The sequence below is a fragment of the Staurois parvus genome, unplaced genomic scaffold (assembly GCF_062004578.1).
Source record: "Staurois parvus isolate SC_StPar_1 unplaced genomic scaffold, SC_StPar_1.0 ptg001002l, whole genome shotgun sequence".
Classification (NCBI taxonomy): domain Eukaryota; kingdom Metazoa; phylum Chordata; class Amphibia; order Anura; family Ranidae; genus Staurois; species Staurois parvus.
Window position 1 is genome coordinate 149166 of NW_028318798.1, and position 72089 is coordinate 221254.

The following is a 72089-nucleotide window of genomic DNA, read 5'->3' on the forward strand; positions in this document are numbered from 1 at the left end:
AGGAGTTTTTTCCTTATTGTTACTTACATAACTAGTTGAAACTATTGAATACACTTTTTTTTTTTTTAACTTGACAGTATAAAAAATTAAAATCCAACCAGTTTTTTTTCTTTTTTAACTTCATGGGACTTTATACACTTTTTTTTAATTAAACAGAGAATTAGGTCTAGTGGTTCTTTGGACTCTAGGGTTGCACAGTATAGGTATAAAAGATTAGATTGCTATTAAAACTTACAACAGTTCTAAGCCTCCCCCCCCCCTGATTTTTAGCATGTGTATGGTGATTTTAAGTAATACATGTTGATATACAGTAGCACTTCATAAGTGGTAGTACATAAAGCCTCTCTCTTATTGAACCTTTTAGAATTATAGTCTACCACAGGTTCTAGCTGTTTTGTCTCAGCAAAATTTTAAATAAGTCTTCTTTCAACTGCGATGTGTGGAGGATGAACAAACCTAACAATATAGATTTCATTATATTTTTTGTTTCTACTAAGATGTTCCATACAATGGATTAAAAGTGGCCACTGGTTAAATATATATAATTATGTATTCATACGTCATTGAAATCAGTTATTTAAAAAAAAAATGTAAGATATCACTGCCATGATATATACATTTATGCATTATATATTTACATTTTATACAAAGTGCCTCTGCTTTATCCATTCTCTAGATCTGTGCTTTGTGAACTTCTTCTGTTACTTCTTGATTATTCCCCCACCAGTTATCAGACCACCAGTCATCAGGGGGATAGTTCTGACATAAGAAAGCAAAGATGACCACCCGTACACAGGCACACACTGCAGGGTAGGACATGGCAAGTCAGTTATGGAGAAAATATCTGCTGCGGTGGCCTATAAGTAACACTGGTGACTAATGCTTAGTCCTCTGGTTTTTTTTGGCACAGCTTTCATACATTAATAGCTTATAATTCCTATCATCAGATTTATATCAGGTACCATTAACAAGTTATGTTTTTAATATTACATTTTGGAAACAAAAAAAAATTTAAAGCCATTCTTGTTGGCCACCACACCTTATAGTAGACCTTGTAATAAAATGCAGGTTTGTTTAAAGTGATTGTAAACCCTCGATTTTTAAAATAACCAATTCCATTTAAATAATGGCAAAACGTCTGTGAATAGATATAAAACAAGGGGAAAAAGTGTTTATAATGTTTTTACATTCCCTCTGTCCTCAGCTGTATAAGAGCTAGGAGGAGAAACAGCACCACACTTATCCTCCCAGTGAAAGTGTGTGTGTGTGTGTGTGTGTGTGTGTGTGTGTGTGTGTGTGGTGGGGGGGGGGTATGGGGGGGGGGTCAGCAGAAGTCTGAGCATTGGAGGAGAGCAGGCGGCGTTCTCAGAATAGCTACAGATCTGACCATGCTGTACTCCCCTGCCTAGTGTGGTCAGTTTTTTTTTTTTTAAATAGGAAAGCAGAGGGACTGGCAAGAACACCAGGAATTTCACACAAAGGATGAAATATAAAGAGCAGGATCCTGCATTAAATTGCATTAAAACAGAATTAAACTCTGTTGCAGTACACAGGGTTTTTGACATCATGTGTGTGTTTGCACAGCATATGTTCACATTATGACAGAATTATCGTGCAAAACGCCCTATCCATCTCTGTGATAGAGCAACAAGGGAGGTTGAGGCTATCAGGGTTCATCATTTGGGGTCAACTTGAATGGCTTGTCATAGATGATGTACTTTAACTCCCATGTGTTAATGGGAGTTAATTCACCCCTGTACCCTGCAGGTGCTGGTATTGTACATTGAACTGCTTCTGCATGGTTTAGTGTACATTTTGGAAAATAAATGTGGCTGAATGCTGAAATAAGTATTTTTGAAGTGTTTCTAACTGATTATAATATGATTTGAGAAAAAAAAAAAAAACAACTTTTTTTTTAACAAGGATACTGATAATATCCACATTTTTGGACTATTATAAAATAAGAGGATGATAGTAACAGCTTTATAAGTAGAGGATTTATCCAGAAAATGTATAAATAGATGGTCAATTGCCTAAAATAAATTATCTGGCATTTGAAATATGCTGTGAATAAGGAAAGGAGTGTCTATGCACAGCAGGAGAGGCTAAAATGTCTAAAGATGAAAAAACAAAAAAATAAATTTGCGGTCTGTTGCATTTGAATAATGTTATATTTGAATGTATTCTTGCAGTCTGGCTAATTCACTAAAACATTGTTCTACTTATAAATAAGGCTATAACATATTATGAATGCTTCTCAGAAATAAGTCTTATGAATGCAAACCTTTTAGGATATCATAAACAACTATCTGATACTGTCACACAAAAACAAAAAATATTATATTATTATTATTATACAGGATTTATAAAGTGCCAACAGTTTGTACAACACTTTACAAAATGAAGGCAGACATTACAGTTACAATACAATTTGGTACAAGAGGAATCAGAGAGCCCTACCTGTTACAATCTAAGATGGAGGGTCAATGATACAAAAAGGTAATAACTGTGGGGGATGAGCTGATGAAGGCAAGAGGGTTTGAGGAGAGAGGATACAACTGTGAGAAGGAGAAGTAGGAAGTACATGTTTCAGAAAGCACTATTGCATAAAATGTGAAAATAACTACCCTGAGCAGTAGTGTCCCTAGCTTTAATTTAGTGTTGGAGTTATACTGCATTTAGTCCTTGATGGTTCTGTTTGATAGTTTGCTTTCCTTCTTAATCCCATTATTTATTCTCTAAACCCTTAATTCAATACCAGGGAATCTACCAATGTGACTGTATTGACTGCGGCATATTGTGTGTGGTCCTGGTGGTCATAAACATTCTAGGAAGATAATTAAGTCAGGGGACAGTCACCCTAACAAAATGTGGACACCAACTTACGGACTCTTCCAGGATATGTGTGGTCCATCCAAATAAATAAATCACATTTTTAAAAGATCCTTTATTGCAAATGTAATCTACCAAAGTAACAAAATTTAAAAAAATACCCTTCACCTCTCCGAGTATAAAAAGACAACACTGTCTTTATCATAAAAAAAAACTAAGTCTGGATTTTATTTACAAATTATGTTTGTATAATAATTCCCCTCCATGCCACAAGCTCAAATAGGCTCTTTGTTGTATTTCACCTAGACATGTGTATGGCCAAAATTTTTGTTTAGTTTCATTTTGTGAATTGAAAAATTTTGTTTCATCATATTTGTTATGTTGAACAGATCCATATTTTTGGTATCTTTGGAATTTTTTTTGTATATTTGTATGCATCGTAAGGATTCAATATTTTCAAATCTAATCCAAATTCATTGTGAAGAATAGTTGGTTGTTAAGGAGCAGGTGGCTGCAGCATCTTTAACAACTGTGACTCAACTGATGTCAGTGGGATGCCCCCAAACAAGTGCCAGCATTAAAAAATATTTTTTTAAAAATGGTGTGGGGTCCCCCTACAATCCATACCAGAGCATTTGGCCCAGCAGGCCAGGAAAGATGGGGGACAAGTGAGCACCCCACTTCTGAACCATACAAGGCCACATACAGGTCAATCTAACACTGAATAATGCTTGGAGGAAAGTAATAGTGCCACTATTACAGTGATCAGTGCTAACAAGGGGTTACCATCTAGGGCAATCAAGGGATTAAATATGTGCCTAATGTGTTTGTGTGTGTACTGCTCTTACTGTAGATCTAGTTGTTTTCATTCCCTGCTTAGCAGGGAATGAAAAATCAACTAGATTTCCGGTCACTGAAGACAGCTCTGTGTTGTTTACACTGTTCTATGAGTCTCAGAACTGATCGCCGGGTGCCAGCGACCAATCAGCAGCCAGCACCCAGGGACTGGCACTTGCCTGTCCCCCCACCCGAAAAGGCAGAATCACATTTATATACAAGATTCTGCACTGAATGTCTGCCATGTAGAAGTAAAGCTACAATAGGCTGGTCCTAAAGTTATTAACCACTTCAAATCCAGACACTTTCACCCTTGGACTTCCAGTCCAGGCCAATTTTCAGCTTTCAGTACTGTTGCACTTTGAATGACAATTGTGTAGTTATTCAACACTGTACCCAAATTACATTTTTATAATTTTTTTTCACACAAATGGAGCTTTCTTTTGGTGGCATTTGATTACCTCTGGGTTTTTTATTTTTTGCTATATAAATGAAAAACTACCAAAAATTTAAAAAAAATGTTTGCTTAGTTTATGTTATTAAATTTTGCAAATAAATAATCATTCTTCAAAAATTTAGGCCAAAATGTATTCTGCTACATATTTTGGATACAAATAACCCAAAACAGTGTATATTATTTTGTCTGTGGTAAAGGAAAAGTTCACCTATGTTCCAGCTCCCTGATGTACCAATATAGCATTAATCTGCTTAGAAGAAATTCAAAAGCTTTCCATATTTTCTACCCACCTTTATGTCAGTGTTCAGGTGGCTGTCCAAAAAGATTATCCATTAATTCTGCCTTATTTCCTGCAGAGCCTTTAGATCATGACACTGAAAGGAGTTGACCAGCTGTCTTCATTAGCACACACCCTGTATCATCTACCCTCCTACCTACCACCCACTTCCAGGTGTTCAAACATAAATGAAAAGCAATCAATCAGTGATCACTGTTCTTACTAAATACACAGACATTGATTTTTATTTTTCTTCCTTAACTTTCATCTTGCATAGATCATTCATTTGGCAGAATGTGCTGAGTGAACAGATTACAGCTTATGTGGATATAGCTATCATACTGGAAACAGGAGAATTGTGTTCTGGGGTCTGTATTGTTCACATACACTGCACAATCTCCTTTAGATCTACCATCAACTATGTAGTGCAAGGGCCTGCCTGATTAGATACAGAGTGATTGGGTAGATAGTAGGGTCCTCCTATTCCGTAGTTCTGGAAAATCTAAAGGAAATTGTACAGACATTGTACAATCAGACTGCATTGTGTATGACCATCTTTATACAAGTACATAGAAGGGAGTGGATGGAGACACTCAGTTGTCAAGCCTCCTATGCAGACTGACGTACAAGTACATTAGCCCACTTCGATGCCCCTCCCGTCCAGCTGCCTATGTGCTTTCGGTGGACGGGAAGCATTTAAAGTATCAGTAGTAGTTTTTCAGCTGTTTTGGTAATGTTACCAAAACTGATGCAAAGGCTTATCTGAAGCCTTTGAATCAGGAATGTGAGGAATGTCAGGTCCGTATGGTGTACAAATCTGGCCAGCTGGAAGCAGTGCTCTAGGTCTGTACGCTGTATGGACCTGGCATCCAAAGAGTTAAAAAATTTAAAAACTCTAGTAGAAAACATACTTGGAGGATACCCTGACACTGCCTGTAAAGTGGAACATCAAAGCATCCTGGGATTCCAGTCATCTATATCAGACTCTCATCCTAGGTGAGGGTCTGGTAAAGATGTTAATAGGGTGTTCCCACAGGTTATACAAGGCCTTTTGGTCTGGTTTGGATTTTTGGGCGGAACCCTACAAACAAGAAAAATCATGAGGTTCCCGCAAAAATGTGAGCATGCAGCCTGGCGTGCTAGGAAAGGGAGACGAGACTGTGCCCCCTTCTGGAACCATACCAGGCCACAAGCCCAATACATTGGAGGTACCTGTGAGGGGGAGCACCCCTATCAAAGCACCTTGTTCCCATGTTTTTCAGGACAAAGGCCTCTTCCCCTCAACCCTGGTCCAATGGTTGTTGGAGTCTGTGGGAGGAGGGCTTATAGGAATCTGCAAGTCACATTTAACAATAAGGGGACACCCAGATATCGACCCTCTCCATGTAAATGAGTAAGGGATACATAGCCCTCCTCCCCTTCAGCCCTGCATTTTGTAATGAGCACAGAAATGCTCAGTACAAAGCACTCCTTTAAAAAAAAAAACATACTAGACATGTGACAAATGTTTACTATATCTTCCATTATGAACTGCCCTATGCTTGGCTGGGGTGCCTAACTCATAGGATTGGCTGAACATTACTGCAAGTGTTTTGGTAGATAAAATGATTGCAAATATGTATATCATGCATGTGCTTGGCTGTTGGCCTAGAAATCAGCTTAAGGTGGTATGCAAAATCTCATATCCCATATTTGTTAAATGATTCAGGAAGACAGTCAATGGAGATTTAAAGGCCATTATTAATTAAATAATTAGCAAATATTTACACCCCTTGAGTCTTGCAAATACATTTATGCTTTTGCCAGAATGTTTTACTTGGGAATACTCTACTGTTTGTTGAATTGTGATTTCTGTTAGAATTTCCTATCCTGTAGTTCATCCATTTAGTAGGATAGGGACAATTATTTGCTTGGTGAGATTTCAACGAAATCCCAAAATAATTATCTTTAAGTTCTCTTTCTATTATCGCAAATTGCCTTGTGACTATAAATATCCCAAAGAGAGACATGTCTGATTAGATGTATTTTATTTATGAGTAGATTTATGGGTAAGCAACCATGTTAAACTACTTCAGTAAGACTGCAAACACATACACAGAATAGTAGGAAACAACACAGAGGTTTTTATTTTTGTTTTCATCCTAATTGGCTTAGCTCTCTATTTAAAGTTAACCTTTTCATTCAATAAACATGCAAAGATAGTGGTAATCTCCTAGCACATTCCATCAGCTTTTTTATACACACTCCTTTCTTCTCTAAAACATGCAGTTTAAGCAGAGTCATATGTACACGGATCAGCCAAAACATTATGATGACCCATTTGATATTGTCAGTCCTACTATTGCTTCAAAAACAGCTCTGATCCATCACAGCATGGACACCACTAGACCTCTGAAAGCATGCTGCAGTATCTGTTATCAGTAACAGATTCTTTAAGCCCTGTAAGTTGCAAGGTGGAGTCTCCATGGATCATACTTGTTTTAACAGCACATCCCACAGATGCTCAATGGATTAAGTCCTGGAGAATTTGGAGGCTAAGTCAACACCTTGAACTTCCTCAAAGCATTCTTGAACCATTTTTGCAGTGTGGCAGAGTGCATTATCCAGCTGAAAGAGGCTGTTGCCATCAGGTAATGCCATTTCCACAGAGGAGTGTACTTGGTCAGCAATGAAACCCCATAAACATAAACACAAGAAAACATCAAAAACACTTTAATACATCAACATTATAGACAACATGTTTACTTGCTGGATAATGTACAATAATAATCATGTAAAATTTTAGATGCCATTGTAAGGAGATAATCAATGTTATTATTTATATGTCATTGTTACTAATGTTATGGTTGTTTGGTGCATGATTCCTGTTCCCAAAGGCCAGCTTTCTTGTAATTTCCTGTTCTTACTCAAGTGAAATAGCCACCTTCATACATAAAAGTTACACAATGCAAGCTGTGGGTGGGGTTGGAGAGGTCATGAGAGAGAATTTGATCACTCTGCATAAATACATCTACAACTGATGCTCTCACAGAGCTCTGACACTAGTTATATAGAACCAGAGTCAAGTAGGGTGGTTGACCTTGCTTGTTCTGCTCTCACTTGTATTCTACCTGCCCTACCTTCTGCAGTATTTAGGGTGTGTGTGTGTGTGTCTTTGGTTGTTATGTTCAGCTTTCCATTCAAATGTTTGTTTTGCCCTCTGGTATCCACCCAGCTGAATGTGGCTCTTTCAGTTACTGGACATGGTAGGCTAAATTAAAAAAAAAAAAAATCATCCAATAAAGAACAGCCAAAGGCAGACTGCCAGAGGATGAAAGGTTTTTCAGGGGAGTTCCTCTTATAGAACCAAATTCAGGACAGCCCTTAAAGAGGAAATAAAGGCATTGTTGAAAAAAAATCAGCGGCTACAAACACTGTAGCCATTGGCTTTTAATAAACAGACACTTACCAGCCCAGGGATCCAGGGAATGGTCTTGCAGCCTCCTAGGACTTGTCACAAGTCTGCGAGCGGAGGGGGCAACCATAGTGGGAGCAGGTTCCTGTCAGAAATTTATGGAAATTTGATAAACGCCAATGCAAACGGATATTTTAAAATGTATTTCAGACACTATCCCAAAGTATCCTAAAACATCCCTCTCCCACTCTACAGTATTTACATGTAAATAAAGTTTTCTTGGGAAAAGCTAACATAATAAGGTACTTTTTTGATGTTTTTAAGCTAAGTGTATGTCAGGACAAAACTATATCTGCATGGTGTACATAATACATCATCCCAATATATGCACATTTCTTTACATGTAAATGCTTACCTCTCCTTCCACCCTGCCACCAAGTACAACTTCATGCATAAAAAATGCATGCATGAAGCAGACATTTCCAGTTGTTTGACCTCTTTCCTCACAACTCCTATCTTTTTTCTGCTGTCCTCCACATTACTACAGGATATAGTAATGTACAGGTCATGTCAGCAGGAGGAAAAGAGCTGCAAGGAGATTGACATTCCCAACAGTGTCATTTTCTCAGAAGAATTTAGAGGATAATTTTCATAGTTAATGAATAAGTGTCACAGAAGCCAAAAGAGGTACGTACAGTATTTACACTCTTCTATTATAGGTATAGCTTTCTTAACCACCTTCCGCCCACCCTATAGTACAATGACGGGCGCAAGGTTGTTCTCTCTTTCTTATAGGACGTCATATGACGTCCTACCATTCTCACTGTGCATGCGCGGCTCAGGAAGCGGGCAGCGCGGCGATCGCCGATCCGCTGTGTCCTTTGGAAAGAGCCGAAGATGTCGGCTCGGTCATGTGATCAGCTGTGTCCAATCACAGCTGATCACATGTAAACACGGAAATGCCGGTTATTGGCATTTCACTCCTCTCGAGCTGTCACGCTGACAGCTCGAGAGGAGAGGAGAGCTGGTAATCGGCTTTCCGCGGAGGGGACATGTACACTGATCTTCAGGGCACTGATGATCAGTGTGCCCTGATGAATAGTGTGGCCCCAGAAGTGCCACCTGTCAGTGCTCATCAGTGCCAGTGCCCATCAGTGCCACTTGCCAGTTCCCATCAATGCCACATATCAGTGCATACCAGTGCACATCAATGCCACATATCAGTGCCCATCTGAGCTGCCTTTCAATGTCACCCATCAGTGCCAGTCAGTGCCACCTATCAATGCCAATCAGTGCTGCCAATCAGTTCCACCTATCAATGCCTATCAGTGCCAGTCAGTGTCGCCTATCAGTGCCAGTCAGTGCCGCCTAACAGTGCCAGTCAGTGCCGCCTATCAGTGCCATGTGTCAGTGCTGCCTTTCAGTGCCCATCAGTGCAGCCTACCAGTGCCTCCTCATCAGTGCAGCCTATCAGTGCCCATCACTTCAGCCTCATGAGTGCACATCAGTGAAGGAGAAAAATCACTTATTTACAAAATTGTATAACAAAAACTAAGAAAAAACTTTTTTTTTTTCAAAATTTACAGTGGTTTTTGGTTTGTTTAAGAAAAAATTAAAATCCCAGAGGTGATTAAATACCACCAAAAGAAAGCTCTATCTGTCTCAAAAAAATGATAAAAATTTCATATGGGTACAATGTTGCATGACCGCGCAATTGTCATTCAAAATGTGACAACTCTGAAAGCTGGAAATTGGCCTGGGCAGGAAGGGGGTATAAGTGCCCTGTAGGCTAGTGGTTAAAGAACCTTAGCAAAGTGACAAGGTCACTTTATAGTGACATTTTTCTCTTCTCAATAGAGAAGATCACTGTATTCCCAACAGACAATAGTTTTCAGAAACACAATGTTTCCTTTATGAAAAGAGGATCATAAACTCATACACTACAATACAATATTACATATATTTATTATACTGTATGCGACTCTATTTGCATAAAGTCAACACAGAATGTGTTTTGCGATATGTGAAATAGTAGAACTCTAGTCGCCCATAGTTCCCAGGACACATTTGCTGCTGAAGTAGTTTTACTTTAGGTAACACATATGATGCTATTTTAGAAAACTGCAAGACATGGTCCAGGTACCAACCCCTCTTCAGAATGAAATATAATATAAACATATACTACACATTAAATAGAACTTTATTAAAAATGTTAAGTTTAGCAAACTGTGATAAAAAATGCAATACATACATACAATATGGAGAAGAGTATAAGGAAAAAAGCTAACAATGTATCACATTGACAGCTTTATTTTGATAGTTTATTTGTTTCAGAAATTAAATGCATTTGGTTTTCTATTCAGAGTCTTTAAAGTACCTGTCACCTGAACAGACATTTTGTCAGGATTACTTAAATGTTTCAAAGGTATTTTGCATATTCATGATCCCTGCCAAAATGAAATATGAGATTTGAAAAGAATAGAAAGCATTATGAGTGCTTGGATAGATCTGAAGTGATTGAGAGATTCTTAGAAGCATGATGAGCAAACTGAATGGTTTAACTGCTGAGAGAATGGTATATTATCGGTCAATGAACAAATGAAATGGAATTGGGAGCTTGATTACAGGTTTCATTTTTCTCCTGCATTTCTAACCTTGAGGGAAGTTGCTACAAAAGATGAAAAATTTCAAGAATTTATTTTGCCTGTTGGTGACCATCTTAAAATTTAATCTATCAAAGATCTGTTCAGTCTGCTCCTATTTTCTGTTTCACCAACCTCATATCCATTGGCATAGCTTCCATGCTTCCAAATAATTTTTTATTTTGGCCTTCATAACAAATAAAAACAACAACAAAATAATGTTCCTCCTCTCCTAAATTATTCCAACCAGGCTCATTAGGCAATTAGGTATCACTTATAGCAAAAATAAATGTGGAAATGCATTACCCTGGCAATCTGGTACCATTCTTTACGCTCTTCAGCATATGCTTTAAAAGAAATTTGGCAGAAGCAGCGGTCTCCCAGTCCAAACCACCAGCAGACAGAATCAGCTTCCTTTTCTTCCAGCCTCAGCTCTCCATCTCTGCCAACATAGCAAAGATGGTGGTGACCCCAGTCAGGAGTCCACCTTCAACCTCCTGCATGCTGGTGGCCCCACTATACTCTCATAGCATGGAAGCCTTGGATGTGCACAGAGATGGGGAAAAGTGGCTCCTGTCACAGCTGCAGTGCAATCCTGCAATCTCCCTTGCTGTTCACACTCAGGGAAGCCGACATAAGATATCGTTGGGGATATGCTTTCCAATTAACCACTTCTAAAAAATGGAAAATTTGCTGTTTTCTGCAGAGATTTCGCTAACTTCCTGGGAATTTTCCAACTACCATATATTTCTCTTCCAGACTGGCCAATGAAACCACCTATATCGGGATTCCACAGTGCAACTCTGAACCTCACACCTCCAGGAGACTGCAAACCTTCTCCACTTGGCCCTTCTTCCAAGAAAACAACACAGGGATGGTGGCAACCGACCTGATTGTGGCACCTTCTTGGTATATATCCTGCTTTCATGACTTTGCTATTACATTCAGCCGTGCATATTTTGAATTAGGGTCTAGGCTCTATGTGGTCACTTAAGAGCACCAAAAAGCTGTCAGCATAATTATATTTTAACCTGCAGTTATCTCTTGGTATTATTTTGATTAGGCATTATTACAACTGCGAGATACCATGTCTCTCCTAATTTTCAGTTTTTTGCTCTCTTTATAACGTGATAGATTATACTAGGTTTGTTTTTTCTCTTTGTGTGGCTTGTATGTTATACCATATTGACCTAAACATTTGTTATATATTTACTGTTGCTTAGGAGCTCTGTCCCCAGAAGAAGACCTGGTATCTCTGGGTGGTTAATTCGCATTGCCATGGCTCCTGTGTGGGCAGAACCATATGTTGCCTTATGTTTTCATTATGCAGACCTCCTCCCCGCAGTCAGATCAACCTTTCCTCAGGTTCTATTTCTTGTTTTTCCCTCTTCTTCTCAAGTTTTTCTACTCTTTTGCCTCTTCCATACTAATTGCTTTTACACTAGGAGCTGGTGACAGACTATAAACTATTGGTTATTACCCCAGCAGCTTTCTGCTTCCATCCAATAGGTTTTCCTGAGTTGTTCACTTGGGCTGTTAGCCCTGTTACTTTTAGTGGGTGTGCTTTCCCTGGGAGAGACTTGACCGGCCTTTGCAACCTTAGTTTTTCCTACTTTAGTCTTTTTCCCTTTTTCTTCTCAACTCTCTACCCCCCCCCCCCCCCCTCCACTCCCCTCAACCACCCTTTTTTTTCAGATCCCTGTTCTGTTATGGATCCCCTTACTGTTTGCTACTTTAATGTAAATGGCTTCAATGTGCCCAAGACACATTCAAAAATCCTTTATCAGGCCCATTAATGAAAGGTAGACATTTTGCTTTTACAAGAAACCCATTTTAGGGGCCCCTCCTACTTTCTGAAACAAATACAATACTCAGTGTCCATTGCTCCAACCCTAGTGATAAATCTCACCGAGTCTCTATTGCATGTCACAAGAATCTCCCTTGCACTGTCTTTGATACTCAGGGTGATGGTATGTCAAACTATCTTTATATAATACCATTTACACAATTGATCATTTTTACTTTCCTAACCAGGGTAAAGTACCATTTAGCTTAGCAGCTTTAATTCGACTTCAACCCTTTGCTGCTGGGAGTGTCATCATCAGAGGCGATTTGAATATGGTCCTTGATCCTAAAGTTGACACATCAAGAGTCTCCCCTCTCTCACGCCCCAGCAGACTGAAACGTGTTTTCACTGACACCAACCTCTGTGACAAGCAAGCGCTATACTTTTTCCTCCATTCCCCACAATACTTATAGTCATACAGAATTTTTTTTATTTCACCTGATCTTCTCGACTACTTTCCAGTGACATGGATAGACCCTATCTTATTATCCGACCATGCACAGGTCTATGTTTCCATGGACATTTCAGAAAGAACTCAACACAGTGGTACTTGGTGCTTGAACGATAATCTATTAAAGGATCAGATGTGCCTACAAGCAACCACAGAACCATTTATAAGAATATCACAACCTAGCTAAGATTTTACCACATTTATTACCATATTCATACATTTGTCAATCCTCTCTTTAGCTCTATATAAACATAGTGACTGTAAATGTTCCTGTTTTATGGTAAGCCCTGCCGTGGTCTGTTCATGCATCATCTCCAATCTTTGAATCTCCCTTCAGGAGGCTATCAGTCTGATCTATCTGTTGTTTCTTATATTGTGTACCTAGCATGAAACTTCCTCTGATATATGCCTTATGTGTTTCCCATAGAACCATGGGATCACATTCGGCATATCATCTATCTCAAAGAAAGTATTCAAACCCTGCAGTATCTCAGTTTTACTGCTGGATCCTGCAGTAGTGTTTCATTTAGCTTCCACTGCCAAGTCTTCTCAGGGGGGGATGCCCGGTCAATCTCCAATGTAATCAGCGCATGACCAGAGATAGTAATTGCCCCTTTAGATATATTAATAACCTTCAGAGAAGAATGGGGCACAGGAAAGAAATCAATCCTCCAGTATGAATCATGAGGATGTGAGTAGAAAGTGAAATTTTTTTGCTTAGGGTAAAGAAACCGGCATACATCCACAAGTTGAAAATTACACAATCCCTTCTTAATATGCTTAAGAGATGAATAGGAAATGTGGGAGGCCACTCAGTAGACATCCAGAAGAGGGTCTAGCATAATGTTAAAATCTCCTCCTACAATTAAAGTACTTTCAGCAAAATCATATAATTTATCCAAAATATATTTTATGTATTGTACCTGATTAAAATTGGGGAGCTAAACATTAACTAATTAAGGTACAACAGGTAAAATAAGTATTGAACACATCACCATTTTTCTCAGTAGATATATTTCTAAAAGTGCTATTGACATGAAATTTTTACCACATGTCGGTAACAACCCAAGCAATTCATACGTACTGTACAAAGAAACCAAAACAAATAAGTTCAGAAATTAACCGCTTTGGGACCGCCCACAGTACTTTTACTGCTACAGGGCGGCCGCTGTGCACAGGATCACGTATACAGTATATACGTGATTCTGCATTTCTGGATAGGGGGTGGGCACGAGCCACCTACCCGCGCCGCCGATCATGGCCCCGGGTGTCAATCACCGGGTACCGGCCGGTGATTACCTGCGATCAGCGACAGGGAGGAGGGCTACATTGTTTACCAACAGCCCTCCTCCCTGTCAGTTTGGGCACTGTCAGGAATGGAGTCATCACTAGTGGTGGGACTCACCTGCCGTGTGGGCTGCAGTACCAGGGCTGGCCAGCGGGTGCTCTCAGCAACCAGAAGCTCACTCCTGCAGTCAGCCATCACCTGAAGCTGATTGCAGGAAGTGTATTTAAGGAATGGCCAGACCTGCAGTTAGTGCCTTGGTGTATTGTTTCCCATGAGCCCCTGTACCTGGTATCCTGTGTTCCTGTTCTGCTGACTATCTGATTTGTTGCCGACCCTGCCTGATCCTGACCTCTGCTGACTTCTCCTGCTTGATCCCTGGCTTGCCTGACCATCCTTCTGCCTGATCTGTACCGCGCTGCCCGTGAGTTACTGAACCCGGCTTGTGACCCTGACTATTCTCTGCCTGCTCCTCCGGTACCTCGCTGCCCGCACGTTGCTGACCTGGCCTGCCTGACTATGCCTGACGCTACCCAGACAATCCATCCATCCCACACGGATCTGTCCCTGTTACCAGGTCTGCCAGCCTCTTTACGTCAGGCTTTCCCATGGTACATACCCTCGGCGGACCCCTCTACCACAGTTGGGTGCACTCAGGGGCTGCGACCTGGTCTCAGTCCTTCGCCAAGTCCATCCCCACCATCAGGGGCTCTGGTGAAAAGGCAGACTGGGGCTTAGACTCCGCGCCTTGGGGAATCCCATTCTGTGGGTACTAGAGGCGGTGCCTGACAGTACCTAATGGCCTGCCTGACCATTCCACCTCTCCAGCCTTGACTACGTCTGTGTTCCTGAAGCCTGCTACTTCCCTGTGTCAGTCCACACATTTCTGGTCAACCCGGATCCCTAACAGGCACGCTGCTCAGGATGGCTGAGCAGAGCCATCCCTATTAGTGTGTTTACAGTGAAGCACACACCCCCTGCCCCCTAAGAAAACACTACCATCACGCAGTTAATCCTTTGATTGCCCCTCATGTTAACCCATTCCTGCCCAGCGCCATTAGTACAGTGCCAGTGCTTTTTTTTAAAACTGATCACTGTATTGGTTTCACTGGGGATGTCAGTGACATCAAGTAAATTCCCCCCAGTGTCAGAATGCCCACCATAAGTCACTGATCACTGCCATTATTAGTATTTTAGTATTAAAAAAAAATCTATGACACAATTTGATTTTTAAATTTTTTACTGGACATGTTTAACCATTTGCTGCCCGCCCTATGGCCGAATGGTGGCCAGCAAATGTCATCAGCGTTCCGGGTGGAAGCCATATGGCGTCCTCCCGCACATGTGCAGATTGCGCTCCTGCAGAGCCGTGCAGCGGCACGATCTGTCACCGGCCGTGTACCTCGGACACGGCCGATGACAGATCTGAGTATCGGCCCCTGTTGCCGGTACCATGTGACCTGCTGTGACCAATCACAGCAGGTCACATGACAGTTGTATACAATGGATGGCTTCATTCATGCCATCCATTGTATACTAGTGTCTAGCTGTGAATGGTCACAGCTAACCACATGCACATGTCATGTGATTAGCTGTGGCCAAATGACAGCTAGGTACATAAAAAAAAAACAAAAAAAAAACCCTGAATGAATCAATGTCATTCAGGTAAATGCTTGCTTATAGCAAAGTAATATATATATTTTTTTTTTCATACTGTCACCAGTCAGTGTCCCTGATCACCGCCATGCCAGGTATATGATGATGCTGCACTGGTGACAATAGTGAAACTAATTTTTTTAATTTTTTCATTTTCTGAAAAATGACAAAAAAAATACAACTTCAAAAAACTTGCCATGCCTCTTATGAAGTACGTTGGACTGTCTACTTTGCAAAAAGGGGTCATTTGGGGGATATCTGTACTGTTCTGACATTCTTGGACCTCAAGAAATAAGATTGGCTGTCAGTACTTCAGGATTGATCAATATTCAGATCTATACCAAAGTTTGTGAATTCTATTACTTTCCTACAAACTAAAAAATACATCCTAATTTGGGTTATTTTCACCAAAGACATGTAGCAGAATACATCTTGGCCTAAATATTATGAAGAACAATTATTTATTTGCAAACTTTTATAACAGAAACAAAGAAAAACGTGTTTTTTTTTCAAACTTTTTGGACTTTTTTTGTTAATTTAGCAAAACATAAAAACCCCAGCGGTGAGTAAATACCACCAAAAGAAAGCTCTAGTTGTGTGAAGAAAATGATAACATTTTAGTTTGGGTACAATGTTGTATGACCGCGCAATTGTAATTTAAAGTGTGAGAGTGCTGGGCAGGAAGGTGTAAAATTGCCCGGTATTGAATTGGTTAATAGCAAAGTCCAAAATATTGTTTTTTTATCAAAATTGTTGGTCTTTTTTTATAGCGCAAAAAATTAAAACTGCACAGGTGAACAAATACCACTGAAAGTAAGCTCAATTCGTGGGGTAAAAAGGACGTCAATTTAATTTGGGTGCAGCATTGTATGACCGCACAATTGTCAGTTAAAGTAACTCAGTGCCGTAATGCAAACCACTTCTTTAACTGCTTCGTGACCACCCTATAGCAGAAATACTGCTAAAGGGCGGCACGGGTACACAAAATCACGTGTGTATATATACGTGATTCGTGCTCCCGTGGTCTTCATGTCCCTCCCAGATAGTGTCAGATTTCCTGTCAGTACACCAGTAATCACATTTAACCCCTTTATTGCCAGGAACACGCTCATACACAATAAACCTCCATTGCTAGTATAGTGTCTGAAAGGATCAATATCTTTGATCAGATCAGCATTATACCAGCGTTCACATTAGTATAGTGTCCCCAAAAACACAGTGTTAGCGGGATCAGCCCGGCATCTGTGTTTAGCCCCTACGCTTAGTCCCCCCTTCTCCCCCAGCAAGTGCAGTGTCAGTAGGTCACTGTCACTTGATACATTGCACACAAAACTGCAGTGTTCACAGAATCAGGCCTGATCTCTGTTAGCACTTGCCGGTAAATTTTGGCGACTCTCATATGCAGCAGAGTGCCAGTACTAGTGCCGCTCTACCTTTTTGGTGAACTGGCGAGCACCAGCGGCCTAGTACATCCTGGTCTTTCACATACCAGCACTGCAGTATCACTTGGTGACGTGACAAGTCCCATAAGTGCAGTACAAGCTGATAGTGGTTGCAGGACAATACTTGTGCTCGCCACCACAAGAATTCGCACACAGGCCCGTAGAGCCCCTAGTATCTTTCCGGATGTGCTTGCAAATCCTGATTGGCAGCCCACAAATTCTGCAGCACCCGTACTTCCCCCATTCACTGCCCAACCTGGAATTCAGGTGGAAACATCAAATTTAACTACTCCCCTTGATTTTTTTTTCATGGAAGATCTGTATGCATTGATTGTGGATCAAAGCAATTTATATGCACAATTTATCGTAGCCAACCCAAATTCAAACCTTGCCAGACCATTCACATGGAAACCCATTATGGTTTCCAAATTAACACTTTTGGGGGGCCTATCCCTCAACATGGGCATTACTAAAAAAAATTAATTGCGGTTGTATTGGTCTACAGACCCAATTCATCATATGCCCTTGTTCTCTGCTGCCATGGCCAGGCATATATATGAGAGTATAATGTGTTTTATTCATTTCAACAACAATACACTTTGTTGTCCTTGGGGTGACCCTGAATTTGAACGGCTCCACAAAATTAGGCCCCTCGTAAATCACCTTAACCAAAAATTTGCAGATGTCTATACTCCCCAGAAAAAAAATCTGCTTTGATGAGTCCCTCATTAATTTTTCTTGCCACCTTGCATTCAATTTCGCCCCAGCAAGCATGCCAGATAGGGGGTCAAGATGTATAAGACCTGTGAGAGGGTAACAGGCTATACATATATGTTTCTGATTTACGAGGGAAAAGATAGTCATGTGGAGCCCCCCGGATGCTAAGACTACATGGGGAGTAGTGACAAGATAGTTTGGGACTTGGTGTCATCTAGTCGAATGTGCCACTATTTAGAGATTTGTACAATATTGGAATTGGTGCATATGGCACCGTGCGACCTAATGTGTGCCCACCATTAGAAGTGGGTGGATGCAGGGTGGTATATTCTAATGGTGGGCATACCACACACTTTTTTTCTGGCAGAGATTTCTTCTCTTTTTTCATTCAGCCCACTGGCTGCATACAGCCGGTGATCAGCTTTCATGTAAAAGCAATCCTAGCGGCTAATTAGCTGCAGGATTGCTTTTACAAGCAGCGGGAGATGATGCCCCCCTCCCCTGCTGCCTTCTACTGCCTTCTCGGGGAGTCCCATGCCATTGGGGGAACCTGAGAATGCAGCCGGTGTTTCTGCCAGATGACCATAGAGCTGATTGGAGACCGGAATGGTCTAAGAAATCAGAAGCTACGGACATTTCATCACTTCAGTTTTGCAGGATATAAATAGCGACATTTGTAAATTGGAAAAGCATCTGATCACACCAATCTTGGTGAGATTAGATAATGTAAGGGTAGAGGAGATATCTAGAGTCTGATAGACCCCAGATTTCTCAAAAAAGAATATATGACAATGCCCATTGAAGTTATAGGGAATATTTGCATTCCATGAGATAGCATTAAAAGTGATCAAAAAATTAAAGGGACAGTATAAAAACTGAAAAAAAATCAAAATAACTTAAAAAAAAACCCAGAAAAAACACCCTTCCCCCCCCCCCCCGCATGCGCACAGCTGCGTAAACCCTGTGCAGGTATGTAAACAGCGGTTGCACCATTCATGTGAGGTATCGCCGCAAATGTCAGATCAAGGGCAGTAATTCTAGCACTAGACCTCCTCTGTAAATGGTAGCTTGTAAAGGTTTTTAAACTGTATGGATATTAAAAATGTATGCAAGTTGTCCCCATTGCACCGAGCATGTGCAGTTTTAAAGCATGTTATGTTTGGTATCTATTTACTCGGCATACCATCATCTTTTATAGTTTACCAAATAATTGGCCAGTATATTGTGTTTTTGAACAATGAAACAAATGTCTGTTTGAAAAATAATTGCGTGAGTACTATGTGACATAAAAAATTGCAGCACCCACCATTTTATTCACTAAGGTGTCTGCTTTAAAAAAATATATAATGTTTGGGGGTTCAAAGTAATTTCCTAGCAACAAATACTGTTTTTTTTAATAATTTATTTATTTTTTTAATTTATTTTTTTACCACAAGTTTTTGGAAAATGACCAAAAATCTTTTTACACAAAATTGTAAATTAAATGATTTATTTCTCACACATCCCATGGGTATATGTAGAATTCGTCCACAGAATACATTCTGCTAATTTCCTGAGTATGATGATACCCCATGTGAGAGACTTTTTGGCAGTCTAGCCAAGTATAGGACCCCAAAATGCAATAAGCACCTTCAGGCTTTTAAAGTGCTTAATTTCCCCATTACACTCACTACCTATTACATTTTCAGAGGCCCTGAAATGCCAGAATAGCACCCCCCTCCCCAAATGACCCCTTTTTGGAAAGTAGACACCCCAAGGAATTTGATAAGAAGCATGGTGAGTATTTTGCAGATCTCGTTTGTTGTAGTTTTTGGAAAATGAAGAAAGAAAACAAAAACATAATTTTTCTGTTCTTTTCTGATATTTCAAAACCTTGTGAGAAAAAAGTAGATCTGCAAAATACTCACCATGCCACTTTCTAAATCCCTTTGGGTGTATACTCTCCAAAAAAGGGTCATTTGAGTTTGGTGCTATCCTGGCATTTCAGGGCCTCTGAAACTGTGATAGTTAGTGAGGAAGTGAAATGAGGAAGTTACGCACCTTCAGGCTTTCAAAGTGGTCATTGGATTTCAGGCTCCTGAATGTGGCTAGGCTCCAAATAAGTCTCACACATGTGGTATCCCCACACTCGGTAGAAGTAGAAGAATGTGTTTTGGGGTGTAATTCCACATATATCCATGGCTTGTGAGAGAAATATATAATTTAAAAGACAACTCTGAGTAAAAAAAAAATGTTTTTTGTCATTTTCCAAAAACTTGTGGAAAAAAAATAAATCTTCCATGGACTCAATATGCCCCTCATCAGATAGCTTAGGGTGTCTACTTTATAAGAAGGTTGTAATTTGGGGATGTTTGTACTGTCCTGGTATTTTAGCACCTCAAGAAATGAGATGGGCAGTCAGAAAGTAAAAGCTGTGTAAATTCCATTATCAATACCATAGTTTGTAGATGTTATAACTTTCACACAAACTAATAAATATATACTTATTGGGATTTTTAACCAAAAACATGTAGCAGAATACATTTTTTCCTACATTTATGATGAAATTTGGGTGTTTTGGATATTTTTTATGTCGGAAATTAGAAAATATTGTTTTTTTTCAAAACTTTTTTTTTTAAAAACATTTCTTTTTCAAAACTTTTTTGTTTATAGCGCCAAAATAAAAAGCACACAGGTGATCCAATACCACTGAAAGAAAGCTCTATTTGTGTGAAAAATAGGACGCAAATTTCATTTATGTACCATATTGCATGACCGTGCAATTGTCAGTTAAACTACTGCAGTGCTGTATAGCAAAAAAATGGCGTAAATTGCAATATCTATACCATAGTTAGTAGACGCTATAACTTTCACACAAAGATATCTATATACACTTATTGGGATTTTTTTTTACCAAAAACATGTAGCAGCATACATTTTGGCCTAAATTCATGACTAACTTTGAGTTTACTATATATATATATATATTTTTTTTTTTTATTGTAGATTTTTATTAAGGGCTGAAGTCCAATTTAAAACATTACACAATTCCAATGGAAACACATTGTGTATAAATGTCACAATGACAGAAGGCAAACAGTTGCTTAGAAATAAGTAGGGTCAGGAAAAACATTGGATATACATGAACAGCATGAAATTCAGCATTGTTAGAAATCAAATGCATTGTAAACCTGCACATCATCAAGTTACGAGGATTTGCAATCTTGGTCAAAAACACATGAGTTATCATTTATTGCCCAAATTATACTAGAGAGTGAAAGAGGAGAGGAGGGAAAGTATTTACCAAAAGTCAAATGGTTCCATGCTCCCCAGACAGAGTGAAAAATACGGAATGTTCACCTACTAGGGCCGTAAGGTATTCCATTTCCCTTATTTCCAAAATTGTCCTTATAAAATGAGTTTGCGATGGTGTGTCTACTGACTTCAGAAACATGGTATCACCCTTCTAGCAGCCGTCAAAATGTGCAATCCCAACCGTTTAGATATGCTGGGGATAACCTGAAAGGGTAGGCCCAAAAGGTAATGGAGTGGATCTAGGGGCAGTGCAACATTCAACACTTGTTTCAACACGCCCTGAACCATAACCCAATATCCCACAATTTGCGGGCAGGACCAAAAAATGTTTGGAGTTTACTATATTTTTTAGAGTCGAAATTAAAAAATACAGTTTTTCTTAATTTGTAGTCTTTTTTTTCTTGTTTATAGCATAAAAAATAAAAAGCGCACAGGTTATCAAATACCACTAAAAGAAAGCTCTATTTGTGTGAAAAAAAGGACATAAATTTTGTTTGGGTACAGCATTGCATGACTACGCATTTATCAGTTGAAATAGTGCAGTGCCGATTAGCAAAAAGAGGCCTGGTCATTAAGGGGGGTAAATCTTCAGGATGGCAAGTGGTTATATTATGTAATAATGAAATGGAATAACACAGGGAAAAAGTATTGAAACGCTAACTGAAAATTAATACTTGGTTTAAAATCCTTTGTTGGTAATGACAGCTTCAAGACACCTCCTGTACGGAGAAACTAGTCGCATGAATTGCTCAGATGTGATTTTGGCCCATTCTCCCACACAGTTTTCAAATCATCAAGGTTCATTGGGCCACTTCTATGAACTCTGATCTTTAGTTCTTTCCATAGATTTTCTGTTGTATTCAAGTCCGGTGATTGGCTGGGCCATTCTAGTAGCTTTATTTTCTTTTTTTGAAACCAGTTGAGAGTTTCCTTGGCTTTGTCTTTGGGATCATTGTTTTGCTGAACTGTCCACCCTTATTTCATCTTCATCATCCTGGTAGATGACAGCAGATTTTTATCAAGAATGTATGGGTACATTTTTCCATTCATCCTTCCTTCAATGATATGAAGTTTGCCACTACTGTATGCTGAAAAACATCCTCACACCATGATGTTCCCACCTGCATACTTCACTGTTGGGATGGTGTTTTTAGGGTGATGTGCAGTGCCATTTGACCTCCAACATGGTGTACATTATGGCATCCAAAGTGTTCAATTGTGGTCTCATCTGACCAGACTATATTCTCTCAGTATTTCACAGACTTATCTAAATATTGTGCAGCAAACATTAAACGAGCTTCAACATGATTATTCTTCAGCAATAGAGTCTTGCATTTTGAGCGTGCTAACAGGCCATGGCTGTTGCATGCATTACTGATTGTTTTCTTTGAAACAATTTTACCTGCTAATTCCAGGTCTTTTTGAAGCTCTTCACAAGTGGTCTTTTGGTTCTTGGACAACTCTTCTGATAATTCTTTTCACTCCTCTGTCAACAATCTTACGAGGAGCACCTGGTCATGGTCGGTTTATGGTGAAATTATGTTCTTTCCACTTCCAGATAATGGTCCCAACAGTGCCCATGGGAATATTCAGACGTTTAGAAATCCTTCTGTAACCAATGCCATCAGTAGGTTTTGCAACACTAAGGTTGCAAAGGTCTTGAGAGAGCTTTTTGCTTTTACCTACCATGAGATGTTTCTTGTGTTACAGCTTGGTAATGAAACACCTTTTTATAGGCCATAAACCAGCTGATAGTAATTTGCACTAACAAGGGGCAGGATTGCTTTATAATTACTGATAGATTTCAGCTGATGTCTTGACTTTCCATGCCTTTTTGCACCCCCCTTTCTTCCTATATTCAATACTTTTTTCCATGTGTCATTCCATTTTATTACACATAAATTAATTTCTGATTTATTTGTTTTGGTTTATTTGTATGTATGGATTGCATGTATTGTTGCCAATATGTGTGGAAATTGTCATGTCAATAGCACCTTTAGAAATATATTTACTGAGAAAAATGGTGACATGCTCAATACTTATTTTACCCGCTGACATAAATGGTGATCAAACGTATCCCAGTCCACTGGCGCTCAACACATGTTCCCACTATTCAAGAATGGTTTGCTAGAATCAACAAAATTGAGGAAATGAAGGAATTGATAGTAGCCATCCCGAGAGATTCAGGAAGACATGGGCTTGTTGGAGTCATTTTAAAACCACCACTACCTATCACCTATTATTGCATGAACAGCCTACACCCCCTGACTAAATAATTGGACACAATGTTATCTCAAAAGACATCCTATCTACCAGTGATAGGATTTAGATGGATTGAGACTCAACACCATAACCTACCTTTCGGGTTCTTGACCCACATATTGCCCCATTAAATGATCTTGCACATATTAAATCCTAAGCTATATAGCTATCTCTCTGGCTCGTATAAAAAGATGCGATTTATTTTATCTGCAGCTACCCATTCTAACATCCCCTCTACTCCTTACCCATTCTCACCCTCCCTCATCCCCCACCCTTTTTTTTTCTTTTCTTTCTTACCTCATATTCCCCCCTACTACCTCACTCTTCATCTCTTCTTCTATCTGTTCAACTCTCTGACTTCTCTTTATCTCACACCTTCTGTATGATTTCATCATTCATATATCCCCAATAAAATATGGCATCTAATCTCTCATACAGGTGTGACTAATTTCACGTGGATCACACCCTCCCGAAATGGGCACACAAATCCAAACACACACATAATCATGTGCTATTCTTTCCCATCACTTCACATTCCCTCAACATAAGGGCTTGCAAGTAGATAGGTCAATAATGAATAATAAATAAACACTGTATAATAAATACTGTATAAATACTGTATAATAATAATGAATATACCAATAACGATTTACCTATTACACTCTTTGTTTCTGCTGGTCTGCTATATACCTCTGCTATAAAGTTATACCTCACCTCGATTTATACTACAATTCAGACCCATAGCCCATCTGCAAAACAAGATACTGCATATTGTGTCTATGTTCGGACTGTAACCCATATTTGTATGTACATTGATTTACCTTAACCCTTCCAATAAAATTATTTTTGGGGAAAAAAAAATAATAATAGTAGCTGAAAGAAACCAAAAAAAAATGATGATCAATCTCTCCTTTGAGAAATGGCCCTTCCTTTCATAATGCACCATAAATCCCAATATTGGCATTGGACAGATTTATGTAATAGATAAACTAACTGGCCTCCCCTTCCAGTACCCCCCTGGCATTAAATCAAGGGATCTCCCTCCCTGTATAAAGGTTTTTAGTACCCATTTTGCCATCTCCAATTTCATGTAGGAGCCAGAGTTGGGACAAAGGCAGAAAAAACATATGTATATACTGCGCAAAGAATTAAAGGAACACTTTGAAAACACATCAGATCTCATTGGTGAAAAATATCCTGCTGTATATCTATACTGATATGGACTGGGTAATGTGTTAGGAACGTAAGGATGCCCCATCGTTTAATGGAAATTAAAAGTATCAACTTACAGAGGACTGAATTCAAAGACACCCCAAAAGTCAAAGTAAAAAAATTATGCAGCAGGCTAGTCCATTTTGCTAAAATTTCATTGCATCAACTCAAAATGGTACTTTGTATGGCCCCCACATTCTTGTATGCATGCCGGACAATGTTGGGGAATGCTCCTAATGAACGACGGATGATGTCCTGGGGTATTTCCTCCCAAATCTGGATCAGGGAATCACTGAGCTCCTGCACAGTCTGGGGTGCAACCTGGCAGCAGCGGATGGACCGAAACATGATATCCCAGAGGTGTTCTATTGGATTTAGGTCAGGCTAGTGTGTGGGCCATTTAGTGGTATCAATTCCTTCATCCTCCAGGAACTGCCTGCATACTCTTGTTACATGAGGCCCAGCATTGTCGTGAACCAGGAGGAACCCAGGACCTTACATTAGCGTAGGGTCTGACAATGGGTCCATGGATTTCATTCCAATAGCTAATGGCAGTCAGGGTGCCATCGTCTAGCCTGTAGAGGTCTGTGCACCCTTCCATGGATATCCCCAGACCATCACTGACCCACAATCAAAATAGTCATGATGAATGATGTTACAAGCAGCATAGCATTCTCCACGGCTTCTCCAGACCCTTTCACATCTGTCACATGTGCTCAGGCTGAACCTGCTCTCATCTGTGAAAAGCACAAGGTGCCAGTAGCGGACCTGCCAATTCTGGTGTTCAATGGTAAATGCAAATCGAGCTCTATGGTGCCAGGCAGTGAGCACAGGGCCCACTAGAGGACCATGGGCACTCAGGCCACCCTCATGAAGTCTGTTTCTGATTGTTTAGTCAAAGACATTCACACCAGTGGCCTGCTGGAGGTCATTTTGTAGGGCTCTGGCAGTGCTCATCCTGTTCCTCCTTCCACAAAGGAGCAGATACTGGTCCTGCTGATGGGTTAAGGACCTTCTATGGCCCTGTCCAGCTATCCACAGTAACTTCCTCTCTCCTGGAATCTCCTCCATGCTCTTGAGACTGTGCTGGGATACACAGCAGACCTTCTGGCAATGGCACATATTGATGTGCCATCCTGGAGGATTTGGACTGCCTGTGCAACTTGTGCAACCTCTGTACGGTCCAGGTATCGCCTCATGCTACCAGTAGTGACACTGACCCTAGCCAAATGCAAAACTAGTAAAAAACAGTCAGCAATGATGAGTAAGGAGAAAAATGTCAGTGGCCCCCACCTGTAAAACCATTCCTGTTTTGGGGATCGTCTCATTGTTGCCCATATAGTGCACCTGTTGTTAATTTCATTAACACCAAAGCAGCTGAAACTGATTAACAACCCCCTCTGCTACCTAAATGACCAGATTAATATCCCAGGAGTTTAATTGACTTGATGCTATACTCTGATTAAAAAGTGTTCCTTTAATTTTTTTTAGCAGTGTGTGTGTATGTATGTATATATATATATATATATATATATATATATATATACACAAACACATACACATATATACATACACATGCGTATACCTACACACGCATCTCCAGATTGGGAATGTTAAAATCTCCACCTACAATTAAAGTACCTTCCGCAAATTCATATGATTTATCCAAAAGGTATACTGTACCTAATTAAAGTTGGGGAGACAAACATTAATTATGGTACATAAATGATGATCAATCTCTCCTTTGAGGAAACAGGGACCTTTCTTCCATATTGCATCAAAAATCCCAATATTGCCATTGGACAGTTTTTTGTAATAATATACTCACTCCCCTCAATTTAGAATTTGGCAAGTTACTGTGAAAGACCAAGGGAAAATAGTGATTGTACACCTTAGGGACTATATCAGCCCTAAAATGTGTTTCCTGAAGAAATAAAGACAAATACATTTTAACTCAGACAAAACCACTGAACGTTTTTTTCTGGTGTGTTCAGCCCTTTCACATTGAAAGATATCAGCCTAACTGCAGATGCTACAGACTCTGACATTTTGATCAGACGTTTTGCTAATTTCAAAAAAGGGTAGAGAAAAGAGGAGGAGAAAAAAGGGGTAAACCCCCCCAAAAAACAACTAAGGCATATCAAAAAGATATGCAAAGGACAAAAGTCCAGAAAGGCACTCCCAAAAATTTGGGCCAGTGTCCACAGCACTGCAATCCTACGTAGAAAAGGAGTTGGTCACAGTGGAGAGGGAGCATTATTCACCCCTACCCACTGTCTATTATTCACAACTACAGTGGGGCAAAAAAGTATTTAGTCAGCCACCAATTGTGCAAGTTCTCCTACTTAAAAAGATGAGAGAGGCCTGTAATTGGCATCATAGGTAGACCTCAACTATGAGAGACAAAATGAGAAAAAAAATCCAGACAATCACATTGGCTGATTTGGAAAGAATTTATTTGCAAATTATGGTGGAAAATAAGTATTTGGTCAACATCAAAAATTCATCTCAATACTTTGTTATATATCCTTTGTTGGCAATGACAGAGGTCAAACGTTTCCTGTAAGTCTTCACAAGGTTGGCACACACTGTTGCTGGTATGTTGGCCCATTCCTCCATGCAGATCTCCTCTAGAGCAGTGATGTTTTGGGGCTGTTGCTGGGCAACATGGACTTTCAACTCCCTCCAAAGGTTTTCTACGGAGTTGAGATCTGGAGACTGGCTAGGTCACTCCAGGACCTTGAAATGCTTCTTACGAAGCCACTCCTTTATTGCCCGGGCGGTATGTTTGGGATCATTGTCATGTTGGAAGACCCAGCCACGTTTCATCTTCAATGCCCTTGCTGATGGAAGGAGGTTTGCACTCAAAATCTCACGATACATGGCCCCATTCATTCTGTCCTGTACATGGATCAGTCGTCCTGGTCCCTTTGCGGAGAGACAGCCCCAAAGCATGATGTTGCCACCCCCATGCTTCACAGTAGGTATGATGTTCTTTGGATGCAACTCAGCATTCTCTCTCCTCCAAACATGACGAGTTGTGTTTCTACCAAACAGTTCTATTTTGGTTTCATCTGACCATATGACATTCTCCCAATCCTCTTCTGGATCATCCAAATGCTCTCTAGCAAACTGCAGACATGCCCGGACATGTACTGGCTTAAGCAGGGGGACACGTCTGGCACTGCAGGATCTGAGTCCCTGGCGGCGTAGTGTGTTACTGATGGTAGCCTTTGTTACGTTGGTCCCAGCTCTCTGCAGGTCATTCACTAGGTCCCCCCCGTGTGGTCCTGGGATTTTTGCTCACCGTTCTTGTGATTATTTTGACCCCATGGGGTGAGATCTTGCGTGGAACTCCAGATCAAGGGAGATTATCAGTGGCCTTGTATGTCTTCCATTTTCTAATTATTGCTCCCACAGATGATTGTTCACACCATGCTGCTTGCCTATTGCAGATTCAGTCTTCCCAGCCTGGTGCAGGTCTACAATTTTGTTTCTGATGTCCTTCGACAGCTCTTTGGTCTTCACCATAGTGGAGTTTGGAGTGTGAGTGTTTGAGGTTGTGGACAGGTGTCTTTTATACTGATAACAAGTTCAAACAGGTGCCATTGATACAGGTAATGAGTGCAGGACAGAGGAGCCTCTTAAAGAAGAAGGTACAGGTCTGTGAGAGCCAGAAATCTTGCTTGTTTGTAGGTGACCAAATACTTATTTTCCACCATAATTTGAAAAAAAATTCTTTCCAAATCAGCCAATGTGATTGTCTGGATTTTTTTTCTCATTTTGTCTCGCATAGTTGAGGTCTACCTATGATGCCAATTACAGGCCTCTTTCATCTTTTTAAGTGGGAGAACTTGCAAAATTGGTGGCTGACTAAATACTTTTTTGCCCCACTGTATATGCAAATATATATACAGTTGTGTCCAAAATTATTCAACCCCCACTGAAATTGAGTGTTTTGGCCAGTTTGACATTGCTTTTGATCATTCAGTCATCTTGCTTACATTTACATTAAAGAGGCACTTGTAGGTCAGACAAATATAACATAACAGTTATAATGAAATAACCACAAATGTCTTTTCTGTGCTCACAGCATTATCAGTTTTATTCAACCCCCAAGTGACATTCAATCTTAGTACTTAGTACAGCATCCTTTTACAGTTATAACAGCTTTTAAACGTGAAGCATAGCTTGACACAAGTGTCTTGCAGCGATCTACGGGTATCTTCGCCCATTCTTCATGGGCAAAGGCCTCCAGTTCAGTCACATTCTTAGGCTTGCGCACTGCAACTGCTTTCTTTAAGTCCCACCAGAGGTTCTCAATCGGATTTAAGTCTGGTGACTGCGATGGCCACTCCAAAATGTTCCAGCCTTTCCTCTGCAACCATGCTCTAGTGGACTTGGAGGTATGCTTGGGATCATTGTCCTGTTGAAAGGTCCAACGTCTCCCAAGCCTCAGGTGTGTGACGGACTGCATCACGTTTCCATCCAATATCTCCTGGTACTGAAGAGAATTCATGGTACCTTGCACACGCTGAAGCTTCCCTGTACCTGCAGAAGCAAAACAGCCCCAAAGCATGATTGACCCTCCACCATGCTTCACAGTAGGCAAGGTGTTCTTTTCATCATAGGCCTTGTTCTTCCTCCTCCAAACATAGCGTTGATCCATGGGCCCAAACAGTTCTAATTTTGTTTCATCAGTCCACAGAACACTATCCCACAACTTTTGTGGTTTGTCCACATGGCTTTTGGCATACTGCAGTCGACTCTTCTTATTCTTTGGAGACAGCAAGGGGGTACGCCTGGGAGTTCTGGCACGGAGGCCTTCATTACGCAGTGTGCGTCTTATTGTCTGGGCTGAAACTTCTGTACCCACATCTGACAAATCTTTTCTCAGTTCCTCAGCAGTCACACGGGGACTTCTCTCCACTCTACGCTTCAGGTAGCGCACAGCAGTCGAAGTCAGCATCTTCTTTCTGCCACGACCAGGTAGCGTTTCAACAGTGCCCTTTGCCTTGAATTTGCGAATGATGCTTCCTAAGGTGTCTCTTGGTATGTTTAACATCTTTGCAATCTTCTTATAGCCATTGCCCTTCCTGTGAAGAGAAATCACCTCTTCTCTTGTCTTCCTGGACCATTCTCTTGCCTTCACCATGTTTGTAACCACACCAGTAAATGTCTAGAAGGAGCTGAGTATCACAGTCATTTTAAAGCTGCCTAATTGGTGCTTATTATGCTTGATTGCTGCTCGGTGACATCCACAGGTGTTTTCAATACCTGATGGAAAGCACCTGTATGAACCTCTGTTCTTCAGAGTGGTAGTCTTTAAGGGGTTGAATAATTGTGGCAATGAAGAAACCACATAAGAACCATTTACTACTGTATTACATAAACAATTGATGTCATTTTAGTTGCATTTGGGTAGTTACAACGTCCTTGTAGGATTTGATTCTGAATACAATTCCAAATGTACACTATAGTCCCTAAACCCCTTTACAGCATTGGGGGTTGAATAATTTTGGACACAACTGTATATATATATCAGTGCTCGGCATAAATGAGTACACCCCAACAAATTTTCAGAAAACCTTTACTTTCCTTTTATAGAATCAACATTCAATTTCTATGGGACACTATACTACAACATAAAGAAGAAAGAAAAAAAGAAGAAAAAAGGGGGGTTACCCCGATGTTATCTGCATATAACTACTAAGGAGCCTTCAAGGAGGTTCCTTCCACACCATCTCCCATATACCTATATAAAAAAAAGAAATTGCCATCAGAAACTAATTGGCCTCCCCTCATAGTAACCCCTCACAGTAAGCATTAAAGAGATCCCCTTCCTCATATAAAGGTTTTTACACCATCTCCAATATCATGTAGAAGCCAGAGTTGGGACAAAGGTAGAAAAAAATATACATGTGCATATAAATATAAATAAATAAATATATATATATATATATATATATATATATATATATATATATATATATATAGCGCTGAGCAAACTGTTGGCGCTATATAAATCCTGTATAATAATAATAATTATATATATATACACACACACACACACATACGTAAACACATGCATATACCTACACATGCACACACCTCCAGATCAGGCATTAGCTCACCCTCCTCATAAGCAAAAAAAATATATACACACACACACATACACTATATTGCCAAAAGTATTGGGATGCCTGCCTTTACACGTACATGAACTTTAATGGCATTCCAGTATTAATCCATAGGGTTCAATATTGAGTTGGCTTACCCTTTGTAGCTACAACAACTTCAACTCTTCGGGGAAGGCTGTCCACAAGGTTTAGGGGTGTGTCTATGGGAATGTTTGACCATTCTTCTAGAAGTACAATGTGAGGTCAGGCAATGATGTCGGACAAGAAGGTCTGGCTCACAGTCTCCACTCTAATTCATCCCAAAGGTGTTTTATTGGGTTGAGGTCAGGTGCAAGCCAGTAAAGTTCCTCCACCCCAAACTCACTTACCCATGTCTTTATGGACTTTGCTTTGTGCGCTGGTGTGCAGTCATGTTGGAACAGGAAAGAGCCATCCCCAAACTGTTCCCACAAAGTTGACAGCATGAAATTGTTCAAAATGTCTTGTTATGCTGATGCCTTAAGTGTTCCCTTCACTGGAACTAAGGGGCCAAGCCCAACCCTGAAAAACATCCCCCAACCACCCTACACTTGGCACAATTCAGTGAGGCAAGTACCGTTCTCCTGGCAACTGCCAAAGCCAGACATGTCCATCAGATTGCCAGACAGAGAAGCGTGATTCCTCACTCCATAGAAGATGTGTCCACTGCTCTAGAGTCCAGTGGCGGCGTGCTTTACACCACTGCATCCAACATTTTGCATTTCACTTGGTGATGTAAGGCTTGGATGCAGCTGCTTGGTCATGGAAACCATTCCACGAAGCTCTCTATGCACTGTTGTTGTGCTAAACTGAAGGCCAAAGTTTGGAGGTCATAGCTATTGACAGTTGCTGACTTCTGTGCACTGCGCACACCCGGCTCTGTCATTTTACATGGACTACCGCTTCATGGCTGAGTTGCTGTTATTCCCAGACCTCAGAGCTCTGAGGAAGAGAGCTTGACTCCCGAAACGCGTTCGCATTTTCCACTACAGGATACCCGCTACCTGGGACTGTTAATTGTGGCTCTCTCTCTGTTTTTATGATCTATTGGTTTGTGATATCTATTTGTTTAGATCACATTAAATTTCTTTTTATCACGGTAATGCAAGAGGGGAGTGCTCCCTCTTTTATTCTTTTTTGCTAGTACCAATTATCAGGGAGTCACCTAACTCATACATAGTTACATAGTTAGTCTGGCTGAAAAAAGACAAAAGTCCATCCAGTTCAACCAAAAAAAAAAAGTTATAATCCTATACCCACAGTTGATCCAGAGGAAGGCAAAAAAAATCCAGCAAAGCATGATCCAATTTGCTCCTACAGGGAAAAAAAATTCCTTCCTGATCCCTTGAGAGGCAATCGGATATTCCCTGGATTAACTTTACCTATAAATGTTAGTATCTAGTTATATTCTGTGTATCTAAGAAAGAATCCAGGCCTTTTTTAAAGCAATCCACTGAGCTGGCCAGAACCAACTCTTGAGGGAGTCTATTCCACATTTTCACAGCTCTCACTGTGAAGAAACCTTTACATATATGGAGATTAAATGTCTTTTCCTCCAGACGTAAAGACTGCCCCCTTGTCCTCTGTGATGACCTAGTATGTATGATGCATACACATTCTTAGCCCCCAAGTGCATAACCCTACATTTATCAACATTAAACATCATTTGCCACATAGTTGCCCAATTAAACAGTGCATTGAGGTCAACTTGTAAGTTGAAGACATCCTGTAAGTACGTTATTCCATTGCACAGCCCGGTGTCATCTGCAAAGACTGAAATGGTATCTTTAATCCCAGACCCTATATTGTTTATAAATATATTAAAAAGTAAGGGTCCCAAGACTGAACCTTGCGGTACACCACTGACAACCCTAGACCATTCAGAGTATCAATCATTAACCAATACTCTTTGAATACGATATTTTAGCCAGTTTTCTATTCATTTACATATGGATTTTTCCAAGCCCGTAGACTTTACCTTACACATTAGCCATGTGTGAGGAACTGTGTCAAACACTTTTGCAAAATCCAAGTATACCACGTCTACCGCCACCCCTCTGTCCAAGGTTTTGCTCACCTCCACATAAAAAGAAATCAGATTTGTTTTACAACTTCTGTCTTTCATGAATCCATGCTGTATGTTGCTTAAAATGTTTTTTTTCCAGCAAGAACTCATCTATGTGGCCTTTTTTTACACTCTCCAGTATCTTCCCAACTATAGAAGTTAAACTAACAGGTCTATAATTACTTGGTCAAGATTTTGACCCCTTTTTAAATATTGGCACCACATTGACCTTATGCCAATCAAGTGTGTCACGTACCTGATTGGAGACTGAAATAACTTGTGTCACTAGCCCTGACCCCACTGGAAGTGGAACAGAGGGTGTCTAGGGACCAGAGGGACAAGAGCGCCAGCAGATGTTGTTTGAAGCTCTTGCAGTTGGAGACTTTGGAAGGCTGATGAACCTCTGATTCAGGCACCGTAGTAATATGCAGAGCTGGTATGGTAGATCTCCAGGTGTGCACCAGAGCAAGGCAGGAAGCAGGGATGGGAGACAGGAGCAGTGTCGAAGGAATAGCCAGGGTCATCAACGGGCGGACAGCGAGGTACCAAATTATAAGCAAGCCAAAGTCAGGAGCAGAGCCAAAGTCAAGAACCCGTATCAAGCAGGGGAGTAATCAGAGTCAGGTCAGGAACAAGCCAGGTCAGCAACAAGGAAATCACACACAGGAACGAGCAGAAACAGGGAACAGCTGAAGACCAGTCAGCACTCAGCACAGGCAAAGGCACCTTTTAAATAGTCCGTCTGGAGTCAATCTGCACCGTGTGTGTGCATATGCATGTGCGTGATCGTGCATTTCTGTGCACATGCGCACATCTATTCACCGGCCGTCTCACAGAAATTCCCTTACAAAGTGGTACTATACCAGTCATTCCCTAAAAATTAGAAACAATGGCTTTGAAATGACAGAGCTCAATTCTTTAAGGACCCATGGATGTATGCCATCTGGTCCAAGTACTTTATTCACCTTTATTCTGTCTGAATAGTTTTGGATCATATCACTTGTGAGCCAATGTGGATCATCTGAAGCTGTGTCAATACCATGCTTATTATGGACAAGAACTCCCCCATGCTCCTTTGTATACACAGAGCTGAAGAAGGTATTTAATAAATTTGCCCTCTCTTTGTCCCCAGTCACCCACAGTAGATTATTTTGTAAAGGGCCTATATGCTCGGACCGGACCTTTTTACTATTAATATATTTGAAGAGTTTTTCGGGGTTGGTCCTGCTATCTTTTGCAATCTGCCATTCGTTTTCAATTTTTGCAGGCCTTTGCTTCCTTTTTGCATATTCTGTTATATTCTTTGTAATGTTTAAATGATGATAGCATTCCTTCATTTTATATTTAATAACAGCTCTTTTCTTATCATCTATAGCTTTTTTTAACTTTGGCCATAAGCCACATAGGTTTGATTTTTAGCCTTTTAAACTTGTTGCCCATGGGAAAATATTTTGCAGTGTGTTCACATACAGTCTTTTTGAAGAACTCCCATTTCTGTGTTGTGTTCATTGATGCCAATATTCCCTTCCGGTCTACGTTTTAGAGAGCAGCTCTCAGCCTTGGAAAATTAGCTCTCTTAATTTTTATTTTTCCCGTATGTGCTTGCTGTTTACAGCTAGCAATAAATGAAATCATGTTATGGTCACTGCTTCCCAGATGTTCTTTTATATGGACTTTCGTAATAAGCTCTGCATGGTTTGAGATTACCAGGTCCAGCAGAGCATCATTCCTAGTAGGGGCCTCTATGAACTGTACCTTGATATTGTCCTGTAGTAGGTTTACAAATTTGTGCCCTTTAACTGTTCCTGCAGTAACATTACTCCAGTCAATTTCCGGGTAGTTAAAATCCCCCATTATTATCACTGTCCCAACCCTTGCAGCCCTTTCGATCTTTGCAAGGAGCTGAGTCTCCACCTCCTCATTAACACTGGGAGGCCTATACCAAACTCCAATGATTACCTTTGTAGTACGCACCCCCATATGCAGTTCCACCCATAATACTTCAGCCTCATCACACTCTCCATAAACTAGGTCCTCTTTCACACTCGCTCTGATATCACTTCTCACATAGAGACAAACACTACCACCTTTCCTATTTACCCTCTCTCTCCGAAAGAGAACAGACAACAATATTTGGTCTCCATATAGGCACCCCCTCATATTATGGAGGAGACCAAAAATAGATACCTAAAACAAAAAAAAAATAAAATGGGGGGAATACCCCTTTGAAACCTAGCTGGCCACCCCTCACAACAACCCCCCCCCCTCCCCCACAAATAAAGTTTTTCTCGTGCCTAAATCAGCATCTCCCATCTCATACAGAGGTTGAAGCAGGAACTAAGGGAGGAAATAAATAAATACAACACTATTTGGTCCCACTATCCGCACTCTCATAGCATGGAGAAGACAAAGCTGAGACCAAAGACAAATATATAAATAAAAAAAAGAAGTTTTTATTTTTATTCTTTATTCTTTATTCCAAAAATCATCAAACATCCAGCCAAAAGTCAATTGATATAGCTTCAGCTCCCGAGTATAGACCCTGGGGTTGGTTGCAACATAGGACGTGGGTTTTCGCTAGGGAGCTGTTGCAGCCAGTCTGATACATAAAATGGTTCTATCTCCAAGAAAAAGAAGATACCTAATAGGTCCTCATATCGCACAACAGAGACAACAGAGACAGTGAAACCCGTAGAGGTAGGCACAGCTGAGGACAAGACTGAGAGAACAAGGAGGCAGCTGAAGTCACTGCTGAAGACCCGGTGTCCTGCACAGAGCCCTGGGAATCACACATGCCATGCTGATCTGCTTCTGTCACAGATGTCGCCATATTCGCTCAGGCAATGCAAGTCTTTACTTATGAGGTACTGGAGATACATCTTTTAATCTCAGCTCTGGTGGCTGGCTTGTGAGTTTCTTCCACTTTCTCTTTTACTTTCCTTGTCTTTTTAGCACTCATATCTTAATATTTGCTTTGAAAAGTCAAGCTGATCAGTGGGTGAGGGAGAGCTTTTCTTCAGCTAAGAACTACTCTCCACTATGATCAGACTCCCCCTTTTCCAAAAGAATTCTATCCTTATGGTACAGGACCCCAGTAGACATACATCGTATGTTCCTTTCATTACCTTAGACTTGTTGGAGGTGCAAGAAGAGTGAATGATCTTTTTTGAATATTTGGTGGGAATGCCGTCTGATTTCCCCATTTTGGCAAAAAGTTTTTGCTTTTTATCTCTCAATGTTTTCCTAATATATTGGCTTCTCCTGAAATTGCCATTGTCAATGCTCCTTCTCTAGTATCAAAAAAGGAACTTTGTGTCATTGCTTGTTAGATGCACATGTTGCTATTTCTAGACATTGGAAAGCTAGAGTTCCTTTCCATATCCTTGAGTGGACTCAGATCCTCAGTGACATAATAGCAATGGAGACACTTGTGGTAGAAGATAGCATGGACCCAGAGAGATTGCATTTCACATGGACTTGTTGGAGCACTTATAGCGACTCTGACAATTGTGCTTTGGTTTCCCAATAACTTAGTCTCATTAACTTTCTTCAATCCCTTTAGCTAATTTTTTAATGTTTCTGAGCATTTGAACTTAACCATAATCAGTCTCAAAAAGGTGAAAATGCCCCACACCCCCCTTCCTTTTTTTTTCATCTCCCCATCCCTCTTTGCTGCAATGTATCTCCTACTGTATGTATGCAACTTGTTATTAGTTAATTTCACTTGAAATATGGCAGCATGGCTGTGTACTTCTGTGAACTTTAGTCCCCCCCCACCCCATTTTGGATATTTTGCTTACAAAAGGTTATACTTATTATGTCTTCACTAGCATAGACTAATGTAAATTTCCTTTTCTCCAAAGATATAGAGATTCACCAAAGATAAAGATATTCTAATTGCCTGTTGTTTAACTTATTCTAATATATCATGTGTGTTACGAACTACTTTTTTCTTTGGTGCATGTAATGCTTTGAATACTTTTTGAATGAACAGTTATTTGACAATAAAGAAATATATTACTCACCTCAGTTTATATGAAGGAAAAGAAGAGGTATAATTATTAAGAATGTATTGTTAGTAGCACAACACGGAATATGCCCTTATAGCTAACAGAGGTCAGTGTTCAATAAAGACTTGAAAAAACTAATGTGAATAAATAACCAAGACCAAATGGCTTACAAGAGGCCTCAAAGAACTTAACCATTTTATAGCCAGACTATTTGAATGATTAGGTCAGCGATGTTGGTAATTTAATCGATCAATGTATGACAGTGTCTCCAATGTGAAAATAAATTATTTGAAATTATTACGCTGATCAATTAACTATTTCTGAAATTCTGGCTTTATGCAGATACTCTTAAACCCAATAGAATTGTGTGAAAGTATGGGCTACAAAATCATAAAAGTAAATTAAAATGTATTTTACAATGAAGTCAATAACAATCACAGAATCTCAGATAGCAGTAGGATTAATAGTATAACATAAACACAGAGGGTCCCATGGTGGTGCTTTGGATTGTATACAATGCTTGTCTTCCTTTCTACTATGTGAGTGCATAATTCTTTTATTAAATTGGGTTTTATTATACTGCACTATGAGGCTTCTTTGTTTTGTTTTGTTTTGTTTTGTTTTGAGTGTCCATTTGGGATTACCTCTTTATGACACATTGTTGAAGCAAGCCAAGGGAACCTTCAAGTGTGTCACAGCTAAGCACAATTAGATCTCCCTGTGTTGAGATTTGGTAAAAAGCTTTGCATGTGGGAACATCACTCGAGCACTGAAACACATTTCATTGCATAAACTGGCACTGAAAGCACTTTACATCACATAGTAGAAAATCATTGAAAGAGTTGGGACTTTTATAAAATAAGAACGCTTCATTTGTGGACTGTTCACCTTTTTTTTATTTATATGTTTCATTGTCCTGTGATCATTATTTCTGCACATTGGTTTTCAGAGATATATACATTTGGATAGGATTTTTCTACACATCTGTTTTCAGACATATATGAATTTGAACTATTTTATGAATTGGATTTATTTTGTCTTTTTGTTTTGTTTTTTTTTACTAATGTATTTTTCCTGTTTATTTAAAGTGACATGCATGCCTGTTTTTCCATGGAACAGCAACTAATGTATATATTTTACAATGAAATCCCTCAATTTATACTGCTAAATTATATACATGCCAGAGAACTAGATTGAGTTGAATAATTAATTTACCCACATATATATCATAACCCAATATCACTAAACAGACCATTAAATTTGTGTTACCAGACTATACCCATTACTCCCCTGCAGTAGAAGAAATGGGCCAAGTCTGTCTATAAATTGCACCAAAACAGCTAAAATGTAATTATCTAATCCCTAAGGGTTATAATTCTGTGAGCAGAATATGCAATGAATAAGCAAAAATCATTCAAATAATAACACACCTGTATAGTAGTAAGTCTCAGAAGTCAAATGGTGATGTATTGCTGAGATGGGTGAATAAGGCATTAAAATGGACGCTGATCAAACCCTCAGGATGACTACAGAGAAGGAGATGAAAATCGATATGGAGGATCTGGAAGAGCTAAAGAGGAGCAGGATTTGGCTGAAGATGGTTATCAAAAGGAACCTCAAGGTGAGTGGATATGGATAAAGATAAGCAGGAGCTTCTCTCCTAGCTTCCTCTTTTACTTCCCCAAAACTGCCAGAGGGTATAGTTTGTAATAATTACTCACTTATGATTGGAGAGTACGATTACTGATTAACTATTTGTTTTGGTCAGTAACTTGACTTGACCACCAGATGCCAATCTGAGACTAGAAATCCCTATATTATGTTTTCTGGGAAGAAAGTGGATTTATCTGATTCAATCTTTAGAGGATAAACTGATTTTATCCTTAGATTAATCTTAATGTGGTAAATTACATAGAGGGTATATAATCATATCCCCTTCAAGGTGTTTGTGAACTTTGTGAAGTTAATTTTTGGTATAATAACATTTTTAACATGAAACCCTAGGTAAAGAGGTGTGATTTTTATTCAGTGATTACTTTAAAATATTAATTATACTCCTGTTGGGATACATTTTCCATTTCCATCTTACTCCTGAGAATGTATAGATTATGAAACATACTTATTTCTTATTATAATGATTACAGGGAAAAACATAGACTTTGTAATTTTATCGTAATCATGACTGAATTTCTTTGGATATCATGCAGTCTTGTATATCTCCATAAACTGAACAGGGATTTAACCTTTTATAGTCTTTTTAAAAGTGTCCCGAAAGTATCAAGTATCAAGGAATCTTAATTTTCTCTTGTATCTTTTGAGGAGGTTCTTCATCATCATTTATGGACATTGAGTGGATATATTCTTGGACAACAAGATGGCTGTATCTTTCAGTTCAAATCAGGGAGGAAGTAGAAGTATTCCTCTTCTCCAAATGTTGGTTGAGATATTCAGGTGGGCAAAGACATGCTTAAAAGCTCTGTCAGCATCTTATCTGCCAAGGCAGCAAACCCTCCTTGCACATCATCCCTGTTGAGTGTCTTTCAAAACAATGAGTATGCAATCAACAAAAGGTTTTTGAAGCAATTGTTTTCAAAATTGGGACTCCCAGGCTAGATCCAATGGCAACTCCAATGAATACACAGTTGCGTCTCTTCATGTCAATGCACAAATTTCAAGAGGCTCTTCCCCAAGATCTTTTGTAGCGACCTTGGATTTTCTTCTGATTCTCTGGCATTGATGGCACTCCAGAAGATTCAGAAGCGTCGGTACATGCAATAGTCATCCTAACATACTGGTCTGGCTTGGCTCCTCCATATTTTCTGCCAACTAAGTGGGGCCTTCTAGTTAAAGAGAAGTGGCAGAATATAGAAAGACTTCACTTGATGGTATGACTGTTAAATTGTCCAGACTAAGGAATTAACGGTTTTATCCTTCCATGGTAGCTACCCTTCTGAAGGCTAGGAAGAATACCATGAATGATTAATATGGGAGAATATGGTAGCTATTTGCACATTTTGCACATGAAAATCTAGTTTTGCCTATGCCCCCTAGTTTGTCTAAAATTCTAGAATTTCTCCACTCAGCACTGGACAAGTGTCTAGCCTATAACTCTGAATGTTCATTTTGTCACTATTGACCCTAACAGGCACAAAGTGTGCAGACATTTTATGTAGGCAGCAATCCGTATTAATCCTCCAAGAAGGGCCTTGTTTTTATTATGGGATCTAAAATTAGTACTACTGCAAAGGTATTTAGGCAGGCACATTATGTTCCTGTGCAAAACTGTTCAAGATGGTTCTTGATATCAAAGGTTGATTTCCTTACAGCCACAATTTCTGCCAGTAGGTTTTCTAACTTAGGTGCCTTATCCTACAAAGTGCCTTTTTGCATTCTACTTCGTAGCAAAGTAATTTTATTTCCATGCCCATAATTTCACAGTTTCATAATAATTGGGAGACAGGTCTTTCAGCTTTTGCTCTACCAATTGAGAACACTGCTGACACATCTCCTCCTCCTTCAGGGCAGACAGAGGAGGATGCAGATGCCACACACGCCTAGATTGCTGAAGCTATTGCTCATCTGCTAACCCCAATGATCTCAGAGGCAGTGGACAAGGTTGTCAAACATGGCATGGAGCAAATGCACTAAGAACTGCACAACCTGACACACAGGCTAGAAGAGGCAGAACAATGGAAATCATTAGTAGAAGAACAACTCCACTAAATACATGCTTCAGTTTCTACTCATATGGGAGTGCCTCACTCTCTATTTGACAAGGTGGAAGACCTCGAGAACAAGTCCCACAGAAATTACTTGCACATTATAGGTCTCCCTGAGTATTACAAGACAACATCCCTAATGGAGCTATGCAATCATTGTATCCCTGAGGCTCAGGGTCTCCATTACCCATGTGTGGTAAATAGTGCACACTGGGTGGGTCCCCAGCAAGAACAACAACTCAAACCAAGACCAGTTATCATTTGCTACTTAAACTATGCAGATAAACACACCATACTACAGCATTATTGTAAGGCTTGGGGCCTTTCTGTGGATAACCATAAATGGCTGTTATTCGCAGACTATTCGGTGGAAGTCTTCAGGCAGCATAAATCTTTTTATCCCACTTGCACTCTGCACTCTTATTTTGTTTGTTTTTGCTCAACACAGCATTTATTTCAGCATGGGTGCAGTGTTGGCCAGCACTTCAGAGGAAAAGAACTTGGGGATATTTATTTCAGATTATTGCAAAATGAGCAAACAGTGTGGTCAGGCAGTGTCACCAGCAGGAGGAAGGAGGTCCTGATTCCCTTATATAGATCTTTAGTGAGACCTCATTTAGAATACTTTGTCCAGTTCTGGAAACCTCACTTACAAAAAGGTATTGATAAGATAGAACAAGTCCAGAGACGGGTACCAAAAATGGTGAAAGGTCTGGGGGATAAAACATATCAAGAGCGACTTCAGGGACTTAACATGTGAAGTCTGGAGGAAAGAAGGGAAAGGGGAGACATGATTGAAACCTTTAAATACATTAAGGGGGGTGAATAAGGTTCAGAAAGGCAGGATTTTCAACACAAAACCAAAATCAAGGACATGACCTTAAACTAACTGGAGGAAAGTTCAAAACTAATTTAAAGGTAAGGTGGTACTTTTCCTGTTCTTTGGGGGCCCCTCCAGTACCACTGGTCACACCTGGAAGATAGCTACGATATATTGGGAAATTATGCACTCACACCGAAGTCTGTTGCAAACACTTCAATTTTATTACCATAATTTCAGAGTATATATAATTCTGTAGTCTCTGGGTAGACTTTGATGACAAACTTTAATATCAATCATTCAGATACTTGCATGCTATCTTCACCTTTGCACAGTAACTGCCACCAACTTCTTGCAGGACATCTGTCTCACAACTAAGTCTGTGGTCAGATTTGCACAACATATCTGGCCCAATGCCCAGACTATGGTTACATTCTTATAAAAGGTTACTTCCTCATAAAACTTGCAGAAACAGTTATTTTTCTATAAAGCTTACATAAACACTTTTCTTTTAGCGTGTACAAATGTCATGTATATATTTTATATATAGGTGTCTATTAGACTAAGGATAACAGAGTGATTTATAATCTTTTCACCTGCTAGCTTTCCTTCCTTGATAAAGAATAACTACTGATCAAAAGGTAAGGGGGGGACTTACATCTTCTTCAATCCTCGTCCTCCTGCTCGGTGACGTTTCATCTGACAAGTCCATGTAGACCCAGGCTTCACTATGAGGGTCATTTCATGGAATATCAAGGGGCTCCAGTCTCCGAACAAGCGGATGAAAATTCAGCAGACCCATTTGACTGAGAATGATCTTCAACGCCTTAAGAAACTTTGGGTGGGTGAAGTGGCTAATTCCCCAGCAGCAGGGCGTAAGGCAGGTGTGGCCATCCTCTTCCACAAACGACTATCATACACCATTCGCTCGATAGACAGGGACTGGGAGGGCCACAAACTAACGATTAACTTACCTATTGTGTCAAAAGTCCTAGCCATTATTAACATTTTTAATCAGTCAACTCACCAGGTACTGCTTTTTTTCAGGATCTTTCCTCATGGGTGTTATGTTCCCCTGCAACTTTACACATTTTAGGAGGGATTTCAACAGTGTAATGAATGTAGATGAAGACTAATATTTCTATGCTCACTACGCAGTTCAGCTCTGCACCATACTCAACGGGCCACTACCCTGCTGGCTAACACCATGTCTCTCTTTCTCATGGCCGACGTTTGGTGACTATCCTACCCTACTGACAGAGATTTCACTTTTTATTGACCACCGCATGACACCCTATTACACATTTACATATCTCTTTTTGTCTCTCTGTTTCCAGCAATAGAGGATTCTGAAATTTTAAATAATAGCCATCTCGGACCTTAGCCCCATTGTGGTTACCATGCATGATTTCAAGGTCCATTTCACCCCTTCTACGAGGTGGTTTGCATCCTATATGGCAGATAATGAGGACTTTTGCCATGTTATCTTTCAAGCATGGAATGATTTTGCTCTCACTAATGCTGTCATACCTCTGACCCCAACCTGTTTTGAGAGATGGGCAAGGCTGTCCTATGAAACAAGATCATCTCATATACCACCCAATATAAAAAACATTCACTGGAGTAATACTGTCAGGCGAGTGAAGCTCTCTTGAAATCCCAAGCAGATCTACATCTTAACCATACCACGGAGACTATATAGGCCCTGCTAATGGCATAACACTGCTTTGATTTATGGGTGGACCAAAGGGAATGGATTAAGTCATCCTGCTGTACCATCCTACCAAATTTGGCAACAAAGCTGGCAAGCTACTAGCCAATCTCTGCCGAGGGCCTCATGCACGAACCACATAATGTCACTCAAAGACACCAAAGGGACCCTTACGATTTCTCTCTGAATTTTATCAACAATTGTTTTCTGAGGACCCCATAGATATAGACAAGGCAGAATCTCTTATTGCCTCCCTCCAGCTGTCTACATTAACTCATTCCCAACTAGCCATGCTAAATACCCCTATCTCAATAGACAAGCTCTTATCTACTATCAAACACCTATTGAATAATAAGTTCCCAGGACTCCATGGATACTCAACAAAATTTTATAAACTGACCAAAGAATATATATCTCACACGCTATTGCACATCTTCAATGGCATCTGGGGTGAAGGGCCCTATCTTCCTATGGGTTCAATGGCATTCATAAAACTTCTGGCAAAGAAGGGTAAAGGTCTGACCCTACCTTGCTCTTACCACCCCATATCCCTTATCAGTGTTGATGCCAATATTTTATCTAAATATTTTGCCTTCTGTCTGGCCAGTATCCTCCGAAAACCTCAGATCAACCGTTCTTCTTATTCATAAGGTCATTCTTGCCCTAGAACATACCAAAAATCCCAGAAAAAGACACAGGCATTCTCTCTCTCATCGTGGAAACATTTTTTGACAATATTAACTTTCAATGGTTATTTCTGGTGTTGAGGAAATTTGAGTTCCTGGGTCCAGTACTGAATTTTATACAGTCCATGTACTTTGCCCTTACAGCATGTTTGAAAACCTTAGGAATTATATCAGCTCCTATCCATTTGAAGAAGGGAACACACCAGGGTTGTCCATTCCCCCTACTTCTCTACAATGTGGCCAGAGAACCCCTATCCAGATTGCTCAGCAACCATCCCATTCTTACAGGTATTCAGATTGGTGACACTAAAATACATGCAGCCCTCTTCACGGATGACATAATCTTCTCCTCGGTGGTGTCTACTGACTATCCTTTCATCCAAGACCTTTTTTCCATCTTTAGACAATGCTCTAGTTTGCGCATTAAACTAAATCCAACTCTGGACACACTCATCTCCACTACAGGTGACCAATACATAACCTACTTGGGCATTAGAATAGGGCGTGATCCATCATCTTTATACCATCTTAATTATTCTCTAATTTTTTAAAAGATAATTTTGATCTCACCAAACGTTTATTTACTCGCTTGAAAACCTTTATTGAATATATCTTTCAATGACTGAAATATGTCAACTTATGACTCCTTTTCAATTTACTGCCCTGATCTGCCAAGGCGGACCTTACTAATACCCTGGACAAAATCAAAATACCTGAATCTGACCCTCTTTGGGCAGTGAACCACCCCCTCCTAGTGGGGTATTAACTACACCCATCTTCTAAAGGATGTGACTTTACAATGAGGTCACCACCCATTACACCTACATTCTTTCTTCATATTATTCTGTACAGACTTTACAAGATAAAATTTTGTGTTTAGTCTGGTAACAACATGCTTTTCTTTTCGTGGTTATTACTTTATTCAGAGATTTTGCTCTTTATTTGAGTCACTCATATCATCCACATTTCTCAGTTCCCACTATAACCAGCCTACCCATGCCTGAACTTTAGGGATGATTCCGCTTTTATTGTTCAGCCATTATATACTTATATATAGTTTTAATAAAAGTCATGATTTATAATCTTTGACGGCTATTCAAATATATGTCTTTACTTCATATGTATAATGTACATATGCCTTTTTTCATTTTATGGCTCTGTTACTCTGTGTAAAACTTGAATAAAGATTTCTTTAAAAAAAAAAAAAGAAAAAAAACCTTTAGGCACCAGGGATATAACTCATCTCTAATGAAGAGCATCCTATTTACTGATGGCTGCTCTTTACTGTAAAAATCCTCCTTTCAGTGATGTTGGTTTCTCCTTACAGCTGTGAATTTCCAGAGCTACATGGGTTAAAGTGCCTTGGCTATAAGAATGAAATATTGCATCACTCATCCTCCCCTTCCTTTGAGGATGAATTTTCTATAGCTACAGAGATTCGGACATGTTTTAAAGCTTATTTACTGCATGTTAAGATTAAATATTTGAATGTCCACAAACTGGCTACAATTCTACTTTAAGGCTTTTTTTCCATTAATGTGACTCCTTATCTGTTCTGGACTCATACCTGTTTGCATTTAGTTCATATACAATATGCCTGAGGAAGTAGTCCAATGCCGTAAAAATTTTTTGCTGACCCCAGATAGAAATCAGATAGACACAAGTATCAATAATCACTATTCTGTTGTAGTTTATAATACAGTAGGTGACTCATATTTTCTGAACTCCTAAATTAAACATTCTTTTTGCAGCTGAAGCTGAAAACTATCTGCTTCCACTAACAAGCAATACTATTATATCTTATGACCTTAAAGAAGCTGTTTCCACAGAATTATATTTATTTTTATACATCAATCATATCCTTCCTTATTCCATCATCCTGAGGGTGCATACATTTAGTGAATTTAATCATAAATGCATATATTGAAAAAAGAGGCAAAGAGCAATACATCACTATTATTTGAAACGCTGTTCCAGGTTAGCAGCCTTATCTTGCTTGGTGAGGAAACTTGCAATTTATTGCAACTTTGAGGCTTAGATTTGTGAAAAAATGGGAAAAAAAATTATGCTCACATGTTTAGCACTATTACCTGAGAAGCCAACACTCTATTGCATATTTGAGGCAGATGAGAATACATGATGCTGTTTGAGGAAACTGTGCATGACTCTGCCAGCAACATTATCTCGCTTTGCAGAAAACCTTATAATCTATTTCAGCATTAAGGCTTATAACAATATTTCACTAGTGTTTTATAATATACTGTTTATATATGTGTGTTGGATTTAGCTACGTAAAGGAAAAGTTGATCATTTATATTTTGGGGTTAGATCTTTAAGTGTGCTATTGTCCAATGGGCTTGCTTTACCAAAATCAGCTAGCGAAAACATATACCATTCAGCCATAATGTTAAAATCATTGATAGTTAAAATGAATAACATTGATTATTTCCTTACAATGGCATCTTCAAGTTAGTGGGATATTATAGGCAGCAATTAAATATGTTGTCCATTATTATTATTATTATTATACAGTATTTATAAAGCGCCAATAGTTCGCTCAGCGCTGTACATTACAGAGGGGAACAGAAGCTACTGTGTTGAAAGCAGAAAGAAAATGGGCATTGCAGTTTGCTGTGTTGTGGTAAACTGGCCAGGGTTCCCAAGCTGACCTGTTTCCACAACGAAAAAGGGCCTAAAATGGGCACGTGAGCATCAGCACTGGGTCACAGAACAATAAAAAAAAATAGCCTAGTCTGATGAATTATATTTTCCTTTACATCATGTGGATGACTGGGTTTGTGTGCGTTGCTTTTCTGGGGAAGAGACGGCACCAGGTTGCAGTAAAAGAAGAAGCGAAGCTGGAAGGAGGCAGTGTGATGCTTTGAACAATGTTCTGCTGGGAATGTTGATCCTGCCATTCATGTGGATGTTACTCTGACATGTATTGCCTACCTAAAAATGTATACCCCTTCATGTAAACCATATTCCCAGATGACAGTGACCTCTTTCAGGAGGATAATGAGCCCTGTCACACAGCAAAAATGGTTCAAGAATGATTTAAGGAAAAAAACAATGAAATTAAGGTGCTGACTTGGCCTCCAATTCGGTTAATTCAAGTATCCGTGGGATGTGCTGGAAACATGAGTCCAATCTATGGAAGCCCCACCTTACAGCTTACAGGATGTAAAATATCTACTACGGATGGCTTGGTGCCTTAGTATATCTTCAGAGGTCCAGTGTTGTTTATAATGTGATGGGTTAGGTCTGTTTTGATGGCAAAAAGGTTTTTTTTAATGAGGCAAACTCCTTTTCCAATATATATAGACAGCACAGTTAGGAGAATTAAAAACTATTATATTATTATAACTAAATATTTCTGTCAGTAGTTCCCTTAGGAACTACCTGTGCCTAATTTAGGCAATCAATTGTGCCAGTACCGGTAACATGTGTGGAAAAAACAGGTAGTTCTTACTACCCCCCACTTAAGGAATCATTCACTATGGCAGCAATGGATTTTTAAAGAATTACCACCAGTTCTCACATTAGGAAAATGATGGCAGCTAGGACCAACTGAGCTGGCATGCAGAGGTACATCAGCATGCCCTGCCTGTATCTCCAGCTCTATTTAGCTTTTGGCTAGGATATTCCCTGGCTGAAAGCGAAATGTAAATGAGGAGTGAAGAGGATGTAATTACCCAAATATGAGAAATGCCTATATTTGGGAAATAACTTGTCAATGGTGTCAATGGTGTGCATGGAGCCTGAGAGACTAGTTCCCCATCATGTCCGATTTGAAAGCCACTTATGGGCTGAATAGTGACTATGGATCTGCCCACTGCTGTGTGGCAGTCAAGTAAAATGGACCTCATAGGGAATAGTCTCCTAGTTCCCCATCAGATTCTGCCAACCAAAATACAAAACTCCTCAAAAAACCTCAGCCATTCAGTGTGATAAGTGCAGTGGCTGGGGAAGGTGGGAGTGAGTGCATCGAGGGAGGAATGTTCAGTATTGTTACACTCTCCTCAGTGAAAATGTGGAATCATGATCATGTACACGAATAAGGCACGAGAAAGCAACACTTTTTGTGCTGTGCCCTAACAGAATACTAAGTGATAGTTTAAAGAATTACCCAAGGTCTCAGGACAGATATATATATATATATATATATATATACTATATATATATATATATATATATATACACACAGTATATGGATTGACTTACTATTTTATATATATATATATATATATATATATATATATAAAACACAGGTACATATACATAAAAAAGAGGTGCCTGTAAATTGAGTGCAGTGGACTGACAGGTTCCGATCTGTCACACACGTATCCAATGGAGTTACGGCACTCCCAAATTCCCTGTTTAGAGAAGAATATGCTTTATTTTCAGTGTATGAATTTGTGCAAAGCCGCACAACAATATCCTCAGCTGCAATAATAATTAACCTCTTCAACAGGTTCATTTAAATACAGATACAAAACAGAAGTCACGCAATAACAGTGATCTGGTCACTTCCTACCACTCACTACAAATTCATTCATAAAGTTTTAATGAACAAAATCATTATCACAATAGAGAAACACTTCAGACCAAAAACACCCTGACCTATATAAGGCTTCATGTGTATGAGCCTACCCTAACCGACGGCCGTAGAAAACCGCAAAATGCGGCAAAACCGAGGAAACTGCGGAACCGCATTTTTGCTGCGTTTCGCATTTTCAAGCAGTCGGCGGTCAAAACGTTCCTATCCTGAAAGTGAATCTTCCACGACCAGGAGAGGAAGGTTTAACCTCACCTAAACGCAGCAGCTCCTAAACTCTGCTAAAAGCCTATGTGTACATGGACACAGACTTTTATGGAGTTGAGTTTAGGAGTTTTGGCAAACAAATGCCAAAAGCTCCTAAATTCAAGTTTAGGAGCTGCTCGTGTACATGAAGCCATAAGCTTAAACAGTCTATTTATATAAAAAAAACTAAGTACCCCCATTGTATATAGAGTTGATCTCCACTGCAGATCTACAGTACATAAGAACAGTGTTTCACAGTTGTGATCCCATTTCTGTTGTTCTGTCACCTGGAACAAAATACAAAATGACAAACTTGATGTTAAAAGAACAAATACAGGTCATAATCCCTCTTGAGTCCATCAGAATAAAATGATTTCAGTTTTTCAATTCCCCAAACCTTCTATTTTTTAGGGCAAAGATGCAATTACATTTTCTCCTCAGTTTCTCTCTTTTATCCTAATTACTACTATACATTTCTGTAGACTGTAATAAAGATGCAGTAAGGAAAAAAAAACAGAAATTGAACAGTTATGTGATCCAGCAAGTTTACAGGATTGCTGGCTAGTAAGTGCTTTTTTCAGACGGATGGCCATGGGGCAGTAACAATGGGCGGCTGAGCCACGGTTTTACTATCCCCAGGCCACTCACCTAAATTGTCCCAATACAGCAAGACGGGGCTGTACAGATGCTGTTGCCATCGTGCTTTGCTTGGTACCACCTGTCAAACTCCTCCATTGAGTTTAAAGGGACCACACCACAACTGCATACAATGTGCAATGCTTGCAATTGCAGCATAGTAGTTCACCATATGTGGTTATAACGTCTCCTCATCACCTGTCACATGCCCTCTAAAAAAGTGTTCTGAATGCAGATTGCTCTTCAGAGGGCACCATAGGGCACAAAAAAGAGCCCCAAGTTATTGCCAAACAGACTAAAAAGTGCTACCATTAAGAAATGGTAGATTTAGCCATGTGGCTGGAAAATGTACATGGACTTGAATGAGGGAAGACATTCCATTTAAAATTTGTTTGTGGAACCAAACATTACATTTATATGGGAGATGTAAATTACATGCAGCTCATCCCTTGTAGCATGTAAGAATAATTAGAGATTATTGGCCAGGGGATACAATAAATCTTGTTTTATAAAGGCGTACAATAGAGTGAAACGACAGGAGAGATCCTTTCTGATATATACACTTAAAAGAACAACAACAGTAAAAACTACACGGATCATTACCCGGTATAATAGACATCACCAAACCTTCAGAAATATTTATAAAAAATATTGGTATTTATTCAGCTCTGATGAACATCTTTAAGAGATCAATTAGTTCAGTCACTACTCTAATCAAGTAACATTTCAAGCCTCAACTGTCGGTTCCTTCCCCTGCGGTAGATGTAATTACTGTTGTTTCATTTTAAAAGGTAGGAATATTATCCTTCCAAACAATCAACTCTATAGTCCTAAGTTCAGGGTATATAAAAAATGAGTGCGCTGTACACTAAAAAATCATAAACAATAATAAATCAAATAAATACTGCTGCATAAAAAATGTGCATAAATTAATTGAAATGAAGTCCACATTCATATATTAAATAATTAAAAGTCCCAAAATCTAATAACACACTGCTGTGTGCTAAAGAAATCCTCCAATATAAAGTGCATAGGTGTCCACAAATGCTTGACACAAAAAAAAATCAGCCTCTTACCAGACACTTTGACCTCCAATCAAAAGATCAAATGAGCAAATGGTGTTCAGATCTCACACTAATACCCTAGTTAGTTATATCAAGGAGATGAATAGATGTATGGACAACTGTATGGACAACTGCAGGTTCACTTAAACAAATCCATCCCATCAGACAGCTCTACACATCATGCAAGCAAAAGGTTTAAAACAAAAGAAGAAAACTTCATAGTGTGATCCGATAAACCAGCAAAAAATGTATTAAAGTATTGCACTTACATAGATAAGTGTGAACATTTAAATTCCTGCGGTGTCAGACCACCTGCCAGAACAAGGTGACGTCACAGAAAGCTCCACCCGATGTGCGTTTCTCCAAAAATGGTGTCCTCTGGGATTGGAGAACAGTTCAGGATAACATGCCAAATCATTGGCGTGGTTTATCTCATGAAATGCAGTGCAGTGCATTTTATGTTGGCAACACCTAATGCCCATTCTATAAACGCATTAGAAACTATATCTCTTTATTATCTAAGAAAACACAAAAAAATCCCATCAGTCGAAATGTAGGACTCTACTATAGATTTGACCTGAATGTCATTGGTTTCTTTGTATTGGAACATGTCCCCTCCTGAAAGAGGGAGGGGGGCATAGATAGGACATTACTGTAAATTGAAACAAAATGGATCTATTATTTGCATGCTTTACAGTACCCAGAACTCAATGATTCCATCAGTTACAAACCATTCTTATGAAATTGTCCTATACTAAACTGCTTTGGCCAGTCAGGATGGGCAGTGCAATATATAAATTACTATTATCTTTAATACAATTTGTATTATTAATGGATAATTATGTATATACAATTGTCTTTTTCATGTAACTAGTTTGGAATGGTGAAAGTTTTTTTTTCTATTGTTTTGTTATGTCTGTAGTCATGTATGGATTGGATTATGTATGTATGCATGTAGACTGTTTTATGGTATTGATTCCTTCCCCTGTCAACACACTCTTTGGACAAGAACTTACTTATGAATATGACCCTATGTTGTAGGACGTCCCTTTCCCTGGGTTCCAATTAGGGGCTGGGTTCCCTTTATGGGCAACCGTATGGACATGTAGGGCATTTGGAGTTTTCCCTGGGGGAAGGGTCAATGCCTCCAGTGTTACCCAATGACCATCTTTGGAGATCCTGAGAAAGCATGGTATTTCCCTACTGCCCCTATCACATTCCCCCAAAGAATAGGGTGGAGACATATATCTCTTGGCATCTTTGGGGGTGCGCTCCCCAGATGTTGATTTCAATCCATATACTCTCTAAAGTCCTCCAACAAACCATCTTCATTTTTACCACAAGATGATGTTGTGCATGAGTTAGGTTCATAGTGCCTTTCATGCATTTGGGTAGTCGTTATGACTCCTATCTAACAGCCTGTCTTGTGATGTCTTCCCTGTGGTTGAAGGTGATTTGAGGACAGACGGAACCCTGTGCTTATGTGCAGACTCCAAAAATATGTCCCTGCCCAGATGTGACATCAGACACCCTCTGGGTGGAGGGGCTATAAGAGCACAGTGCTTGGCGGTCATCTTGCCACAATCTGGATCTAGCCAGAGAGATACACAAGTACCTTTCCATCTGTAAGTGCCTGGTTAGCCACCAGCCAAACTCTGAGATGTCTCTTTATATACATTTATTTAAAGGGCCATTATTCATGCAGTTGGTATTCATTTCAATTCACAGAACCAAAGCCAACCTGCTCATGGCACAAGGTATTCTATTCTATTTATACTTACTATGGATTTAACAATAATTCTTTCATAAATTTATTTTTTTTTTATTACATAAACTTGTTTCCAATATTTATTTCTAATATCATTTGTGGAGTAATTGAACTCCACTATAAAGCAAATTAGGTTAGAATATCATTCATCTTTTTCAATAGCCTTTTACTGTTGTTTCTAACATTATTCATTACTCCTGTCAGCGAATATGCCCCACTCATTTTTGTCACCACAGCACTTTGGCTCCCCTTAGCGAAGTGGCTTTCTGTACTTTTTTAGTAAGTATCATTTTCTAGCGATATACATTGATATTAAATATATAATGACATACAAATACAAAATATGGTTCAAGATACAGTAGTATAGCCAATAATAATTTTATATTATTAGGAATACTCTCTGGTCACTATATCCCCTCTGAGTTTGCCTTGTGCTGTTGCTGATCTGTCCCTGAGGACCCTATGGGTTTTTTCCTATGATTCCATCTGGTCGAGTCCTTGGTGTGTTGGATCTGTGATGTGTGGGGACAAGGTAGATTGGGTGGTCAGGGAGACTTGATCCCACTTTGTCTACATGCATGTATGCAATAATATTATTGTTGTTGGATAATCTCTTACCTCATGCACATGTTTGCTTCCTGAAGAACTCAAGTGGTGAAACATGTAGAAGAGCCTGCATTTGAGGATCTTAATTCAAAACCATCAAATGGCATATATTGGATATATACTATGGAATTGAATCAGCTTAAAATCAACTGTAATATTTTAATCCATGTTTAGTGTTAGCCTGTAATTTATGCACCTACAAAATCCCATTCCTAATTGTACTAATTATATTTTGTTTGTGGAAAGTTTTAAACTTGTATATCAATATCCCCATCTGTTTTCCTGTATGTTTGGTGCCAATCTCTCACTATGAATGTGTGCGTACATTGTACATTTTAGCACACTAATGCTTGGTACTGTGATTTGTCCATATATGTTTTGTAATCTGGATGAACATTGAAGCACACATGATCACACACAGTATATGTAGACAGATGAATGTGGACAGAGACCTATAAATCAGCACAGTAACAAGATTTCAATTCAATTTGTTAGCTTTGAGGTCTAGATTCATTTTATCACAAAACAATTTTCTTTCAGTTTTCTGAGGCAGGTCCTCAGCTGGCTTGAAGTCTCAACATAATAGTTTTCTGTTAGTTTCCTGATAATAAAGGCTAGAAGTACAGCATACACAGCATCCATATTTTGTTTATCGTGCCATTTAAATACATACCTGAGTCACCTGCTAGTTAGATTTCTTATGCTAGCAGTTAGGTTGGCACCTGAAAATAAATTATATTGTTTTATCAAGCTTGTGTAATTGTTATACCAGAAAAGCATCCTTAAAGTGCACTAAATCATATATTGCACATAACATTTCATCTTATATAAAGTGCAAATATCAACCACACAGAAAGTAATGCATGTATGACTAATAAATGTATTGAATATATCTGTTTTAGTTTATTTAATTCTTAGAAGAATATTTTCAGTGTTAGTATTTGTTAACTAGGTTAGATGTATATGTAAATACATTTCAGTTATTATAAGGGTATCTACATAAGCGCAACTAGATCTGAGGATTCTTGGACAAAAGAAGTAGTTACATTAGCAATATACCTTTAAAGTGTTACTAAACACATTACCAAGCTCTCATATTTTTCAGCTGTTAATATGGCAATAAAATAAATCCAAGGTAGATTGCATAGAAATATTTAGTATAAATACCTAATTTTCTCTTTTTTGTACTGCAACCATGGGGTGCCATTAACTACAATAGGTGGGTAGAGCAAACAGTGAATTCCTGAGGCAGCCTGCAGATGTCACAATCTGAGAGCTGCCCTGCAAACTTTTGCATTGCGTGTCACATGGGGTATCTCTCAGTACAAAGAGTCAATTACCCATCCTGCTCTGCCCTTCAATCAACTGCAGCACATGTGGGAGGATAGCAGGGGAGAAGGGGAAGATTCTGCCATAGAAACAGTTGGAGATGTTCTGCAAGAAAAAGTCACAAGGGGAAGCTAGAGGAGAAAAATGAAAACGTGAAAAGCTTCCTAAAAGGCAGCTTTGCACATTGTGAGTGGCAATGCAGTAACTAGATGTTCACCTGCTATTGGGTTGCCACTGAGCAATGGGAGGTCTATGTAAGTTTTCTATTTCTAATTTGGGGATGTGGTGCCAGGTGATCACCCATCAATTTTAGTCTTTTAACTCCATGAACATTTTAATGAATGCTATCCTGCCTTTCCAAGAGATCAAATTATTTGACAATTCTTTACATAGCCTAGTAACTTTCACTATCGGTGCAGAGTTATTGGCATTGAGCACATTTCACCCAGGGGATGTTAGCTTTTTACCTAAGCATGTAATTTAAGAAGATGGTGCCCAAGAGAAGGAAGAGATATGTGGAATATCACTCTTAATTTGAGGTGAAATATGCATTAAAAGCATAAATGATTTTGTGTTGAAAATTTTATACAGAGAGCATTCTGAATTCTGTAAGAAGATCTTGTGGGGCGGGAAGAGATTTTAAAGGGTTTGTCAAGGAGATTAGGATATCATCCACATAGAGTCCATTTTTTTGCTTTCTGTTTCCCACCTCAAGCCAAAAAGGCACAGATTATTTATCACAGGCGTCCCATAGTTAGTGCAAATATTAGAAGGGAAACAGGTAGACTTGTCTTGTTTTTATTAGCTATGGTAAATTGGCTAAAAACATACCAGAGTTCTAGACACATGCACTAGGAGAGTTGTAGTAATACCCAATTTTATAAGATCAGTGAGGCCAAATTTGATAAAAACCTCTCTGAGGTGACCACATTGCAACCCTGTTTAAAGAGAAAAGCAGAAAAAGCATACAACAGTGGTCAGCTCACTGGATTAGAGAGATAAAGCACCTAGTGGTGTAGTGGCTTGGTGATGAATCCAACTTGTCTGGGGTGGACCAGTTAAGGTATAATGGACAGAAGTCTGTTATTGAGCAACTTGGCATATATTTGAATATCTGAATTTAAAGGATAAGTTCACCTTTTTACCAAAAATAATAAATGCACATTTTTTGCAGGTAACAATATGTGCATTTATTTTGTTGCAGGAGCCTGGAAACCATTGCACCAGCAATCAGCAGATAGCTGGTGCCATGCAGGTCTCCAGCAGATCTGTCAGCATTCTTTTTGCCCATACAGGATGTATAAAAAAGCAGATATACTGACAGAAAGAATCAATGAACTACCATGGCGCTCCATAGAGCTGTGGTAGTTCATTGAACTACAAGCCGACAGCTGCTAAGGCTGACGGGACTTGTAGTTTCTCATTCACAGGGGACTGTGAATGAGTGATGCAGCCTGGCAAGCAGAGCCCCGCATGGCCATGTATTTTTTTTAATTTGACATCTAGTGGGTGTAGAGAAGATCCCCCGCTAGTTGTCAAATGGGGGAGCGGGGGCCGTGCATTCATAACATGTTACATGTTGCACCTTGAATGTAGGTGTAACATGTAACGTTGTGAAAGGTGAACTGATCCTTTAGGACAGAGATGGGTCTGTAATTAACCTGGTCTGTATGCGTTTTTCCTGGTTTGAAAATTCGGATAATAAGAACTCCTCTTCAGTCTAACATGAATGCTGCTGCCAGACTCATCCACCTTACCAACCGTTCCATGTCTGCCATCCCTCTTTGACAATCCCTCCACTGGCTTCCCATTACTCAACAAATAAAATTCAGAACATTAACAATAACATTTAAAGCTATTTATAACTCTGTCCCAAATTACATCACCAATCTCATTCAAACCGTCCTCTCCGCTCCTCCCATAACCTCCTGCTCTCTACCTCCCTTGTCTCCTCCTGCCATGCTCATCTCCAGGACTTCTCCAGAGCCTCCCCCATCCTCTGGAACTCTCTACCCCAATCTATCTGATTATTGCCTACTCTGCCCACTTTTTTGTGATCTCTGAAAACCTCTCCCTTCCGGGAAACCTATCCTACCTTCAGCTTGTAACCGAAGCTTCTATTCATCAGTTCATCCCCCACTGTTATTAACTTTTGAACCACCAACCCCTCCCTCTTAGATTGTAAGCTCCAAGGAGCAGGGCCTCTTAACCCTATTGTATTGAACTGTATAGCTGCTGTATTGTCTCCCTTTATATTGTAAAGCTCCGGCTCTTCTCAATGAATCTAAATAAATCCAAAATTTTCATTATACATTTTTTGTATTTGTTCATATTCATTACTATGTTTATTCAGGAATTTGGATACATCCAAATCTCAAAAATTGAAATTTGCATTAGAGAAACTAATCAGAATGAACCGAATCGCACATGTCTAGTAAATACATGAAAAGAATCAAGAGATCATAATGTGTATCAAGTATGCGAGACCTTACATAGCATGTTTTAAAATAGGTATCCATATAAAGTAGAAACGAACAAGCAAACTAACCAAAACAGGATAACCTATATGGGTGTACATGGCACACTTCTTTCACAGGGGGTGGACATACGTTATGAGCCATGGAGCATATCAAAGAGCCAAGGTTCGTATAGAGGGCCATCTTGTGGCAAATGATTAAAGCGTGTAGATAGTTTATGAAATTTGGAAGTATTTTTGACTTCAGGCTAGTTGCTAGTTGAGTGGAAAGCAAAGTGTTTTTCTGAAAGGGCGTTGAGGGTTTCAGCAGAGATTCTGTAGGCATGGAGGCATTTAATGCCATCAGTTTATGTTAAGATGATTACTACTTTGTTTTGATATGAGATCAAGAACTTGGGTAACCTCATTTGTAAGAAATTTTCTACTTGCAGATGTCAGTGATCCATTTAAACGCCCTTCTGAAATAGCAGTAAGCAGTGAAATATGAGCATATGGCTCTGGAGAGTACGCATTTTCCTGGATGCAGACAATGAGACTTTTTTTTCCATATGGAAAAAAAATATTCCATGGCAAGCACATCTGTGGGTACAGTGGTTGGTAACTGGTTAGGTTTAACAAACCTGTGCCCTCTATCAATGGTGAAATCTTGCGGAGAGTGCATTGGCACAAGGGGTTTAAAAAGTTGCTGTAAATAATGTTTCAGGTCAGCCAATTCAGTTACCCCCCTCATTTTCACATTGTTTTCCCTTGATCTGTCTTCCAGGTCGATTATATTGTACCTAAGCCCTCTTAATTTTTTAGACTGTTCATTATACGTATATACTGTATGTCTGTCACTTTATATGCTTTCACATAATCCCCAATTCTTTCTTCAATTTGGTCAGTACTTTATCATTTGTGTCCTATATGGGAGATTTGTTTTATGCAAATCATGATGAATTTCTTTATGAAGAGATAGAAGCATGTGTTGTAATTGTATGTGCTGACGCTGATGCATCTAAGGCAGTGAGATTTGTTAGCAAAATAATAGGTTTAGGAGAATGTTGTGTGCATATGGCTGGTGCAGTGATTAGGTTTTTCTTCATACAGGTTCTTTGGTGTAAGGAGATTTTTGTGTAGAAGACGCAGGGAATTTCGTCAAGTCCTTCAAAGGAGACAACAGGTAATACAGAGTATTAGACATAGCAGCCAGGGGATCTGATCACAGAGGCATATGCTTTTGCTGGAAATTGATGCCATCCATCTCAGGCATCTTTCCAGTCTGGCTAAGGGAAGCAATCTGTGAGTCTCTGTAATCCTTTGAAGCTGTTTTTTTCCTTGATCATGCTCTTGGATGTGTGAACAGCCAATTAAGGGGTGAAGAAGAATTTTGGCCAGAGTCACTATGGGCTGCTGAGTCAAACGAGGTCATGATTGGAACTCATATAGCCATCCACAACTATGGCCAGGACACACCTCTATTCCTTACGTATTTTCACAGGACACCAGCAAATTATAAATACACCAATATACATTAGTAATATTGCAAAGTCATAAAGCTTACTAAAAGTATCCTTAAAAAGGTTGACAAAACAACCACCAGAGGTTAATGTTTTCAAATTATAGAAGTATGTAAATTTATTTGCCAAGCAGTGGAAGCTTCAAAGTGTATCTTCCTAACAAAAGTTACAGGATTTTTTATAGAATAATGTGACTTTATATTGACGTAAATGTCATCAGAATGCATAAGGATTAAGACAACACATACACAAGTATTATTATTGACTATCTATAGAAAAGAGTTTTGTACAGCAAATTAGGGAGGAGCACATAGGAGTGTTTCAAAAGGATTAAGAACCCTTACATGAACTACTCTAGTTAAAAAGAAACCTGCTGTTGTCTATCTTATGTTCATATAATGTTTTGGTTAGTAATATATCTTCGACAAATACGCTTTCAAGGAAACTAGTGTCTTTGTTTCTAATTAGTCACATACAACATCCATATGCAGGAGTCGCATTCTTGAAGAAATAGGGTTCTGTTTGCTACAGAGAAGAAAATGGATACCCTATTGTTAATACAAGAGTTTCCTTCACAAACCAGGCTTACAAGTAAAATGATCCCCTTTTTTAAAATATATTAATGTATTACAATTTATCACAATCACTTTTTTGGTAAAAACCTGTTGGCTTTACAATGGTACAATAAATGCAACTGTATGGATGTCATTTTTTACCCTGATATATGATCAATAAAATATTCAAGTGAATCTGGATGTAGTGCTAGCTGTTCAGATTGTTTGGTCTTTTGTTAGTGATTAGTCAAGAACACCTGGGTTTGGTTTTAGTGGAGTTCACCAAACTACGAGTAAAGTTTGTATACTGATTCTGAATCCCATTTAATTCCATGGGAACTGATCGTTAAAAATCTGGCCATTTTCTAAGCTAATGGGCAAGGGATTTTCAAACAATCAACATATGACAAAGGGAAATGCCATTTGGTGGGGGGAAATTATTGTAACAGTGCTCAAAGTCAAGGCACCCCTTAAGGAGAAAAGAGGCCCTTGCCCTCATCAACATGGGGACAAGGTGCTTTGCCAGGGGGGTCCCACCTGACAAGGCACCCCCCATTTTAGAGCATGGGGCCTGGTATGGTTTAGGAGTGCGGAAGGCCACATGCCTTCAACCCCTTTTCTTCCCGGCTGCAATTTTCTGAACCATATTTTGGCAATATTTGGGCAGTGAAGTCACCACAATTCCCACCCCTTTGCTTATGTGACAAATGCTGTGCATACTTGCACACTATGGTGGTGCCAGTTTGAGGAATTTCATTCCACTTTAAACAATGCCAATAATTTACATACATTGTGAGGCCAATTTACTAAAATTGGACAGTGCAAAATCTTGAAAAAAAAAACTATTTTTTTTACATTTTGCTATAAAACATATACAATAAAAAATAAAATTTCTTCATAAATTTAGGCCAATTTGCATTCTGCTACATATTTTTGGTAAACAAATCCCAATAAGTGTATTTTGATTGGGTTGTGCAAAATTTATAGCATCTACAAGCTTTGTTATATACACTGGAATTTTAATTAATTTATTTTTTTAATATTAGTAATGGCAGCAATCAGCAACTTTTAGCACGACTGTGATACTGCGGTAGACAACCTCACACTAACTGACACTTTGTGGAAACCAGTGAAACTAATACAGTAATCCGTGCTAAAAATATACACTATCACTGTACTAATGACACCAGCTGGGGAGGAGTTAAACATCTAGGGCCATCAAAGGGTTAACTGTGTGCCTATCCAGTGTTTACATGTGTAGTATGTGGTGTTTTTAATAAGGGATGTGCTAAATTTTATTCCCTGCTTTGCTGACAGGACACAGCTCTGCCTTGTTTACATAGGCAGATTCTGCACAGAGCAGCCATCCTGTAGCAATAAAGATGCTATAGGGTGGTCGCCAACTGGATATTATCAGAAATGGCATTTGAGATGCTACAATTTTCTCACATCAGACATACCTGTAGGAGACTGCAGCTAAATAATTTGAATATCCCAAATTGAAGCCACTGTACACTCATGCTTCTAGCCTTACACTGTAGAATGCATGCTCACAGACATACAATCCCGACGCTCACCAATGACTGATGGCGGAAATTATGCCAAAGGTTAGATGAAAGTGAAAATGTTAAAAACAACTTGCTTTACAAGAGTTAAATTAATTGTGCAATAGGCAATGGATATTCAAATCAGTAGTGGAAACAATATAATACCAATCCATTGCATTATATTATTCATAAGTGCCTAGTTCATCCTGTTATTATTTCTAAATGCATATGAATAAAATATTAAATATACAGTATATACAGTACATGTGATAAACATTAAAGCTATATTCTGTAACTGCTTTTGCTTTCTATTTTTACAATTTCTTAATTAGGTAACAAATGGGGGTATAATCAATGTGCAAAAAAACAATAAACTCTCCTATAAAATACAATGGTGAAGAAGAACATTGGCTTTTTTTTCAAGACCTTGGGCTTTAAATTCTTCACAATGAATGTATTTCAATCACTTATTTGTTAACTGATCAACCATAACAAGCTAAGTCTCAGAAATAGGCCACAAAATGTGACCATGTTCATCCATGTGAACATTTGGGGTCAGGGAAGCATGAGCACATGAGCATCAATTTGCTAGCAATGGATATTAGACAATGCTCTTCCTTGCTGGCTGTCCAAGTTAAATTTTTGTAAATAAGCTCCATTGCATTTAAATTAAATATACATATGTCTCTTAATTTTATGCAATCTTATCCATGTTTTAGTAATTGGATCATTGCTTAAGCTTTAGCAGTGATATCATGCATGCCACAAGAAAGCAACAAAGCAAGAAAGCTTCCTTGTTAGCAAGGTATCTAGCGGATTAGCTTGGTAAACTGTATTCCCTAAATAAACAATATCAACATCAACTCTCAGTAGTTTACATAATCTCCTTACTTATGGCTATACAAGTCTCCTCCGGCACATTCTGAAAGCTGCTTTCAGATCTTGTACAAATAGTAAAGCCTGAAAGACTTAATAGTGTTTTTTTCTGGAAGGAATGATCCAGCTGTCTTGGATAAATCCCTGCTGAGTTCAGTGGATATACACGAACAAAAAATACGCAGAATGTGCAGGACAAAGTAATTTTGCTTTCCAGACACTAGGCTCTATTGTTTAGTTTTAGCTAACAAAAGGAGACAGAACTGATGCAGTTATTTTATTATGCTAGTCTCATGGTACTTCATACATCACAAAAATATAGAAGTGAATATGAAAGAAGAAGTGTTATTTTTTGTTGTAGGTAAACTAATAAAAGAAAGAGACAAATAGAGAATAATGATAAAAAGAACACAATAGGGAACCTTTTTCCAAAAGTTCACCACATCTGTCTAAATAACATTGTCAAGCACCAGTAGATATCACTGCAGATGTAAGTTCAAAACTAAAGGAAAGTGACTATACCCAAAGGGGCTCATTGAACAGGTAATTATTGAAGTAGAAGTCATATGCACAAAAATAAATATCAACTATGGTTCTAGGCTACAGTATTAAAAAAAGTATTGGGACGAGACCTAAGAAAAGAAAGGCAAGTGTTATGTTTAACTGGAGAACAATGTCCATCTTAGACTGTAGCTCTTTGAACTGATTCTAGTTTTTCAACACACAATCTGACCGAGCTATGCATAATGAGAGGCTTTCTGACTTATAAATGGCAGCTCTAGGTGTGACTGTACTTTCTCACAATAGGTAGAGCAACCCAGGTTGTACTGCAGTTGTATGGAAAGTAATGCAGTTTTGGTAACAGGGCATTCTATAAACAGCTTCCTACATAGCAAAGACTCTTCTTTGGTTCTAGCAATTCAATCTTACGGTGCGGCAGAATGCCATTCAATTTCACAAAGTCAGAGGAAGTGTCCTGGAACAATGGCCTTTTGACAATATCTGAAAAAGCACATCAACAATTAAATGGCAGACATTCCTACCAACCTGGATGACGTAGTCTCCCTGGCAATCAAGACTGACATTCACTACCACCATCTTGCATCCCCTTTAACCCCCTGGGCTTATTCTTCACCAAACTGAAAGATATAAACAGAAGGTGAAAATCTCTATAGTGTAGCATTGCAAAACATATGAATACGTATTAAAGATTTAAATGCATTCACAAAAGTGATGGGTGGGCATCCATGGGATATCCACATATCCCAGCCTTGGTATACGAATCTAGGCTGGACACCTCATGTAGTAATAACGGCTAATCCAAAGGACCATATTAGCTGCAGGAGCCGATATCCAAACCCAGACATAGAGCTGCAGGAAGGGACCTCCTCCACCTGTCATCACTGGTGGCTCATGTGCAGTCAGGGAACACATTTTGAAGCTTAAATGCCTCTTCATCAGCTTGACTGCCTGGGCTACCCACAGCTAATAAATGCATGCTCTACTACTGCATGCAGCAAGAGGGAGCTGGGCCTGTAATGGCTGTAAAAAAACACACTGGGCTCAGTACAAGAGGAACCTGAAAATGGCCAGGATGCATAGAAAAACAAATTGGACCACATGAGCTACAACATTCATCACAAAACTATATATTCTGCCCACTTTTCATCAGCCATTCCGGAACTCCTTGTGTTTTATGACCCTTGCTGTGCCTGGCCAAGGTAAGAGGGGGGCAGATAAACAAAGCTAGCGCTTCTGTGTATGGGTTCTGCAGATTTGCTTCCACAGTGTGTGGTAGTATATTAATAGCTGTGCTATAATGCATGAACTTGTATATGTCAAAGAACACATAAATGATCCAGAAAAGCCATATATTACATCAAAATTCATTTTTGCTTAAACACCAATAATTTCAAAATCAATCTGCCTTGAGTTCTGCTCTAATCCGAGAACCAGGAAAATATCCATGAATGTCTTTGAACTTTAGTGGGATTCCATGGAAGGGTGGCCAGCAAAACCTCTACCCACTATAGCAGTAATATGTGATGAACTTATTTTTGAAGTTGGGAGCCTCTTTTTATAATATAGGGCACAAAACTGATATCTGTATTTAACAATTGAAATGTGTACAGTGTTACATTTGTACCCCTTACCAATTGCCACCAAGAGAAAATAAACAAGCACACCTTGAAAAAAGTTCTTTATTTGTAATAAAACATAAACATGTAATAACAAGAATGTTACTAGATATCAAATCTAGACAGGGGTGTCTCCAGACAAACATTTTTTGGGCTACTATGCTGGTGCTGAAGTATGAGTCGGGGGTGCTAATGTGCACATGTGGGCATGGTCAGAATGTGGGTGTGGTCAGCAAATTGGTGTTTCTTCATGGTCTGTGCCTTATATTGTAACACTTTTCTCCCTTTGTGTAGCTCAAATAAGTCCAGGGAGCGAACTGAAGACACTGTGTGATTAAAATAAGCCCAGTTGGGGTCAGAAATTGTAATTCCTAGTTTGTGTCACATTTAGCAATAACTCCAGCACAGCAAAATAATTAACTCCCAGAACACCACAATAATGAATCCACAGCAGAACATAGAAATGAAACCCTATCACAGCACAGTAATTAACCAGGGACTGGCTAATTATTGAAGGGTTCAATACTTAACTCTCCGCATGGCACAGTAATTAACCCCAGCATTGCACAATGTTTCCCCCCCAGCATTGCATAATAGTTAACCCTCAACACTGAACAACAATTAACCCTCAATATTGCACAACAATTAAACCCCAAAATTCCATAACAATTAGCCCCCAACATTGCATATTATCATCCCCAAACATTGCACAATAATTAACCTCAAATGTTGCACATAATTAACCCGCAACATTGCATAATAATTTAACCGGAGCACATCACAACAATTAACCCCCATCATGGCACAGTAATAAACACCCAGCACAACACAATAAAACCCCAGCACAACACAGTAGTAAACCCCAACACAATGCAATAATTAACCCCCAACATTTCACAATAATAAATCCTCAGCAGTGTAGTAATCAGTGTGTCCCCTTCATTGTGAAACATACAACGTAGCATATAGAGGGAAGAGATCGGCACAATTTGGTGTATAGAGTGTGGGGATCAAGACTATGTACAACATTAGTTCCTCAGTGTGCTCACTTACATTGGTTTTGTGTGCTATGTACAGAATGTAGCATTCAGGAGTGTGCTATGTACAGGGTGCAGAGATCATGAGTGTGCTATGTACAGAGTGTAGCGTTCAGGTGTGTGCTACATAGAGCGCAGAGTTGCGAATTAGCTGACTTTCTTGAATTGATTGCATTTAGTGGTGAGACTGACCACCAAACTCAATATGGGTTATAATTTACACATGTGGAGGGAGACATAGTACAGAGGGAAAGTTCATGTTACTTTTATTTAGAGTCAAGGTTCTTGCACACAGGTGGCTAAGCCCATTCAGTGTAATTGCAGCTGAATTTCCTACATCCAGGCAGCTCAGGAGCAGTGTACAACCATCACTGACATGAATAGTTGTACACTGCTGTGTTCATGTCTATGATTAGACCAAGTGTAGAAAAACGTTAGACCAAGTGTAGGAAAACAACTCACATCACTGCAAGCTGGAGAATTTGTCTGCCTCTTGTAGTCCATCCCTCTCAGCAGGCTGTGTCCTCTCCACTCATCCCCTCTCCCCCTCCCATCCAGCTGCTGGCACCTTCTCCTGTTAGAGCTTAGCTCAGAAGTCAAATCTGGTGGGCTGGGAAAAGGTTCTGGTACAGTGTTTTCCCACTGACTGAGGAGGCAGCAGAGGCTGTATATTAAAACTGCCTCTGAAACCAGCCTACCGGGCCTAACTAAAGGTTATCGGCTTATGCAGCTGGAGCAGCAGTATCTCTCCACAGGGAAAAGGCCCAAGCCTTCTGACATCAATAGAGGATGTGCTGGTACAATAAAATAACATATAAAAAATTGTGACAAATGCAAGTTGTGTTATCTGAATTTTGGGGGTGTTATGAGGGTGCTTAAAGAATTGCTGGGGGTGCTTAAGCACCCCCAAGAATCTACCTAGCACTGCCCCTGGATCCAGGCAATGAGATTTTTATTAGATTGCGCCATTAAGTGTTATCTTAAGATGTACAGAATGTACAGATTGCTTTCCTGTACTTTTCTTTAAAATCTATAATTTTATGCTCCTTGTTCAGTGGAGGAAATTTCAGTTATAATAGCATCTTTAAAAACATCTAAAGCTCTAAGGACAGAAAGAATTTCATTTTTATATTATAAAAAATATGCTGCCTTTCTTGTTCCCAAGCTATCTAAATTTTTCACCTATACCCTAAAAGGTCATCAATTCTCCGCTGACATGCTTCTAGCGAATATGTCTCTCATGCCTAAACCCAATAAAGACCATACTCTCCCCCACAATTACTGTCCTATCTCGGTTACCAACAATGACTTAAAGATCTTTGGTCATTTATTGGTGGATCGCCTGGCCAAAGTCATCACCTCTCAGGCCAAATAGGCTTTATCCCCTCTAGACAGATAACTGATAATATCTGTCTGGCCACCTATACTATTCATGATGCAGATCTCATTTCCCAATGTGTCTTGCTGCTGAGCTTAGATATTCCTAAGGCTTTTGACAGTGTTTTTTAGTTTTATATGGAAATAATGTTGTCTAAATTTGGTTTCCATGGATAATTTATACACGGATTCCAGACTTTATACAATCCCCCACGAATAAAGTTACCAGGCTTCAATAGAGCCCTTGGCCCGCTTTATTACCGTAAACCCAGATATCCTGGAATACACTAAAGGGGATCAACATTTTAAATTAAGTATGTACGCTGACAATGTTCTATTGTTCCTCACAGACCCCATAGTGTCCTTAACTAACTTGGTATCTATACCCCACACTTTTTTTTATAGCCTGTCAAGCTTGAGAGTCAATCCCTCTAAGTGTACCGCCATGTTTGTATATCTGCCTCAATCGTTGACCAAGGGCCCCCATAATAAATTTCACTTTTCTTGGTGTGATGGCTCCCTCCCATATTTGGGTATTCACTTAGCTCCCTCCCTGCACTTGATGTATAAAACTAACTATCTTCTAGAATTTTCTTGTATTAAGGGATCACTGAGATGGCTCGTCTGCCGGAAGTCAAGTGTCCCAGATCCGGTTGTTATGTCATACACCTGGCGAGAGACCATGCGAACAAGGACTGGTAATGGCAAACTGGAAGCCTAGGGGAGCACTCAAACCATGTAAAACCAAAGGAAAGAAGCCAGTCATCATGATAACATGTTTCAGGGACTTGCCCCTTTTACCACAAGCTACCCCATAAGTACAGGAAACCACAGCTCAGTATGTGAGGCACTATCTCTATAATATACAGTATCTCTATCTATATAAATATGTATTTAATACAGTCTCCCAGCCAAAGGCTCCACATTGCTAAACTGGGAAGCTGAAATTGGTCAAGACTTTTCAGCTGAGGACTGGTTAGAGATGCTTTCTAATATGCACAGGTGTACTTGGTCCAATGCTATAAAAGAAACTGTGGTCAAACTACACAGCAGTTGGTAGTATACCCCTGTTATGTTACATAAAATGTATCCTTCTATTTTGCCTTGCATTGGCTCTCCCCTTCATTTCCATGGTCCCAGGTCATTCAACCTATGGAAGCGATTTAGTTGATGAAAAAGATTCACCATACCATTATAGATACTTTGCATATTTTCCTTTGTAAAAGGTCATCATGGTCCACTTATTGCATATTATAATAATGATTAGCTGACTAGCTGTACTTTGCACTAAACCTCTGTATCTACAATATTGGTTTAGTCTGTTCTTATCTGACTGTAAGCATATAAGGCTTTCCATTATGTTATATTGTTCCTTATTGTCTCTTGCTATGAAAGGATTTGCAGCCTTTTATGCTGTATTGGGCGTTTTGATTATCTATGCCCACTTACTTTTTGCCTATATGTTGTATGTATCTTTTATTATTCCCAATAAAAATCATTTGTGAGCAAAACAATCTATAATTGTATTTATGCCAAATTGCACATCTCCTGCTGTACGTCAGCCTGCTCTTTATATGGGGACTAGAGGTTTCACATACGGAAGCGCTAGTGTTGTTTAAACACCTACTTCTCCCCTCACCCCCCCCCCCTACACTCCCACAACACTGTTTATTCTGTGAACCAGAATGTAGCATGATGTGAATGGCCAAGGAGAGAGAGAGTAGATGATAAATGACATTAGCGTGTCTGTCTATGAGACGCCCAGCTCTCAGATGGACCTAGAAACAAGTACAGGGAGAGCTTATACTATTGTTGACTTTGAAGTACAGGGCATCAATTTGTACATTAAGTAGACCAAAACAGAAGTAAAATGTTATGGCACATATAAATTGCTAAAAATCTCATGGCCTTTAATTCTACAATAATGTACTCAGTAGTAATTACATGTCAGTCATGGAGTATAGGGATATATTCCACGTCAATCAAGATGTCCGGCGGTGTAATCTTCATAAATCCCAATGACACTTTCAAACACTGATATTTATGCAGGGCACTACCATCTCTTATTGAAAGATTCAATGGCAGCTTGGATGTAAAAATGTGTAAAAATAAGTGCCTATACTGTTTAAATCCAGTAATAAACTGTCTCACTCTGCTCTGGACATGTTCAGTTGCTTTCTACTTTTAGGCACTGTGCTGAATTTGTAGAGGCTGATCTGTTGTCAGCCCAAAGATTTACTGCTGGTCAGGGGCGCTGGGCTTCAGCAAAATAGCAGCCTCAGCAAAGAAGAAAAAGGAATGGTTGAGACTAGAGATGAGCGAAGTATTCAAAAATTCGATTCGACTGATTCGGCGAATTCGTAGAAAAATTTCGATTCAAGTCGAATATATTCGCTGTGAATTTAACTTAAAAAAGGGTGTTTCTAGGCTTCAGAGAGACTTAATATTAGTGCTGAACACTGTACCTTTAATTTAAATGCCCTTGGAGTCTGCTGGGGAAGAGAAATAATACTGTCAGGCAGTATGACATGCAGATGAGTGCCGTCGATCTTAGAATCACCGCACACTTCACTCATTTGGGCAGTCACGGGGCCAAAACCAGAGTGTGGAGCCACAGTGTGGCGGTGGAGGCAGCAGCAATGGGAGGCCATACAGCACCCTATGACAAAAATGGAAACCACCAGCAGTGTGAGGAGACCTGAAAGTGGCACATGGCAGAGTGTGGCGATAGAGACAGCAGCAATGGGAGGCCGTACAGGGACCCATGACACACTCTGGACCTGGCAGCAGCATGAGGAGGCGGTACAGGGGCCCATGGCAGATTACGGGCCTGGCAGCAGCATGAGGAGTCGGTACGGGGGCCCATGGCAGATTACAGGCCTGGCAGCAGCAATGGGAGGCCGTACAGGGACCCATGACACAATCTGGACGTGGCAGCAGCATGGGGAGGCGGTACAGGGGCCCATGACAGATTACGGGCCTGGCAGCAGCATTTGGAGTCGGTACGGGGGCCCATGACACACTCTGGACCTGGCAGCAGCATGAGGAGGCGGTACAGGGGCGCATGACAGATTACGAGCCTGGCAGCAGCAACTTGGACAGGAGGACGTTCAGTTTCTGCACCGTCTGGTGCGTGCTCGCAAACTGTTGTCTCTTGGAAACGGATTCCAAGAAAGACTGCTGACGGAATCCGTGAAGAGGAGTAGCAGGAGAAGGAGCATCTGAACGAGCGGAATATGCCAACAAGCGACAACAGGGGCCCATGGCAGATTAGGGGCCTGGCAGCAGCTATGGGAGGCCCGTAATCTGCCAGCACCCTATGACAAAAAATGGAACCCACCAGCAGTGTGAGGAGACCTGAAAGTGGCACATGGCAGAGTGTGGCGATGGAGACAGCAGCAATGGGAGGCCGTACAGGGACCCATGACACACTCTGGACCTGGCAGCAGCATGAGGAGGCGGTATATAGGGGCCTATGGCAGATTAGGGGCCTGGCAGCAGCTATGGGAGGCCCGTAATCTGCCAGCACCCTATGTCAAAAAATTCTACACACCAGCAGTGTGTGAGGAGACCTGAAAGTGGCACATGGCAGAGTGTGGCGATGGAGACAGCAGCAATGGGAGGCCGTACAGGGACCCATGAGAGACTCTGGACTTGGCAGCAGCATGAGGAGGCGGTATAGGGGCCCATGGCAGATTAGGGGCCTGGCAGCAGCTATGGGAGGCCCGTAATCTGCCAGCACCCTATGACAAAAAATGGAACACACCAGCAGTGTGAGGAGACCTGAAAGTGGCACATGTTTGGGGCATGATTCATGGCGGATTTAGTCAGTTGTGTCAGGAACTGGTGGTTTGAAATCCAGACTAATCCACGCCTGATTCATTTTCACAAACGTCAGTCTCTCCACACTTTGGGTGGACAGTCGTGTCCTCCGCGGAGTTGCAATACCTCCTGCCGCACTAAACACGCGCTCCGATGCCACGCTACTGGCCGGGCATGACAGCCTTTCAAGGGCAAATTCAGCTAGTTGGGGCCAAAGGTCAAGTTTCGTTGCCCAGTAGTCAAGGGGATTGTCTACCTCGGTTGGCAGGGTGCTGTCCAAGTAGGCCTAAGCCTGTTGTTTGAGGTCCTGCTCCAGGTCCACCTGATGCTGCTGCTGCTGCTGCTGCTGCGGCTGGTTAGTAGTTTCCTCACTGCGCTGGTGAAGAAAGCTACTCATCATCGACTGCAGACTGAGGCAGCCACTGCTGGTGGAGCTGCCACTGCTCCTACCACCCCAGCCCTCCCCTGCTGCCATGGCAGCGGAACGCGAGCGCACAGGGCCCACAGTGTCTGAGGATGGACGTTGGCGCAGACAGGCAGAGACCAGCTGACTACATAGGTGGTTTTTATAGTACGTTATTTTGGCCTCCCTCTCAGCAGGTGTGAAAAAGGCCACCATTTTTGAACGGTAGCGAGGGTCCAACAAGGTGGACAGCCAAAAGTCATCCCTCTGTCTGATGGTTATTATTCGGCTGTCGCTACGCAAGCAAGCGAGCATGCTATGGGCCATTTGTGCCAAGGAATGCGAGGGACTCCCTGCCTCCATCTCCACAGCATACTGCCACGGTGCGTCTGGGTCCTCTGTCTCCTCCTCCTCCTCCTCCTCTACCAGATGCTCCTGCTCCTCCACTCCTGTCCGCTGAGTGGAAAAACCACCCATTTCACTCAATAATTCCTGAGCACCAATGTCCTCCTCTACCTCCTCCTCTTCTTCCTGTCCTGCCCCCACAGGGGTCATGTGGCGTTGAGATCTGTGCGCCACGTCTACCGCACCCTGACCAGCCATTGTTAACAGCATTTGTTCCAGGACGTGCAACAGAGGAATGACGTCGTTCATCCCATAGTCCTGCCGACTCACGAATAGCGTGGCCTCCTCAAAGGGCCTGAGCAAGCGCAGGTGTCACGCATGAGCTGCCAATGGCTGACATCTAAGTTACACAGGGAGTACCTTTATCCGCTTTTAACATCAGGAAATCGGTGATGGCCTTTCGCTGTTCGTAAAGGCGGTCTAACATATGTAGGGTTGAATTCCACCTTGTTGCAACGTCACAGCATGAGGAGTCGGTACGGGGGCCCATGGCAGATTACGTGCCTGGCAGCAGCAATGGGAGGCCCGTAATCTGCCAGCACCCTATGTCAAAAAATTCAACACACCAGCAGTGTGAGGAGACCTGAAAGTGGCACATGGCAGAGTGTGGCGATGGAGACAGCAGCAATGGGAGGCCGTACAGGGACCCATGACAGACTCTGGACCTGGCAGCAGCATGAGGAGGCGGTATATAGGGGCCTATGGCAGCTTAGGGGCCTGGCAGCAGCTATGGGAGGCCCGTAATCTGCCAGCACCCTATGTCAAAAAATTCTACACACCAGCAGTGTGTGAGGAGACCTGAAAGTGGCACATGGCAGAGTGTGGCGATGGAGACAGCAGCAATGGGAGGCCGTACAGGGACCCATGAGAGACTCTGGACCTGGCAGCAGCATGAGGAGGCGGTATATAGGGGCCTATGGCAGATTAGGGGCCTGGCAGCAGCTATGGGAGGCCCGTAATCTGCCAGCACCCTATGTCAAAAAATTCTACACACCAGCAGTGTGTGAGGAGACCTGAAAGTGGCACATGGCAGAGTGTGGCGATGGAGACAGCAGCAATGGGAGGCCGTACAGGGACCCATGAGAGACTCTGGACCTGGCAGCAGCATGAGGAAGCGGTATATAGGGGCCTATGGCAGATTAGGGGCCTGGCAGCAGCTATAGGAGGCCCATAATCTGCCAGCACCCTATGTCAAAAAATTCAACACACCAGCAGTGTGAGGAGACCTGAAAGTGGCACATGGCATGAGACACTGTGGACCTGGCAGCAGCATGAGGAGGCGGTATATAGGGGCCCATGGCAGATTAGGGGCCTGGCAGCAGCTATGGGAGGCCCGTAATCTGCCAGCACCCTATGTCAAAAAATTCTACACACCAGCAGTGTGTGAGGAGACCTGAAAGTGGCACATGGCAGAGTGTGGCGATGGAGACAGCAGCAATGGGAGGCCGTACAGGGACCCATGAGAGACTCTGGACCTGGCAGCAGCATGAGGAAGCGGTATATAGGGGCCTATGGCAGATTAGGGGCCTGGCAGCAGCTATAGGAGGCCCATAATCTGCCAGCACCCTATGTCAAAAAATTCAACACACCAGCAGTGTGAGGAGACCTGAAAGTGGCACATGGCATGAGACACTGTGGACCTGGCAGCAGCATGAGGAGGCGGTATATAGGGGCCCATGGCAGATTAGGGGCCTGGCAGCAGCTATGGGAGGCCCGTAATCTGCCAGCACCCTATGTCAAAAAATTCAACACACCAGCAGTGTGTGAGGAGACCTGAAAGTGGCACATGGCAGAGTGTGGCGATGGAGACAGCAGCAATGGGAGGCCGTACAGGGACCCATGACAGACTCTGGACCTGGCAGCAGCATGAGGAGGCGGTATATAGGGGCCTATGGCAGATTAGGGGCCTGGCAGCAGCTATGGGAGGCCCATAATCTGCCAGCACCCTATGTCAAAAAATTCTACACACCAGCAG